Source organism: Oryzias latipes, chromosome 14, assembly GCF_002234675.1.
Source record: "Oryzias latipes chromosome 14, ASM223467v1".
NCBI lineage: Eukaryota > Metazoa > Chordata > Actinopteri > Beloniformes > Adrianichthyidae > Oryzias > Oryzias latipes.
In genome coordinates this window covers 29,500,527-29,572,615 of record NC_019872.2, presented here as the reverse complement: position 1 = coordinate 29,572,615, position 72,089 = coordinate 29,500,527, and the positions used below count along the sequence as shown (strand labels likewise).

Genomic DNA, 72,089 nt, shown 5'->3' with positions numbered 1-72,089 from the left:
TCTGACAAACACACGCGTGTGCAGCTGCACACTGAGGCTTCATCCGTTTTCTGTGCAGACGTCTCCTCCACAGCAGCTCCCTCAGGTCTGCAGGCAGACGCTGGTTTCAAACCCCCGCCCTTCTTACTTAATGTCAAAATCCAAATATAGTCGTCCTGTGGTCTGACGCAGCATATTCACACCCTGAAAGTCCTTAAAGTTTGAGCTCAGAGGCCAAACAAAGCGGCGGCGGCGGCAGGCTGTCATCAGGACACTCAAACAGCTGATTTGTGCAGAAGGGCTCGCCGCCGTCCTCTAATGCAGTTACACGCCTTCTGTGTGCGTCTGCCAGCTACTTTCACAGCTAAGTTATTCATGAGTCTTTGCTGAGGTGAAGGGGGAGGCGAGTGGAGTGCCCCCCCCCATGCCGGTCCTCCCCAACGCTACTCATGTTTGCTCCTTCTGCTTTTTTCTGATCCACTATCAGTCTCCTCACTCTCACCCCCCCCCCCCACAAGTTTCCTGTTTTATCATCTAATTGTCAATAAAACGTAACTTCATGTTTCTGCACGTTAGAGTTTCCTTTGCTGTAATCTGAAGCACTGTCACCCACATCATGACACTCTCACCCCCGTGCTTCACTGTTGGAACAGGCTCCTCATCCTGATGTGCTTCATGCAGGTTTCAGAGTGAAGGCCTCAGATCACCAAGATGCAATGCAGCAGCATCATCTTCAGTTTCTCACTTCCACTCTTCCAGCAGCAGATCATCAATAAGTGGCGGCGTGGAGAACATCTGGACGGGCCGACCTATTAAATGTCGACCTATCCGCCGACCGAACACGCCCCTTCAGACAAACCCGCCGGCGAGGAGCGAGCGGCAAATTCAAGTGTTGATCAGAGTTTCGCAACTTTGAAACTCAAACATCAGCAAAGAACCTGCACTGAGCAGAACCCATCAGAACCGGACCGTTTTGTTTGTGTCTGACACCAGATTCAAAGACCAGAGAACCATCAGAACCACAGAAGACCTGGTCCAACACAAACCACTGCAAAAGAAGCCCAAATGACCATCACTCCACCACCGTGCCCTCCCACTGACAATAGGACATTTCCACTGCAGTCTGGTTCTTTTGGGTCTAAAGAAACGGAAACCATGATGTGATGTGGTTTTTTTAACAGAGAAATCCTCTCTAAATTATTTCTTCATTTTTTTTTTCAAACATCAGAACTCTGTAAAGGAATAATGCTTCATAGATAGCAGGAAAAATAAACCTAATTAGAGTATTTGTGGCGTTTTAGCGCGCGGCTGAACACAGATGTCAGCGTATACAGCCAATCTTCAAAACAATTTCTTCTCATTTAGAGCTTTAATGACACCAGCGGAGAGCTGGTTTACGACATCGCTCGCTTTCTCAGCTCTCTAATTTATAAGCAATCAGCAGATTCAGTGGCTTTTCTTTCGGCAAACGCGCTCTTTCATTTGCTGTTCAAGTCGGATGAAAAGCTCCATGATTGGAAAGATTTCTACAAACTCCAAGTTCAATCCCAGGAGAGCGTCTGAACAGGAATGTGAGATGAACGCCTCTTTCATGCAGCGCGTCCACCTCTGATCCATGCGGCTGCACGTTACTCCGCATGGGGATACGCTCTGCATTTGCATCCGGAGAGCTCTCTGATGCTTAATTGATATAGATCTAAGCGACAGGCCTGTGGCCCGGAGCGCTCGATATGTTCATTTTTCAGAGTAAGCAGGATGGATGTAGCACGAGTGCATCAATATGCAGAGTCTCATCCAGACGCCACATTTTTCTGGATTTGGAGAAACAGGGCTGAGACTCCATCCTTCCATGTTCTGTTTGGGTTTGGTGCAGAAGCACATGTCAGCTGTGAGGTCAACCCCCATCCAGAAAACGCAGATTCATAGGAATGTTTAGGGAACCTGGACCAGAGAGACACCATTACCCAGAATGCTCTCTGTGGAGCAGAGGAACATCTGAGCTCCATGCAGGCTCCTCTGAGCTGTGATTCAGATGTTTGAGCCGAGTTCACCCCCCGGATGCTCACACGAGGTTCTTCCATTTAGCAGGAAATGACCTGCCGAGCGTGGAATTCTGGATCCGTTTGTCACGCCACCAGATTCCAGCAAACAACGCTCATGCCGTTCCAGGAGAAGAAGCAGGCTGGGGAGCACAGTCACCCGGGAAACGTCTCCGGAGCGCATTTTAACAGACTATCTGCTCCACAAGTCCCAAATGAGCCGTCTGCCTCTCGGTTCCTGTGGACTCAGTCCAGCAGAGGCATCATGAGGAACTCCAGAAAGCACTTAACGCCCAGCACCTCTGGCTCCTCAGCTGCAGAGTCATTTATTCCTCATCAGCTGCTGAGCGGAGCGCCGCTTCAGACGCTGGATGATGCATAGTAAACAGGACAGAGCCGTGTCGGTAATGACTAATCAGAGGAAGATGGAGTGAGTGTTTGCAGCTCAGTCGGCGCTGTGACAGCGGCAAAGCGATCCGATCAGGCAGAACCAGACACTCTCAGGACCCGGGAAGATCCTTTCAAAGTGTGGAAGCCACAACCACGCAGCACAAAGTGGGGAGCCTTACCTCCAAGTCAGATGGTAGTAATCTCAGTCCAGAGGAAGGCAGGAACCATCCAGCCTTCAAGCGGCTGCTCCTCAGCTTCCAGGGATCTTCTTCCCAAAAATATTCTGGGATAGCGGGAAATGTTAAGTCTGCTTCAGAGACGGTGATCCAGCAGAACAAGCGGCAGACGGCGGGTTTCCTCGGGCTGCGCGGGCGCCTGTGACATGCTTCTTCAGACGGTCATCAGGCTGGGACAGAGAAGTGATATTCCCAGAGTCCGGAAGATCCCGGCATCCTTCAGCGTGACGGAGAGAACCGCCGGCGCACAGCTCTGCCGCCTGCTTAGACCCCCCCAAAATGAGGGGATGGCAGCAGATGAGCACAGAGCAAAGGGGGCTGTTGCATCAACATCGCTCTCAAACTACTTTGTCTTTCCATTGGGGGGGGGGGGGGTGTCAGCAAAGGAGTCTGACGAGAATCAGCTTCATCTCCACTCCAAGTCTGAAATCTGCACCGAAGCGTGACCGAGGGGGGAGTGTGCACAGAGCGGCGAGCAGGAGGGAGGCTGCGAGCCCAAGTGAAGCCGGAGAGCGATGTGAGAGAGGAGGAGGAGGAGGAGGAGGAAGGCTGGAGAGAGACAGAGCTGCATGCACTGCCAGAGACTACATTAACACAAAGGAGGTGGAGTTTTCCTCACAGTAAAGGGAGGGGGGACCTGGATTTGGAGAGCAGACAGAGGAGGAAGCAGGAGTGATGGCTGCTGCTGAGGAAGAGGCTGAAGGAGTTCAGGGAGACGAGGAGGAGGAGGCACACATCTGTGAAGACCTCCACCCCTTCTTCTGACACCCTGAAACTCATGTTTGAGGTTTACAGCTCAGACTGGATTTGGGGAGCTGATTCTGTCCCATAGGAGACCCCCAGAGGTGTGTTAGTAGTGGGATGGGGGGGGGTACCAAAACACCAAAACAACCCCTTTATCCACAAATACACATTTAGTTTACAGGCTGACAGGTATTTGATGCTTTTCATGCGTTTTACTTGTAAGTTATTTTTAGGGACATTAAAACAATCATTTAAAACAAATGATAGTTTTATTTTAACTGAGTTCTGCCACTGATTATGCTGCTACGCTTCTGTTTTGGCCTTAAGTTTGAGTGGAGCTGCTGGAGATGTGATGCCTTTTGGGCTAAAAGTCCAACTCCGATCATCTCCTGACCCGTTTTCCTTTTGTTCCCAGAGGCTCTTTCATTCTGATGATGCAGTTTTGAGCCACAATCCAGAAACCTGTGTCGTTTTTCAGGACAACGTTTCTGCAGAGCAGTTCATTAAAAATTCACCTCTAAGCTGTGGGCGGGACCGATCCACCAGTTGACTCTCTCCCGCTAGCTTACAGCCTCAACCTAATACTAGCGGGGAAAATGTTCCGATTCCAATGCAGCTCAGACGAGGAAAACAAAGACGTTGCTGATGCATTACAGACAAATGGATCAGGCGGGTCAAAGGGCAGGGAGGCCCACTTTAGCCTTTTATTTTATGACTCTTTTCTGTTTTGTACCATTACTGGTGTGAAGCCCTTTGAGACGACTTTAATAAAAGTGAATTGAACTGAATTGAAGTAGATGCATCAGAATGGAGCAGAGCAGGGAGCTTATGGTGTATTTTCTACGTCACAAATATGATTTTCCTTAAACGGCTCTTTTAGTCTGCTCCCGATTCACAATTTAAATAAAAAATGCTGTCAGGAGCTCAAACTTCTCTATCTTTGTCCTTCATCATCAACAAAGTGCCTCAAGAACGTGTAAAAAAGAATTTTGATCAGAAAATGTGGTGAGCTGCAGAAAAAACCGGAGGTCCTTGAACGTCCCTCCACGTTTGTCCGTGTGGTCGTGAGGTCAAACGCTCGCCGTGGTTCTGATGTTGGAGAAACATCTCCTCAGGGGAAAGAACTCAGAACTACAGAAAGAGGAAACCATGTCACCATGACGACCCTATTTTGAACCGCAGCCATAAACATCAACTAGAATCGGAGGGGGGTGCAGCCTCAGACCCTGAGGGGGGGCGTCCTGCTTCTTTTCCATCAACCTCTCACCCTGATGCTGGAACACACCTGGTGCAGGTAATCAGGCCTGTGGGGTAACTCCGCCCCTTCTGTTTTGGGATCAAATCCTTCTTTCAAATAGAACCAGAATCTGACAGCAGCAGAACTCTGACTGCAGGCCTGAAGGAGGACAAGATTTCCTCCGTTTGTTCCCTAAATGCTCTGCAGACACAAACCCACGGCGATTAAAGCGCTGTGCCTACCTGCACACACACATCCAGCTTACCTACGCTCCCACCCTCTGCTGAGGGACCGCGGGGGCAATCGATACTTGTTATGAAAATATTATTGGCCTGCTTTAAGGTGATGGTGCATTAAAAAAACAGGTTCCGTGCTCTGCAGACATTTCTCAGAGCCGTTTTGTCCGGCTGTGCTTGAGCGGCGAGCACGGCGTGTCTGAGCTGCACATGCAATTATAAAGACATGCTTCCGTAAGCAGCCGTCGATAGTAACAGATGGAGTCGCAGGCTGCCGCTGAATATCCGTATGGATCTGCCACCGATGCCTTGGTGCATCTGACAAACACTTTGTGGTCAAGGGAAGGGGATAATTACCTGTGACCTCTGCTTGTAATTAACAATGAAATGCTCCGCATTGATGTGGGAGAACTGCAGCGGCTATTTTGTCTCCTCATTACTGGAGCGGCCTCCTCATCAGAACCTTTGCATTGGCCTCCACTCCAACATTAAATGTTAAGTAGATGATTAAAGCTCAGATAGCCTGGATTTTACCCAAAAATGAGTCACTTCATGAAACCTGGGGGGGTCAAGAATCTGCAGAGGTTCAGATAAAAGGCTTTTAAGATAACAGGGCAGAGTAAAAACCCTGATGAACCTCCAACAAGTCGTTCAAAGCTGAACCCAGTGATCTTGGTGCAGCCATCTGTGTTAAACATCACTGCTGGATCAGCTGCTGCTCAACGTGGATCGGATTCTCCACCAAACTCCGGTCCCAGCTGTCCTTACCGGTGAAAAACGGTCCAACTTCAACAGGGTCATGGACCGCTCAGTCAACCCGAGGAGAGAAAATTGTCATGTATGTCATAAGCGTGTGCAACGTCTTCCAAACTAGCGTTTCCATTTGTCTTCATTCTTTTGTTCCTCACTGAGACTGAGGAAAGCGTATTTTTAGGCTCGTCTTCGTGTCTGAGGTCAGATCTGTTCGTCTTCGGCGTCTCTGGATTCTGAATCAGACATTTATTTTCAGAGGAAATTTCGGAGGCGTTTGTTGGAAAACGGTGATGCATCCTCTTCTGATCAGAATGAAGTTGGCGAGCGAAAGCGGACACTCGCATGCATCATGCATGAGTGTCAGCACAGGCGTCCTGCAGCAGACGGGACGCATCTGGACCGGTCCTGCTCAGGTGTGGAGGCCGTCAGGTTGGGATTTAGGTTCAGAAACGTCTGAAAGGCTCCTATTAGGGAGGAGCAGGAGCTCAAAAGCCTCCTTTAGCTCCAGAATTTCACTCTTGTTTTGATATCCTGACCCTGCAGCCTGTGACTCAGCCCCTCCCACATCCAGCTGCTGCAGGCACGGGACTGTTCTCCTCCTTTAAACTGGTTCTAGTGTTCTTTGGGTTGTAAGTTTGACTGATTCTGTGTATTTTTTATTGACGTTTCTGTTGAGGAATCCGTCGTCACTTTTACGATCGTGTCATGAAGAGGAGCTGAAGGCAGAATAATGAACAGAAACGGTCTCATTAAGAAACATGGGCTCTCATTGGAGTTGATTGGAGTGCCCACGCCCCCACACACACACGTATGCTCCCCAACCTGACATGAACCAGGAGCTATCAAATACTGTAGTCTCTCCAATGACCACAGGAGGCAGGTTTCCATAGAAACTCCACAGAGTTTTAGTTGTTAGAATCTGCCGGGCTTCTGGCAGATTTCATTTCACACGCCTACCTCATGGTAGTCTGGACAACTGTCTCCTTGGTTTCTGACCCCACCCATTGTGACTCCATTGTTTTTTTGGGACTTTGATGATGTGGGCGGGGAAAACTCTAGGCGGCGTGCCCCTCAGAGTCTTCAGAGTCCAGAGTGGTTCTGGTTTGATGCGTCTCAGGTTTCCTGTGGATCCGACTGGTTTCAAAAGTAGAAAAATTCTGGCAAAGTCCGACTAAAGGATGGAAGTGAAGATCAAGAAGCCTCAGTTCAGATGAAAATAATCCGAGTAAAATTAAGTTTTAGTTTAGTCCAATGAAACAAATGTTCACCTAATTATTGAAACTGGAATTATATTTAAGAATATTGGAGCGACTAACACAGGAATAAAGGTTTGAAATCAGCACAGCTCCTGGGCTTGAGTTCCTACATGAAAGCTGCTCCTGTTGCTGCTCCTCCTCTATGGGGAGGTGTCACTCTGGGAGGTGGTGTGCAGCTGTAGCTCCAGGAGGTGTGAGCTAGACTCAAGCGCGCTGCAGCTTCTGTGAGCCGAGTCTGGTTGAAGTCCATCCCCAGAGCCTGAAAAAGCCCCCATTACCCCCCCCACGCTGCCTCTGGCTATGGCCAACACAAGCAAACGTGGACAAAGACTCTGGAGACACACGAGGTCAGAAATGATGGGATGAAACCTGCAGCCGCTTCTGCTTCCAGCTCCTTCCAGAGAGAAAAAGCCCAAAGATGTTTTCCGTCTGTGAATGTTAACGAGGAGCAGCAGGAGCAACAACCTCAGGTCTGCACGGGGAGGACTGGGAGGTCTGCACGGGGTCAGACAAATGTCATCATGGCGTCTCACGTGGAGACAGGGGGACGTCAGTCTCCTTGAGCAGTAGTGCAGACCAGGGCTGCCCCAACATACCAGTCACTCAAATGAAAGGGGGGGGGGGGGGGGGGTTGTTGGGCCTGGACAGGTGAAGCTCACAGAGGTCGTCTGTTTCTCTTACAGCATTCATTTAATACATGAATGAAACAAACGCTTCTCTGACTTCCAGTGAAAAATGAGAAGAGAGACTGATAAAGGAAACTAAAACTGAGACGTGGAAAGATCAGTTCTGAGAATTCATGCTGATCCAGGATCTGTCGTCTCATCCGTCTGTCAAACGTTAACCAACAGGCTTGGATCCATAGAGTTGGACTATAGCTTTTTGTATTTCCATCTTATTTGTCATTTCCGTTCTCCGCGTCTCTCGTTTCGATTATCTTCTGTTTTTTTTTACTTTGTGGCTCACAAATCCTGAAAATTGAGATTTGAAGGATGAAGCCTTCGCACAAGGCCTCATTCACATAAAGACACGGACCCCCCCTTCCCACAAATGGGCATCCTAAAGAGACGGAGGCTGAATGTAAAGAACGGACGCTGGGATGAATCCCTGCAGGGTTCCAGAATGAGGCAGGAAGGCTTCTGGTTTGGACTCTGGTCCGTTTAGCACGGGTCGGTTCTGCATGCGGCTCAGGAGGATTTCATGCTCCTGCGGCGCTCGGCTCCTACCAGGCCCTGTTAACTGCAGCTGACTGAAGCTGACTGAATCTTCAGGGAAGATAAAAACTCAAACTCCCATGAGCCTCTGCTCAGTTTCTCACTTTGCTCTTCACTTTGACTACGTTTCAGAAAAGCTGATCAATGAATCCTGCAGGATCCATCCGTTCAGTGATGCAGAAGTCCAGTTTGAGCTTCAGACGTCAGTTTCACTTTGACTTGAGGTTCAGAGGAGTGTAGTTTTGTTTTGTGCAGTACATTAGTTATATTTACTCAGTTACATTTACTTAATGAACTTCTTTGTGAGAATGTCACACTCCTGTACTTTAAATGTTTAAGGTTTTTATTGTGTTTTGAACATTTGGAGACATTAGAATTCAAACACAAGGTTCCTTTTTGTCTACTTAGGTCAGAGTTTTCCTTAAATGTTCAGATAAAGTTTGGATTCTGCTTGGAAAAAGGAAATGTGCTTCATGGCAGGAAGTAAGGTCAGAGGAAGTTCCGCCCTCATCCTCCAGGTTGCGTCCCTAAACTCTAAACTCTAGTAAAAAAATAAAATAATAAAAAATAAAGGAGAATTTTTAGATTTGTTCATGTCTCCTTTTAGGCTTCTATAGGTGATCAAAAGTGTGAGAATTATAATAAACATTCTGACCCTTTGAGATTTGAATATTGGTTGCAAACAGACGTTTGTGACGTCTAAAATCATGATTCTTCATTCTTCACAGCTTCCTGAATGGTTTCCTCGCAGCCCCCATGCCCCCCCCCCAGCTGAAACAATGGAGGACTCCCACCATGATGAGACATAACGATGTGTGAAGCCGTTAAGCAGCTCATCACAAACTGGAGCTGACGATGATGATGATGAAGATGATCTCACAGGAAGAAACACAAACCTTTTACTGTATAAAAGTGACCACTGACAATCTGAGTGTAAACACCATATGTTGTTGTTCGCAAATTCCTGTTTTTTTGGTCAAACTTTATTGACAAAGGTAAGAACAATGTTGGATATGCTGCTTTCTTATTGGTTTCAATTCCAATAAATAAAAGGAGAAGGGTTTGTGGGCGGAGTTTGGTTTGTATTAATGATTGACACTTGTGTGGACCTTCCAGCTGGATTTAACATCAAGTCACCCCCCCCCCCCCCCAACGTTACCTTCCAGTAGAGCCGTTTTCTCAGACATCCCTGACTGACAGCGCTTCATAAAGGATTTGAGAACATGTCCAAAAGCTCCGCCTACTATGTGGATGTGAGCCTTATGGCCCCGCCCTCATCAGAGGACAGAAGCTCTGCCAGGTCTTCTGAAGAACCTGATACACGTCAGAACTGATCCAACTGGAAGCCGTACATGATACCGGGCCTCAAGCAGGAACAGGACCGGACCTTCAGGCACTCTAACAGGATCCATATCATCTTAGCAAACATCTTACGGAGCTTAAGAAACAAACAAACTGTTGGGCTGTAAATATTTGTGGTCTAACATCCAGCTGAAGATGCAGTCCGTCTCCGTCTGGACTGAGACCAAGACTTTTCACTGCAGCTGGTGGGGGGGGGGGGCACTGAACGTTTCTTTTTACTTTTTATTCTGATCTTAGTGAATTTAACAACTGACAGTGTTTTATGCTTTGGGGATTATTGGTTGAATGCTATAAATCCTCCTGTTTCTCTTTATTCTAGTATCTTCCACCGTGTTCTGACGCTGAACTTCTACAATCATCTATTTTAACCATCCAACTATTCAAACGTTCAGCTCTTTCAGCTTTTTCCAGCAATAACTTTTCCAGGATTTTTGCCTCCATTGAAATACATGGGAATCCTTGGTGCGAAAGCTCGCTGGTTCGATACCCGGCTCTGGCATTTTTCACCAACATATCTGTTTTGTTATTGTGCTTTTTTCCCTTTATTTATTTATGGTCAACTTTGATAATTTCTTTATTTCTTTAGCCATTTATTACCCTTCAAGTTTCCTTTTCATTCAGCAACATAGCATCAACCTGCAGTTTCTTCTTCTAGTTATTACTTTTAATATTTTTAATGTCATTTTAGGATCCTGGAGCAATGGATGGACTTGCAAGTTCCCACGGGATTAATAAAGTAATCCCTCCCTCCATCCATCCATCCATCCATCCATCCATCCATCCACCTCAACACCGTCAAACAGATGTAAAGGACAGACAAATGGTCAAGTCATAAACCACATACGAAGAATTAAACGATAGAAAATCCCAAATGATTCCCTTTTCCTTGGGTTTCTTTGAGCAGCCTGGCTGACACTTTGCTCCTCCCCTGTGGGAGCAGCTGGGGGGCATTTCTAACAACCTAACCATCTAAGGACTGACAGCAGAAGACTATTACATGCTGGCACCAGCAGCGGGGTCTCTGACCTTCGCCTTGAGTGCTGCACTGCCTCAGAGGCGCGAGGACGCCGTGAAAAATGGTCATGCAGCAGTTTCAAACCAGCGTCTGTCATGAACCTTTTAGGAGGGTAAAGAAAAAAACACAAACTTGTTCTGCAAATAAAGATGTTTGTGAAGGAACAAAACGTTACAGAAATAAAGTTGAGATGTTATAAAGAAGAAAACTGTTCCCATGCCTGCAGGACACTAAATTAATCAGTAAATCTCATATATTAATGCGAACTCCAATAGAAATCCATAATGTGAAGCAGCAAATAGTATGTCAGGCAGGGCGGCGGTTCTGCCGCTCCATCATTCTTTATAAATGATAATGACAGAAAAACACGTTATTGTTCTGATTCTGACTTCAGATGTTAACGTCTCCAGTTTCTTTCAAACGCAGAAACACGACGTTTCCCAGAAGAAGAAACTTCTGCTGCTTTAGTAAGACGTTGGTCTACCAGCAGGTTTGCACAGAGTTCCAGCAGACAATCCTTGCAGTTCAATATCACGTGACGCGTTTCAAGACTCCAAAGGTAAACTAAAATGTGATGCCACATAACGGGGTTACATAAAACTGAAGTTCTGACGAGACGCTTCTCCCTCTATTGACATCATAACATCCTCTTTGACTCCAACAGACGACAACAGAAATCTGAAAAGAACGATACGTAGGCAGGGCCCTGCCCTCGGCCAGCAGGGCCCCTCCCTCGGCCAGCAGGGCCCCTCCCTCGGCCAGCAGGGCCCCTCCCTTGTTGTTGAGTTGTCTTTATAAAATTACAGAACCAAAGTTTTCAGAAATACTGAACTCAAATTCAGGTCTGGAGTCTCTGCGATGTGACAGAAGTCCGTTCTTTAGGTCACATAAAGTCCAAGTAGAACATAAATCAGAATTTGCTGCATTTTCTAGAAATTCTTATTACCGTATTTTCCGGACTATAAGTCGCACCGGAGTATAAGTCGCACCAGCCCAAAGATGCATTATAAAGTAGAAAAAAAAAACAGATAAGTCGCACTGGACTATAATTCGCATTTTGACGGGAAATTTATTTCACAAAATCTGAGACCAAGAACTAACAATTTACTACTCTACTACTTACTACTCATTTAAAACTGAGCTGGCATTTAGTGGTTTATAATAATCCCAGTTAATTTGGTTTTTGCTTCCTGTCTCTGTGGATCAGCAGAAGGAGAAGTTCCACATGTTCTTTCTCTGAGAACATCAGTTTCACTCACAGAGCAGCACCAGAACCGGGCCTGCAGCCTGGACCGCTCCACCCCTGCAGGATTATCACAGATTGAGGCTCCTCCCAGTTTGGATGAATGCTAGGCTCTTGCCGCTTCGCCCCAGACCTTCCTCCTCCTGCATCATCAGTCAGACATGTGCTTTTATCAGCTGTGACAATGAAGATATCGTGGGCGGCGGAGGACAGACGGATCATCAACCGTCAGCAAAGGAGAAATTACAGCGACCAACACGAGAAACTTCACTGAGATAAGAAGCATTTGATGCATGAACAAGAAGAAGCAATGTAGTGAGGCTGACAGGAGCGTTCACAATCATTTACTGCAAAACGTCCAGAGATCAGCCGTTTGATTCATGTCTGAAAACTTCCTCGAAGAGGAGAAACGCCTCATTACCCCAAAGTGAAACCACTGAAACCAACCGTCTGCAGCAACGGAAGAACGCCACTTGATCAAACCTACGTAGTAATTAACCCTTCCAAGCAGCATTTACTCGTTATGTAGTGACAAATCTACAAACCCACCAAGAAAAATAAATAAAAAAGCGTCTACACATCTAATACTACACATGTACCTTCAAGTACATTCTCCCAGAACATACAGTTCAAAAACATTTAGTTTCCTTCGTTGAGAAGTAGATTGAAAAAAGGACAAATTCTTCCCTGATGTCCAAACCTAGTTTCTCCTTTAGGGGTTGATGTGTTTAGACACTTTTCATGAAGCCATCTCTGCATTTGCTAGGGTCTTAACGTCCGGAGGGTCTCTGAGGAAAAAGCCTCAGCCGCAGGCGTCCGTCAGAACCCAAATTAAGTTCTCCGGTCAGAACATGTTTTCCGCTCAGGACGTGTTCTCAGCGGACCGGCAGCCATTCATGAAGCAAACATGAACCAGGCTCAACCTGATCAGACAAAAGCCTGGGAACCCCGTTGGTTTATCTGTAGGAAAGTGGGACGTTTCATTTGGCAGAAACCGTTTTCATGCTCAGTTTCTGCCCCCTTAAACTTTCTGTTTATTGATTTTTTAAGTTTGCATCACAAACAACTCTTGCAAAAGAGGCAGAGCCAGCTCACCGCCGGGGTTATCAGCGTGGTCGACTGCAGACAGACGGGCCGACTGGGACTTCATCTGTTCTGCGACGCAGGGTCACGCGGCCGGCGGCTATTTTAAGATGGAGGTTAACAAAATGTCACCAGCTGGAAACAGGATTGACGGAGCAGCAGATGTTGGAGAGCTGGCATCGATCCGAGCAAACTGCCAGGCCAGAGATGCTCCTGCTGCCAAACACCCACATTTAGTCTCCATCCTTTCCCATCATCACGGCCTCTCAGACACAAGACCAGCTTTAGTTACTTCTGAGGACGCGACAGCGCCGAGAACGGAGCAACGAGCTGCAGGAGAACCCTGACGGAGCATCCCCGTCCACTGATGACAAGCAGGACGGACTCACACCAACTACCCAGGTCCACCTTTGTCAGGTTAGGACATGATCAAGAAAGTGGACGGAACAGCCTGAAGTATGGCAAGCCAAAAGGGTCAGAATTTGAAAGGAATTTGCTTTAAAAAACTGAAGGACAGAAAAATCTGCAAGAATCTGAACCAGAAATGTTACTTGGCAACACTTTATAATAAGGAGACTTGGGTTAATGTTAGTTAATGCATAATTAAGTATTAACTATTAGAGTGCATTTCCCAATGTTTATTGCTTCATTTGTTATTAACTGTATTACTTAATGCTATTGCATTTAGTAATACAGTTAATAATGGAAAGCAATCCCTAACAGTAGCTGTTAACAGTATGTTATTGTTAATTTAATTAATGCTTAATTTTACGTACACTAACATAAAGGAACCCTCGTGGTAAAGTGCTGTCCGTTAGTTTTAGTTGTAAACATTTAGATGCACCTCTGGTGTGTCCTGGTGAGTGTCCGGTTCAGGGACAGTAGACGGCGGTGGGAGCTTGTCCAAAACGACGTTCCATCCTCTGTTGTTTCTGTTGGAGGAGGGAAAACTTTCAGCTGGCAGTCCTGTCGGCTTGGAGGCCAAACGGTTCACCAAGCTTCACCAGCCTAATGTGGGCAGCCCGGACCATCGGGCCACCAAGAACGCAGCGGCTGAAAGAAGTCAAAAACATCCCATGTGACTGATGGACCGCTGACAACATGGAAAAGATTTCCTGATAACCAAGTATTTTTGGATTGATAAAGCGGCTGTGGTACAGCGGTAGGGTGGTCAACCTCTGATTCGATTCCCGCCCTGCCTGCCCATGTGTCAAAGTGTCCTTGGGCAAGACCCTGACCCCCACCTTGCCTCTGGTGGAAGGATGGCGCCAGCGTCCATCAGTGTGTGAATGTAAAGCGCTTTGGCCTATGAAGAAGGTAGAAAAAGCGCTTTACAAGTATGCGCCATTTACCATTTAAAGACCTGTCCCAGTGAGTCTATAGATGAAAGACTTATTTACAATAATACAATAAAAACCATGTTTGACTAAAAGTTCCACATTTTTATCTTCTGATCCACCGTCAAAGTCTTCCCAGTCGTCTTTTCGTTACATTTATGTCGTTTTTAGCCACAATCTAAAAACCTGTGTCGCTATCAGGAGTTCATTAGAAATTCACCACTGAACTGTTGGCACGGAGCAACCCCGCCCCCCTTTTCCCTTCTTAGTCACGTTGGGCGTCTTTGTCAGTACTCGGCTGTGTAGCTTGTAAGGCTTACATTTGACATTAAATCCTGTTTATCTGCTGTGTCTCCATCTTCACTGAGATCTTTGTCAAAATTTCATTTTGTATCTTTCAATCAAAGGCAGAAACAAAATAGGTTTCATAATCTACCTGTAGATTAAACATTTATAGAATCCAAGCACCTTGCCCATTTTACATGTACAACAGAAGATGTGACTTAAGCAAACACACAGCGGTTCTAGTCAGGTGAGGCTTCCAGGCGTACCTGTCGGCTGCATTGGGGCTGCGGAGAGCAGAAACAGCAAAGCTGTGTGCAGAAAGTCCTCCATCCTCAACACTTGATTGACTGTGACGCTAAACTTCTTTGATCCGCCGTCTATCAGAAAATTGTCATCTTGTCAGGCGTAACCCGTGTTTCAGAGGAGCTCCCCTGCTCTGTGCAAAATTCACAACCAAAGCCACGAGCAACAAAGGCATGAGGAAACCGTCAAAGGATTGCAGCAGGATTGCAGCAAACTTTGCTCTTCAGAAGGTTTTTCTCTCTTTCTAACCATCCATCACTTTGGGGTCCTGGTTTCTTTGCGCCTCCCTTTTCTAACTTCAGCCTTCTCTGCCGGCTTTGTGGCCTGGACCTTTTTTTTCAGAAAATGTACCCCTTTTCGGAAATCTTCAGAGGCTGAATAGTTAGGAAAGCACGGGGATTGTGGGAGTTCAGTGTCACATCGAAAAAAGGAACAAGAATCTGTATTTCTATTCGTACATAACAATCCCAGAGGAGATCCATTTTAATCCAGTCTTCTGTGGCCACAATAACTTAAACAGCTGAGAAAGAATCTCTCCAGGCATTTTCTTTTGAATCATCTTTCCACCCAAATGTGACCTTCAGAAGGACCCTCAAGAAAACGCTTCAGACTGTTAAAGAAGAGACTCCCAGATCATGTCGGATGACAACGGTCCTCCACTCACTCAGAAGGACAAGCTCAAACTCCACTCTCTTCTCTTTGCCATCATATGATTTCTCCAGTTTCATAAATCAAGGGTGAACCACTTTTTTACAGTTCCTGCTTCAGAACCGGCTGCAAACATCCAAACGTGTCCTTTTCTTTTTCAGTCCATTGATGAAGCCTCCTGAATGAGATTTTCCAGAGACGTCCACACCTGGATCAATGAGAACCTTCAGCGGCCCTTTTCAGCCCATATCATCACAGCTCCACCACCATCTGAATTCCAAATGTTCTTCTTTCATGTCGGTGTTCCGGTCAAACAGCTCCGCTGTCTGTCCAGAGAACATCGTCTGATGTAATGGACCTGAACAGGTGTGTCCTGCCATTTTTCAGTATCGTGTTTCAGACGTTTCTGGGATGTAATAAGTAAATCAACATGGTTCTGCAGCCTTAAGGGTGATTGGTTCCTACAGATCAGCAGGGATGATGCAGCCGATTCTGCTGGAGCTACAGAAAACCTGCTGAAGGCCATCAGGCTGAAGTCTGAGACAATACCGGACTTTGACCAGAACCGGCCACGTCAGCTGTGCTCTGTGAACCAAGGAGACCTTGGAAGCTCAGCTTCATGTATGACATGTCTAGAATTAGAGGTATTTTGGAGTTCCTCTCATTTCAATCCCCTTATCTTGCTTCTCTATCCTCTATGCTCTTTTTTCCGAGCATTTAGACCCCTTAAGCTGTCTGCCATGAATTAGGAGGAGGGCTTAAAAAGATAAGATGCAACAGCGAGGAGAAGTCCGCTTTACCAAGGAAGCTAAATTAAAGTTTTTTTTCTGTTGCTTCATTTTTCTTTACTGACAAGATAGCAGCCAACTCCTCTAATGAGAGCAATTTCTGAAGGGCAGGAGGTGCAGGAGGAAATGAATCAAATCCAAGAGTCAAGGATGAGGAGGGCCATAAAAGAAGTGACACCAGAGAAAACGCTCATAAAAGCGAGAACAGACATTCCAGCCGACACGCCGGATGGCGTGGAGCGAACGTGCAGCCGTGGCTTGAAGGGGCTCCTCCATCACGCCATATCACCGCCATTCGTCAGCTCCCTCGCCGCCGCTGCTGTTGCAGAACAGCACAGAGTTATCACACCGATAAACCTGTTCTGCATTTTCACCAGCCGTTCAGATCTGTTCAGATCCTCACTGATGTTTGCTTCTCATTTTGGGGAACAGTCACATGAAAGGGGAACACCTGGATCCGCACCGGACCTTCAACACAGCGGCCGTCAGCCTGCAGGAGCTCAAGGAAGTTGCACTTCAGCGGAATGAAGGCGATAAGAAGAGAAAACCTGCTTTTCCGACTGAGGTTGTGGAGAAGCCAGGTTCCTCTGCATCTTCCTCATCGCCATCAGAGCTTTTCACAGGAGGGAACACCTCTGCTGTCAATCAGAACCATTTGACCCAGAGAGCAAACCTGCTACTCAACAGCGCCTGTGGAGGGGGCCACGCCCTCACTCATCCAGAAAACGGGTCACGGGTTTGGGTCCAACGGAACGTCTAAAGTTGTGATGATGGAATATGTTTGGTTTGTTGCTTTGCTGCAAATTCAGCCCTAAAGGGGGAAGATCCTCCATGATTCCCTGACAGCAGCCGTTCCGCTGTGGTCCGAAACAGCCACAGAAGAACAACAGAACTCTGAAGTCCGTCCTGACGTCCCCACCCTGCAGAGGAACCAGGACCTTGTGGTGATCCTAGGGTTCGATGCTTGAACGTCTGCAGGTCCACACAGACAGGACAACCGTCATGTCCAGGACACGACTTTAGACTGGGAGCTGCTGAGACAGTGGGACGTCTCTGCAGGACAGGCTGCTGAAACCCTGGACCCTTTCAGGAGTTTGAACACAGCCCTGCACGTGAAATCTCAACAGCATGGTGGTGTTTGGGTGGAGCCTGGAGGAGGAAATAAAGCTCAGTTGACCAGTAACGGTTTGTGAGGGACAACAGTGCGGTTTGCCTCTTTGATCTGCCCCCAAACAAAAAGAGAAATGTTTAGCATTTTTATGGTTATTGTGCTCTGAGGTTCCGTTCTGCGTTTGGATTGGTGCACTGTGAAGGATGAAGGTGATTGTGGGTGGAGTCTGTGGGAGAACGGATATTGTCTACTGTTCTGGCCGACTCTGGTGTGATTAGAGCTGACAGAGACCGCTCCAGCAGACAAAAGCCCGTCTGCAGTATTTTTACTTTTAAAATGTATTTCACTGAGATCCCCTCCGTTTCCTGAAACAGAGTTTACAGACGGCGGTCCGTCTTTGGTGCTTTTCCGCTCTGCTGTTCCTTCAGGAAGACGGCGTTTCCTCGTTTATCGTGGGAACTACATTCTAAAAATAGCCTGCGATGGACAAAAATCCCATAAGTAGTCATCTTTATTCTTTTATAATTCTTAACATTTTCAGGCCTCCTCACTACAAACTTTATCCACTTTTCCCAGACAGACACGAACATTTTCAGACTTTTCTCTCTCGTTTAAACTCAAAGTTCAAACCTCCATAGAAAAATTATTATAGAACAAAAAACAAAGAATTGATTTTGTAGATTTGGTAAATGGAACCATTCTGGAGACACAACACAGAGGAGACTGAGTGACAAATTCAAGGGGTCGCATGCAGAGAACTGGAGTCACGGCTAACGGGACTTTAACGTCACGCAGAGCTTTGGTGATGAAACTTCATGACTCGGTCCTGCATCCATCACAGCTGAGGTTCACCTCAAACTCCGGACGAAAACTTTGGGTGAAAAATCGGATTAACTTAGCTTCTTCACCTCACAGGTGAATAATTAACACAAAGCCATTTGTTGTCTGTTATCTGCAGATGCAGGCTGAAGAAACAACCGAGGCCTCCTCAGCTGAGGCCCAGAGAAACAATAAGTGCTGCTGCTTATCTGCTGCGACTCACTTCAGGTTTAAATCAATAGCAGAGACTCCACTCTTCTGTTGGAAGCTTTGGAAAATCAAAATCCATGAAAAGGGGCAGACAAGGACAAATCCAATCTAGAAAATGATGACTTCAATGAATTTGTGCAGCGTTGGACGTCTGGATCCTATCCTGCAGGGAGAAACTTCCCAGCTTCTCTGGTTCCACTGGGTCCAGATGTCTTTGAGGACAGAGACGTGATGTGGATGGAGACCAAAGCTCGGGACGATCCTCCAAAAACAGTCCAAAGTCTCCCAGGAAGATCATTTTCTACTACATGAATTCCCTTCCTTTTAAAGAGACCTGAACCCAACACGTCCACCCGAAGGAGTCTCACCTTCACTCCACGGTCTAAACACCCCTTCCTCCTGTTCTATAACTCTGGAACAAAGACGGTGAAGAGACGCCATGATGCTCCCTGAGGAAATCCATGGGAGACACATCCCGCCTCTGGGCTGATGTGACAATGCAAAGTGACGCAAGCTTCACTGCTCGCCATCGCGGTCTGAACGCCATCCATCAGCAAACACGGGAACGAGGGATTCATGTGATGAATTATGTCTGTGCTCAGAAAGACAAACTTCTTTTTGTTGAACATAATCCTGAAAGGAAGTTGTAGTCCAGGTTCTGGCAGAACTCTGCTCTCATTAAGGTCAGAACTGGATGCTGAGACCTCTTTGACGATGGCTGACGGCCACAGCGTCAGCATTTTACAAACTGAGCGATGAAGAAACACTTTGGGCCTGATGAAGCAGACGATAAACATCCATTTGTGAGAAGCTGCAGTCTGATTCAGCAGCTCTTCCCCCATCAGCTGTTCACCTTCACCTGCTGCTGATCCACAAACACCACCGACAGATCAAGGAGGGAGCCATGTTTGTGTGGTCATTGCACTCTAGCCTCCATAGGTGACTCGCGGCGCACGCACACGAATGATGATCAGTCCCAGGTCAGCAGGCAGCCCCTGAAACGCTGCTGGCCTTCAGAAGCACTTCTCCTCCGTGAGGTTAGGTGTGTGAAAGGATTCGGATCAGAACCCCAGCGTCCCTCTGGGTCTTTATGTACTTGTAGAACAGAACCACAGAAGCCTTAATGGGACACAGAACTGGACTTTCATCCAGAACATTTTGGTTCCTTCCTCAGCAGCAGGGAAATAGTTCAGATTCTGTTTCTGTATTTGAGTCTTCAATGGTTGCGTTTTAAAACAGCAAGCACAAAAAAACAAGCAACATCAATGACTTCAATAAATTAGTAATTTTTACTTCATATATTAATTCTTTTTTTTTTAACTCCATTTTACTGAATCTTCCTCATCTGTATGAACGTTCTTTTTCTGTAAATGCTGTGTAACACCCATCCCATGTACCTAGATGAGTAACCCTTTGTTATTATGTCGTAGTACTAGGGTCGGTGTCCTACATTCAATATGTTGATTATTAATTCATGCATTCAATCATCTTCTGCTGTTTTATCCCTTTCGGGGTCACGGGGCTGCTGGAGCCTATCCCGGCCACTTATGGGTGAAGGCAGGGGACGTCCTGGACAGGCCCCCAGTCTGTCACAGGGCCACACATATCACACACCCACTCACTCACACCTAGGGACAATTTAGAGGAACCAATTGACCTATGAAGCCTGTTTTTTGGATGGTGGGAGGAAGACGGAGACCCCAGAGAAAACCCACACATGCACGGGGAGAACATGCTAACTCCACACGGAAAGGCCCCCGTTGGTGTTCAGGTCCCCCAGCCGGGACTTGAACCTTCTTACTGTGAGGCAAGAGCGCTAACCACCGCTGCACCGTGCAGCCCCTATTTTGATTACGTTAGGGGTAAACTGGAAATACGAAAAAAAAATTAAAAAATAACTACCGTAATTTCCGGACTACAAGCCGCTACTTTTTTCCTGCGCTTACAGCCTTGCGGCTTATTCAGTGACGCGGCTAATTTATGGATTTAATTGGCGGCCGCCATGTACGTACTTTCGACCTCAGTGAATAGTTTGAATTCTCTATCTAACACCAAGCACGAGGCATTTTTATTCAACACACCTCTTAGCAGCCAAACAGCATGGACCTTAGTTCAGGTCTTAGACACTTCAGTCATGGTTCAACAAAATGAAACACGCATGCCCGGCCGCATCCCAGAATCCTTTGGGGCCATTAGACCCAACGTGCACGTGATCGCCTCTACATTATGATGAAGCTTTCAAGTTAAAAGCAATCGTTAAAAGCAGCGTAAAAAAGTCCACCGTCACCAACGGGTTTGGAAAAGCCGGTTTGCTGCGTGACGGAGAGAACAGCGCATGGAGTGAATTTACACTCCATTTACGGTTTCTAAGGAAACCGTAAAAGCGGAATTTTGCTTTGAAAAGCTCACAGCCTCCGTGTGAGCTGGAGACATCTTCTCCTGCTGATTGAGCTGCGGGTCGATGGCAGTCTGATGGCTCCCACACGTAACAACGCACCCGCCCCTCATACACAAAACGTACAGTATAAAGTCCGATTGCTTTGCACAGAAACGATTTGCTCCGTCCACCGGCGCTACGGGGACGAAGTGCTCCTCCTTGAAGCCGCCCTGGCCAGAGGTGTCGGAGTAGATAGGAAGGGGAGACAAGGAGCGCGCGGGGCGGGAGCGGAGCGCAGAGGCGTCCGCGGAGTGCAGAGGCTTCTGAATTCTGACGCACGCGCCGCACTGAGGCGCGCGTATCGCGCTGAGGCGCGCGCTTTTCAGTCGCCGCTGCTTTATTTTACCGTTGTGTTTTCTAACCAGTCCTGTTACTCCCATAACGCTGCTGCGACACAAGCGGAAGGAGAGCTGTACCCGTTCACCCCTCCATGCACTGCTGCTACTTGCTAATTCTTAAACACGTACAACAGAATGGCGAGCCGGGCATTGGCCCCGCCTTTAGCCCCTAAGACTCATGGGAAATGTGGAATCGCGGATGTTAAATTCCTCATCATAACTGAGGGATGTAATGTTGATTATATGGTTACTGTTTGTAATTTTATGTATGATACCTAGATTGTCAATAAGTAAAAAAAAATGAAATAAAAACACCATAACTGAGGGACTTGTGAACAGAATAGAGGTCCATGCTGTTTGACAGATGTCGATACACTCAAATACATGAGCCAGAGGCAAAACTGGCACCACCCACAATGTGCTAATGAATTGCACTCACTCTGGGATGCTGGGCGTGATCTGTCAGGATGACAATATCGGCTAACACATGCGCGGCTTGTACTCTGACGCGGCTTGTGTATGTATAAAAGCAGTCAAACACGTGAATGTGGGTGGGTGCGGCTTGTAATCGGGTGCGCTTTGTAGTCCGGAATTTACGGTACATTTATTATAGAGAAAATGCTGGAAAATGGCTGTGCCTCCACTTAACAGGAATTTTGCAACATTAGAATTTTCCTACTAAGAAAAGTTTGAATTTAAACATTAAAACGTTTTTTTTTTGTCTTCTTTTCTTTTTTAAATGAACCCCCACACAGTTAAAAGAAAAAAATTACAGTTTTTGGTAACAAAAAGGGGGTGGGGCAATCAGTTCCTTAGGAACTAATGTGTTTAGTCCCCCCCTTTTTCTCCTTTTACTTTGTTTTTGTTGCAGGCCTGATCGGTGCGTTGTGGCCAAAAACTCGTGCACGTACTCACGTAGCTGATGGTTGGGGCAACTGTTGGCGGGCTAAAAGGCTACAGGCCTTCATGATGCGGCTGCGCAGCGGGACGGAGGAGGCGGGAATCTGAGGTCTGTGATCGGCTCAGACGAACGGCACGGTGTGTTCAGCCTTCCACAAAAAAGATTAGTCTCTGGTCAATCGCATAAAAGTCCCCTTTAGAACTTTGAACGTTAGTTTTTGGTTGTTTTTACCTACATAGTAGTGAGATTAACCCAATACGTTACACTTAACATGCTAGCTAGTAATTAGCATTTCGCTTCATATGTAGCCATGGTGCCAAAACGATCAGTTTAAACACATCTAACAAAATCATTACTTACATGACAACAGTTCCCACCATTTTACAAAGAAAGTTGACTCTGCGTCGAACTTGAAGAGAATCGTGGCAAACAACCTTTCAGCTCCGCTCCTCACCGCGGTCTGCCGCTCTCTGCCCGGCAGTGAGCTGGTTTTTCCATTAGGACACACCCACTTATCTCTGATTGGATGGAGCATTAAACAGACAAATAACATAAGTCAAATCCTAGAATTAACAAAAGATGCATACAGGTTAGGTTGAGGAGCAAAAGAACACTTTTACAACATACAAGACCAAACAAACTTGATGCCCAATGGAACTAAAAAACAACTTGTTAACCAAACCCTACAAGCAAGCGGCCATTGAACATTTTTTAACAAATAATACGTATTTATCTTTTAAAACTATGGAAGTATGTCTGACCTAAATAACATATTCATGTTTTAGTGGCTTAGTCTAATTTTTTTATTTTATTTTTCAAATTTTGACTGGGCTATAGTTTGTACTGTACATTTTAAGATGATCCGTGGGTTTACCTCTAATACCCTCAAGAGTTAAGGGAAACTGGAAAGAAAAACATACAAACCAACCATGAAAATGTTGTCTGACATTAAACCTAAAAACGTTCAGCCATCACTGCTTCAGAATACCGTCTTCACTCACAAAACACTGAAACCGTCACATGTAGGTGGAGCGCGTAGATCGACTTTACCTGAGTCTCATCCTGATGATCCACGGGGGGGGGGGGGGGGGGGGGGGGGGGGGGTAAAAGGAGGAGTGTCCAGAAGAACCTGGATCAGAAAAACAGCTTCCAGGTCATGGTGGACATCAATAAACTCCAGAACCTCCTACCATCAAAGTCAGACTCTTGACTTCTAATCCGCAGTTTTTTCACCCATCCTGGTTCACCTTTTCCTCCATCAGGCTGGAGCTCCTGATCCAAATGGTTGGTCCTGTTCCTCAGCTGCTGTTGAAGCTTTGATACGGTGACCTTTGACCTGAAGGACTGCAAAGACCTTTGAGGCTGCTGAAACTTCCATGAGAAATGGAAGAGAAACTAACACTCCTGTGTTAGTTTCTCTTCACTGGATCCCAGTTTATTCTAAAATCAAGTTCAAGATCCTCCTGTTAACCTAATAGATATATATATTCATATATAGAAAGAGGTCTGGTAAATCGCCTGTCCGTCCTGGCGGAGGATCCCTCCTTCATGTGGGCACCCCTGAGGTTTCTTCTTTTTTTCTGGAATCCGTTTTTTTAGGAGTTTTTCCTCACAGAGGGGGGTCAAAGGGCAGGGATGCCAGTATAGCTTAGTCAGTTTGTTAGTTCATTTTAGTATTTTCCTATTGAACTCTTTGTATTCATGATCCTTTTGAGTTCATGTTTAATTTTTTCAATTACGAAAGCCCATCGAGACGACTGTTGTTGTGAATTTGGGCTACAAATAAAACTGAAGTGAACTGAATTGTCTGCTTATCGTCAGCCGTCTCACCTGCAGTCTCCTCATCAGCCACCCCCCTCTACAGGTGTGGCAGAGCAGGAACATGGATCGTACCAAGTGCAGGGTTTGACTGAGGGGTGTTTCTGACTGAAATAATACTTTTACCTTTAAATAGATGAATACACATGAGAAATCCAGAACCTGTTTAAGTGTGTTGTAGACAAATGAGTTCTATGGGTCTCATTTGTTGGGTCATTTGTGTTGGAAGTCAATCATTTTCACGTAGATGTTCCCAGAAAAAAATCTAGAACTTCAGGTAAACAGAAGTGCTGCTGGACTCACCTTTATCAAAGAGGAGGCCATCTGTACGGTTTGCTGATCTATCCTAAACAGAACTATGAATCTGCAGCGTGAAGCTTTTAAATCAGTCCAAATCCTTTTGTAGGGAAGGCAGATTTAGGCTCCAGCAACCCCATGACCCCCAAAAGGATCTGGGGCCTACAGGTAGAATTCGGGGTGTCCACTCAGTCTGCTCTGGCCGCAAACTCTACATAAAAACGATTGAAGAATTTCCTTAACAGTAGGAAGAGGAAAGCCCGGCAGGAAGTTCTTTCCACCACAGAAGAAGGATTTCCCTCAAATCCGTCCTCAGAGCGGAGAGTTCTGTTAAGAAATGATGAAACTGTGAGATCTGGAGGATATAATTGAGCTTCGTCATACATTTTCCTACAAGCCAGAAGAAAGATAAAACATTTCTCCTGGCTTTAACCAAAAAGGAAAAGCTAAAGCTGGAGAAAGTGATCCCAGAAAGGAGATGAAAGGTCTAAATGTGATGCTTCAGATCTGACAGAGGACTATTTGATGTGGAAGCGTGACACAGAGATTACACTGATTCACAACAAACCATCAAAGTGTTGGATTGTGTAACTCAATGTGTGTACGGGCGCCAATTATCAACGTCCTGGAGCAAACGGCGTCACCAGCAGCTGCGCCGAGCCCCAGCACAGATGGTTATCTGCAGTCAGGAGCCGCCATATGCTGCCCGCCGTCTCTGGAAAAGACTGACGCTGTCCGCCTGCGCTGCGTTTCACCGCTCACGCAGAACGAATGGAAAGGATGACCTCTGACCTCCTGACACAAGACCCTCAGCCAACTCTGCAACCTCAGTCCATGGCTGTGGTGACCCATCCTGGACAAGCCCCCGTTCAAAGCTGACCAGCCAATGCCAGTCAAACTTAAACGACTGAAAATGAAAAGAAATGAAAATCGGCAGAACTAAAAAGTTAAAAAAATCCATTTTTACCAAAACAAACTTACCAAACATCCCATGATGCTTGGATCAGCAGTCTGGACTCATGCAGACAACTACTTTCAGCTTCAGTTCATAAAGATGCTTAAAAAAACAGGAAAAACTAATTTAATTCTACTCAACTTGTTAGAAAGGTCAGAGAAACCTGCAGCTTGTTTACTCCACTTAGAAAAAGGCTTCAATCTGGAAGTCAAAGAGTTGCAGTTTGTTTCAGTTTGGAGTATTTTGTTTGCAAAAAGAATGTGACTGGATAGTTAAACTGCACTTTGTTAGATTCTTTGCTGTTGACTGTTTCTTTTTTCCTTTTGGAAACACTTTAAAAACAGAGAAAGAGCCTGACACAGCTTCAGCAGAAGCCTTCCTGTCCTTTGATGCTGCTTTACTGCAGAAACTCCATACATTTGGTTCATTCCTGCCGCAGTCGAGGCTGAACCGTCAGAAAAAAAAGGATTTTCCTTCACAAAGTATTTTGGTTAAATGTCGTTGACAAAAATAGTTGAAAGGAGTTTTTTGCAGAAATTTGTCAATTTATCCCAATGATAACTGGAGTAAAAATGATTTTTGGTAAAAATGGATGAGAATGGGAGCCATCTTCCTGGATTTTCAATTAACGGATCCCATTGGCGGCTAATGCTGCCATTATGAGCAGCAGATGACGAGCACATGAGCGGAACAGTCTGCAGGCATCACAGAGTGCTGATTTTGAGACTGAAAAGTGGCTCATTTTAAATTATAAATCCATGTATGGATGACTGCGTATCCTCTGAGTGACCTCTTCTTCTTCAGGCCTTCCTCTCTATTTTGCTCCTAATTCATCTTCTTATTTTTTTATCACGGTCTCTCTTTGGACTCTGATTCGCTTGAGCGTCATTTAATGAAGACATCAGTCAAAGGATTAACTAATCTGAGGTGACAGTGTAGTAAATCATCTCTTCTATTCCCTTCAGGCATCTTTGGACTCATGGTTGAACTCCACAAGGCAAATTCTGGATTATTGATCCTGGATCTTAGTTTGAGGGACATTCTTGTTGACATTCTTGACAAAAGTTTGAATCAAAAATGAAGAAATGTAATGTTTTTGCATCCAAACCTGGCTGTACAGCATTTTTACTTTAATAGAATAAACATTTGAAAACAAATGTACCGTAAAATCCGGACTACAAAGCGCACCCGATTACAAGCCGCACCCACCAATTTTCACGTGTTTAATTAGTTTTATACATACACAAGCCGCGTCAGAGTACAAGCCGCGCATGTGTTAGGCAATATTGTCATCCTGACAGATCACGGCCAGCATCCCAGAGTGAGTGCAATTCATTAGCATATTGTGGGTGGTGCCAGTTTTGCCTCTGGCTCATGTATTTGAGTGTATCGACATCTGACAAACAGCATGGACCTCTATTCTGTTCACAAGTTCCTCAGTTATGGTGTTTTTATTTCATTTTTTTTTTTTTTACTTATTGACAATCTAGGTATCATACATAAAATTACAAACAGTAACCATATAATCAACATTACATCCCTCAGTTATGATGAGGAAATTTACATCCGCGATTCCACATTTCCCATGAGTCTTAGGGGCTAAAGGCGGGGCCAACGCCCGGCTCGCCATTCTGTTGTACGTGTTTAAGAATGAGCAAGTATCAGCAGTGCATGGAGGGGTGAACGGGAAAAGCTCTCCTTCCGCTTGTGTCGCGGCAGCGTTACGGGAGTAACAGGGCTGGTTAAAAAACACGCTAGTAAAATAAAGCAGCGGCGACTGAAAAGCCGTAAATGGAGTGTAAATTCACTCCATGCGCTGTTCTCTCCGTCACGCAGCAAACCGGCTTTTCCAAACCCGTTGGTGACGGTGGACTTTTTTACGCTGCTTTTAACGATTGCTTTTAACTTGAAAGCTTCATCATATTGTAGCGGCGATCACGTGCACGTTGGGTCTAATGGCCCCAAAGGATTCTGGGATGCGGCCGGGCATGCGTGTTTCGTTTTGTTGAACCATGACTGAAGTGTCTAAGACCTGAAGTCAAGTCCATGCTGTTTGGCTGCTAAGAGGTGTGTTGAATATAAATGACTTGTGCTTGGTGTTAGATAAAGAATTCAAACTATTCACTGAGTTCGAAAATACGTACATGGCGGCCGCTAATTACATCCATAAATTAGCCGCGTCACTGAATAAGCCGCAGGGCTGTAAGCGCAGGAAAAAAGCAGCGGCTTGTAGTCCGGAAATTACGGTAATTAAAAATGTAGATATATGTTTAACTCAAACACTGATATTAGTAAATATGAGTGATACACTTAGATGTCTCGTCCATCTCTATCTTCACCAATCATCTGTCTTTGATGCTGCAGCTTCACAGCTCTGATCTTCTGGTTCCCAAAGTTCAGAACCTGGACTTCCAGTCCAGACAGGACGGCGCTTTGACCCACTGATGTGATTATGTGGTCCTGCCATGATTGGTGACCTGCTCAGGGTGAACCTTGCCTTCGCCCAATAGTAGGTTAGGCTCCAGCAACCGTGTGACCCCCAAAGGGATTCAGAGGATGGACTGATGGGTCACACCAGAGCTCTCTGCTCGATTGTCTGGATGTTGGCAGGACCGGCTGCTGTCTCTGCTCTCCTCTGTCGGAGCTCGTTCTAGAAAACAGCGCCCCCAATGAGCAGTTTTTGAAACGACGTGGTGTTGGGCTTTTGGGTTACTTCTCTTCTGGGGGGCATTTATCAGCATTCTCAGTCTTGCCCTCCTGGTGTCCTTCCTTTAGCTTTTAATGAAAGTCAAAAAAAGAGGACAAAGCAAACTCTGCCACTGCTGTCAGTTCAGAGGATCAGATACTTTCATTATTACATTCCTAACATTTTATAACAGCTTAGTCTGAAGCATTTCAGCATTTCAATGTTAGAATATTAATCACTTTAATGCTTTCTCATGTTTCATGCACTATGAAGGTAAATGAATCAAAGGACCTCAAATGCTTTATTTTGGCACCTTTTTGTTGTTTCTTTCCACACGTTTGCCTAAACTCTGTATGGTGATGGAGTCCTGGCCGTGATGGGAACATTCAGACCATCTATCTGAAAATCTTTCCCAGCCTAATGACTGAGCCTTTCTTCCATCACAGAGCTGTGGTGACCTTCTGCAGACGCTCCGTTCCTCTTTGCAAAACTTGATAGAAAAGAGTGAATTGCGACGGAGCTGTGGTGTTTGCTCCTCGCGCTCCTTCCTCACCTCTCCTCAGGCTTTTCTCATTTCTCTAATTTGTTCGTCCTCCTCTCGTCTCCGCGGCGTCCTTCTGAGTGTGACCTGAAATAGAGAAAACATGCGGCTGAGGAGAGGCTCTCTGGAGGAATCATACGCAGTGATGGACAGGATTTTGGAGTTTTCCTTCTCTGACGCTTTCAGCTTGTTTCAAAAGAGACGCTTTTCCGCTCAGCAGATCACATTTCAATTCATTTGATGTCAGAGCAAACAGTGAAATAGCATCTTACAACAGGACTCTTTGATTTTGGAAGTCCAAAGACTGTTGGGATGGTTGTGGGAAGAAGGAAAAGAAAGGAGAAGATTCTGGATCAACAAATATGATCAGAGTTGCTCAGGAGAATCCTCAATCCTTCCCCTCCTCTTGTGTTGGTTCCTCCCACCAGAGAGCTGAGTGAAGGGGGGCGATGCGACAGGCGTTAAACAGAATTAGATATCCATCCTCCAGAGCCCACACTGCAGCATCACTGGTGTTTTGTTGCAGCAGACAAACGCATTTGATCATTTTTGTCAGACGAGCATGAAAGCTGTTTACCTTCATGTTTAAATTAGCATTTTAATTCACTTCACATCACAAACCAACATGTCATTTCTGCTTCACATCTCTAACTGCTTCACTTTAGGAGGGAAGACTTTGATTTTTCCCAAATCTCTTGTGGGTTGACTGGAAAGAGGAGACAAAGGAGCTCAGAGGAGCTGAACCTGCACCGGATCCTGTGGTGCTTTGGAGCCGAGCCCATTGTTGTGCGTGATCTTCTCATCAGTCCGGCGCCGCTCCGACGTGCACTTCTTCCAAAGTCAACCGCTCGTTTAGAATTCCCACCGATGCCAACAGAACATCCGTCCTGCAGCTCGGTCCAGACCCGTCTCTGCTGCGCTTCATCCAAAAGTAGACGGTCGAAGGTTTTCAGGTCTAAAAACAGAAACGCAGGAGTTCTTTAACTGTGGTGGGAAACACTTTGATTACCAAAACCCATCAGACGCCGCTCTGGCGCCGCCAGGACTGATGTTTGGGGTCATTGCTGCACCCTGAACTGTACCGGGTCAACAGCAGAAGGCTCTGCATGGACATGCCATGGTTCTGCTTTGGATCAGGAAGAGTTTTACTCTGTGGAAGGAACCAACCATGGAGCCAGAAACCATAACACTTCCACCTCCGTGTTTAACTGTTGTTTAAATCCCATCCCATTTTCCCTGAAAAAGGTATTTTTGTACATTCCATGTCATCTATAAATCATTTTTCAGTTTTAAGGTCATTTGTTGAAGCTTTAAAGCATTTAAAGGTTTAAAACCTAAACAAAATAGTTTTGAATAGAGTCATTTTAGTATTTTTCCAGGTTTTTGTCAGATCATGTCTTCCACATTGTTTGGGTCTGGGGCTTCATGAGGTCACAAATCCCCCTCTTCTGCCTCCTGACCTCTGCTCCTCACCCCCACACTCACTCGTCAATAACTGCTTTCACCTTTCCTTTGAGCAATTAACCCCAACTATTAGCTCTCATTCAATATTTATTGAGCCCCTAACAAAACCCAGTCCTGCGGGAATCCTACTGGGAGTTATGAATATGAATGTGGGGCAGGAACGGAGCTGCCATCCGTCATCAGCCAAAGACGGAGCGGATTCTGCTGCTTCGCTCCTGTATCTGTTTGATGTAATTATGCAGGAATTGATTAGCTGCACCGACAGGCCTACAGTAACCCGCGGAGCTAAATGAAGGAGGTTAATTATTATGACTGGGGTGAGGAGCACGCCAAGATGTAATGATACAGGAGGAGCTGATTGTGTTGAGGTGTACAAGTTGATTATCTTCAAAGAAGGTTTGATTTACTGTCGGCACACTCTGCTCCTTCACAACACGGCTGCTCCTCCTCCTCCTCCTCCTCCTCCTCCTCACACATGTTCAGACTTGAATCCGTCACACGCCGCTCAAAGCTCTTTGAACCAAGTGGAAACCCCATCAGATCCACCCAACTGCTCTTGTGTTAAAGAGGAAATCCTGGATTTTCATGAGAATCTGAACACGGCTGGGAACAAATGTCCTCAAGTAGAGAAGAATTAGTAAACAGGTTTCTGAGAGAATCGGGTTCTGAAAACAAAAATCTGCAGACAGTGCGTGCCCCCCCCCCCCCCCCATTGACCTCTGTCAGCACGTCCCAATTCTAATCAACAGAAAAACAAATACGGCTGAAGATTTGCACTGACATACAAACCAAACGCAAGACTTTTCAGACAACAATTGCTTCTCTATTCATCTAGAATATTTGCCCCTTCCTAAAACAAAGCCCCTGTGTGTCAAGCACGGCAGTGGTAGCATGATGACCCGGGCTAGGCACCACCATTCAATTCAGAATTTCAGCAACTTAGTTAAAAACGAGGGAGGTGTACATTAAAGTCCAGATATCACCACACTGACTTTGAGTCACAGAAGGTTCGTTGTGGGGCAGTTGATTAAACATCGACACCCCCCCCCCCTCCATTGACACGTTACCTGAGCGTCCAATCACCTGTCAGTTTTCTAAAACCCACTTTTAGTTATAAACTGTATTTTGAGAGAACAGGAGTTAAATAGTTACCTAAAATGTGTTCAATTCTCTGACTTTCTTAACCCTTTGATGTGCAACATTTCCACACCCCCTCTAGTGCATAATATGGGTCAAAAATGACCCGCATTCATTTTCTACGTTAGTTTATGATGGCTGAGTTTTAATTTTGTTGAATCTTTTAAAATATATATTTTTAATATTGAACATTCCAAGTATTCTTTACATATCTCTTTTTTGGTTTTAACACAGATTTTTATTTTCATTTTTTCCTTTCATACTTTATGGAAGAGAATGGTTTTTACAACAAATTTACATCCACGGATGATAATACTATCATTACAACATTTGATTTGAAGTAATATTTTTGCAATGATTCGGGACAAACATTGATGTCTTTGATTGCAACATGGTTATTTCCATTTGTAACACATACCTCTGATAACACAACATCTCTAACTGTATCAGCAGTTTAACAACTTGTGGCACATCCGTTTACACACATTGCGACCTTCGTTGTTTCATGTCTCCCACATTATAATGTGATATTTGTTCTCTGCACACAGGTCCTGTGCAGTGAGGACAGCAGCTTTTGACTGTCCTGTCTTTGGATAGCGGGCAGATGGCACAGCTCTTCCTCCTGTCTAATGCTCTCTTCCGGCTGGATGGTGGCTCTGTTGGTTGTTTTAAACCCACATCTTCCCATTGCCTCAATAGTAAAAATAATAACAATTTTTATTATAATGGTTTGGATTTATCTGCTCTTTTGCAGGTGCTCAAAGGAAAAAATAAAATAATCATGTGTGATGGTCTAAAACAAGTCAATTGAAGAAAACCTTGACTACTGAATGAGACTATTCATTCATTGCAAAGATATCAGAAATAAAAACTCAGCCGGGTCACTTTTGACCCATGTTATGCATCAAAGGGGTTAAGATACAAAAACCCAGCAATGACAATAAAGTAGAAAAAAAAGTCTATTTTAATGCACACATGTGTAAATAAATGCAATTTGCAACTTTTTAGGTATCTAGTATGAAAATGAAAATGTATTTTTGTACATGTTTTTATTTGTCTGAAGTTTTCAGTTTAAAATCCACTAATGTGAAAATCTTCTTTGAAAAGGTCAAATCTTTGACTTCAGTTGGATAATTCTAATCAGACAGTCTAGTGTGTGAAACCTGCGGTTGTCGTGTCTCATTCTTGTGAGAATAAAAATCATTTCTTTTTGTCGTATTTTTTCAATCGTAAAGAGTTTCTCTGGTCCGGGAGATCGTCTTCCAGTTTTTATGCTCCAAAACATAAAAGCTCATTACCGAATGCATTTTCTGCTCCACATGACTGTGCCCCTCAGAACATCATCATATGTTTGTGTCCTGAAGCAGCCATTCCTATTCCTCATGAAAGGCGACATGTTGGTCTAATTAGACGGACAATTTAATCTGATATGAAGCGAGGAGGGCTGTGGAATTTGAACAGATTGCATGTTTTATCATAGAAGAAGTGTTGTTGAATTGAACTCTTTTCCTTGGCCCCAGAGACAGCCCAACAGGAACGCCGTTGTTTACAATCCTCTGTTCATTTCGGCAAACAGAGTTGCGACTTTGCATGTGTGATGGGAGCTGTCAGTCAGGTCGGTGCTTGAAGGGAGAATCAGAGACTGTGAAGAGTGTCGTCTGTCAGCCGGCTGAATCGTCTCTCACATTCCTGCACGCTCTGGACGCCGGCTTGGTCAGTACATTCACTGCATTTCTGCAGAAAACGCAGCACTAAATCAACCTGCTAATAGGTTTTAGCCATCCAAGACTTTCAAAAGTGTCGAGAACTCTCTTCGTTTTCTGCAGTCAATGAATAAATCTGCCTGAAGTTGCTGAAATGTTTGAATTACAGCTGTAGATAAAAACTCTGCTCAGACATTTGCTTTAGGAGTTTTGGATAAAGAAGTAGCAGATCCATAAAACACCTTGATTTATGCATCTCGTCCTTCAACAACAAAGCCCAGATCAACGAAAGCTGAATGTAAGGAACGTTGGAAGGATGTTCCAGAGGCTTCAAAGACCCACAAACCGTCCACCCGTCTGAGCTGCTTTAACGCTGCCGGACCTCTCCCTGACGCACGGACGGCCAGCAGCTTCTCTTTGTGGACCCCCCCACCAGGCACCATCGTAATCGGCCGTAATAAAAAAAACAAGCAACTGACGGGAACAGATGTCAGTTGATCGGACCGGTCAGAGGGGAAACATCAGGTTCTGTGTCACCTGACATAAATAAACTGACTGGTTGATGACGTGACGAGTGGGTGGAGTCCAAAACCAACATGGAGGAGAGGCTCAGTGGTACATTTTGAGCTCGTCCTGAGTTTCATGGTTTTTTTTTCAAATTTGCATCAAAAACACAACAACAAAGTCTTTCCCTTCATTTGTTATTGTATTTTCTCATTTGGTGGACTAATGCAGCAAAACATTCAACTGCAGTGCAGAGAGAAGGAAGTACCGCTAAAAGCGCCGTCATTCAGACGCAGCTCCTGCAGTGGATGGCGGGAGAATCTCTGAATGATGTCATGAACCCGGACATGGAGACATGATTGCAGAGTCTTTTGTAGAACTCTTCAAAATAAAGAAACGTGGTCTCTAAACGTCATCTGCGTCCCCCATGACTCAGCGAGAGCCCATAAAATCAAGCTTAGTGGTAGCTCCGCCCACACATGAACCGATGCATGTGGTTAACTCTCTTTTGGACACGTGTAATACAGAAACTGTCCTGCGTGCCCTAACAGAGTGGGCGGAGCCAGATTAGAAGTGATAATCCAGGTCAGCGTGAAGGCAGCATCAGCAGGTAATCTGACGGTTACAGGACAGAATCCTGATCAGATGATCCCTGATTTAAGAGACATTTTTGTGACAAAGCAGCTTCACACTGATGTTTGCTCACGACGCTGTCCTCCATGAAGTAATGCAAACACACAAAGTCTTCCAGACCTCGTTATGTTTCTAGCAATAATAAACTGCATCCACTGTCACCAACAATGGGAGAAACGTCTGCGCCGTTCTTCAGGACAAAAGCAGACAGCAAAGACAATCTTTGGAAGTTGTGAGGTTGTCCTGAGCAGAAACACAGATTATGCTAATGAATGCCAGGAGAGCTAAGCCTGAGAACAGTCTGAGATTCTCCAAATCAAAACAGCATCATTCAGGGAGAAAGCCAATCAAAGTCCTCCTAACAAGCACAGCAAACTCAGACACGAGAGAGGAATCGTGGATGGGTCTCCGTTGGACGCGGCGGATCTCTGATCAGACTGTTTGCTGCTACCATGTGGATGAATCCTAATTGTTTAAGGAGGGAAAGTCGAGTGAGGAAATCCAAAGTGGCGTTGGGCGTAAAGCGGCGTCCCTGGACGCCCGCGGTGGTGCTAAGCAGTAAACAGATATGACAGCTCTGAGCGCGGCGCGCCCTCAGCCGCAGATTTTCATCTCCCCAGGCGAGCTCTGTCCTGCCTGCTCACCTCACTGTGTTTGCTCACAGAAAAGCCCCGGCGGCTTAGAGCAACACCAGAGGAAGGCTTAATATAATTCTCCCACTTTCAACGATGTCATCATTCTAAACCTCTGCTAAGTGGAGGAGGAGGAGGAGGAAGAGGAGGTGGCACCGGAAGGATGGCGTTTGTTGTTTCCTCCTTCCAGAGTACGTCGCTCCTCTGCGACCCCCCCCCCCTACAGTAATGAGTTGCGAGCCTCCCGCTCCTCTGGTCTGCCCAGGTCTCTCTGGGGGGAGAAAACGGCAAAAAGCTGTTTACTTGCTTTTCACTCTCATTATCTGCAGGAACGAAGGTCAGCCGTCAATACACCGGAGGAGGCCGTTCTTCAGATGAGGCTTCTCCCAAAAGTGCCGGATGAAAACTCAAAATTAAGGCACTTCTGTGATAAATGTTTGTGCCGACAGTCGGGCCCATCGGGGAGGTTCTGAGGTGTGGAGAGGAACCCTGAAAGACCAACATGCTCAGCAGGTTCTCACTGAATAAAACATGAACCTTTGCAGATCTGATCAGAGGAGATTTCTCTGATAATATGTTTACCAAAAAAAAAAGAGTTTAAATGTGTTGATATGGACGCGTTCCTCCTCTCTTTTTCACCAAAGACCGCTCATTTAGGCCGAGCCCAACGTTCTAACACTTTATGATTCTATAAACATTAGTTTATCTAATTCTTGGGCTTTTACAGTCATTAGTCTGAACGTCTGAGCATAATTATTGGGAAAATAACGACAAGCAGAAGTCAGAGTTCACCAAAGTTGAGCTAATTATGACAAATGGGTGTGAAGGCAGCGACAGAACGGCCTCATTAGTTTGGGGATGCTGTTAAACGCTGTTTGGAGCAGATTTCACACATTCTGACCATGAAATGCAGCTAAAGCTTCTAGAGCTCCGTTCTTCCACACGAGCAACAGCTCCATCCTGCATAATCCAGGAGTAAAAAGCAAAAAGCTCAGCTCTGACTCAGATGAACAAAACTCCTGACAAATCTCCAACTGTTGATGGTAAAATATGTAGGAGATAACACTGAATGAAAATGACACTTATAGGGTCATAATAATTGACAAAACAAAACAAAGTTGGCCATAAATGAAGTGAAAACAGCACAATGACAAAAAAAAATGTTTGTGAAAAATACCAGAGTCTAAGGATCCCCTATGTATTTAATGGAGGCAGAAATCCTGGAAATCCTGGAAAGGTTCAAGGATTTGAAGAACCAAAAGTCACAGCTGGAAAAAGCTGAAAGAGCTGAACATTTGAATAGATGAACGGTTGAAATAGCTGAAAAACTGTAGGAGGAGTTAAGGCAAGGCAAGGCAAGGCAAGGCAAGTTTATTTGTGTAGCACAATTCGTACACAAAGTAATTCAAGGTGCTTCACAAAACAGAAAAATGCATTAAAATCACAATACATCATAGAAATAATCAACGTAAAATTTACTTTAAAAGAAAAGAAAAAATTTGAAAATTGATTTAAAAATAAAGGAAGGAAAGGAAAGAAAAGTGCAGATAGGACCTTTCAGTCATATACACGGCTAAACAGAAATGTTTTAAGTCTAGATTTGAACATGAACACAGAAGAGGCCTGTCTTACGACTTCAGGGAGGCTGTTCCAGATTTTAGCTGCAGAATATTGAAATTGAGTTAAGCAGCAAAAAGCTGGTGGAAGATACTAGAATAAAGACAGAGAAACAGGAAAACAATGATTGAAGGATTTATAGCATTCAACCCATTAAACAAAAACTTTATTTGTTTAGAACTTTTCCAATGTAAAAAGCATTTTATACTTTTAAGAAATGAAATCGAAACAGGCTGAACGGTGATGCAGTGGTTATCGCTCTTGCCTCACAGCAAGAAGGCCCCCGGACCTGAACCAGAACACCAAAGGGGGTGGAGTTTGCATGTTCTCCCCGTGGGTTTTCTCCGGTTTCCTCCCACCATCCAAAAACATGCTTCACAGGTTCATCGGTTAATCCATGTGTGGGTGTGTGATTGTGGACACTCTGCCCTGCGACAGACTGATGACCTGTCCAGGGTGTCCCTGCCTTCGACCCACAAGTGGCTGGGATAGGCTCCAGCATCCCCGTGACCCGTGAATAAACGGAAGAAGATGAATTAATGAAAAACCAAACAAAGAAAGAAAATTATGAAAACACATATAATAAATAATTATTTATAAATAACAAATGTATTTATTTATATTCACGAACAAATGTAAATCAACAAATAATTTCTGCTTTTATAGATGTCCCTCCAACTTTCTATGGACACTCTGCAGCCAATCAGAGTCCAGAATTCACCCAGACCATGAAAATGTCATTATAGTTTTTTTTTTCCTTATACTTGATCATCAATAAAATGATGCTTTGCCACAGTTTCCATTATGAGGATCTGTTCCTTCACTTCTACACGTCCATCATCATCATCACGACTTAATTCTGAACCAACAGATAATCTACCCGCCTTTTCCTCTCAGCCAATCACATCAGACTTTCATCTTGATCTCTCTGTGTTCCAGATAGTTTCTCCGGGTGTGATGCTTCGGTTTGATCCAGGCCTTCACCACCATCACCGTCTGTCTCTACGCTCTGAGTTATTAAAATGCCTTCAGTCATGTCACGGAAATTGAACCGCGGCGTGTAACACTGAACCACAGCAGGAAGACACGCGTGCTACATAAACATCATTTGACACCAGTGTTTATGGATTCCGGCTTATTTGAGGCAGAACATTGAGAAGTGGATTTCAAAGGTGTTCGGGGAGACGGCCTTCCCTGTCAGAGCAGATGTGTTTCAGGCTTTAACTTATCACAGACGGCGAAGCACAGCTGGGACTGATAATGACTCCGCCGCACCGACTGTCCTTGCAGATAAGCCATGACACTAATCCAAACTGCATTAAAGCAGCACCTTCTCCGACTTCACACCTTTTGTCAGAAGATGTCGTTATTGTCAGAACCCGAATCGCTGAAAGATCAACAGCAGAGCTAAACACGGTTTGACAAAAGCACTGGAGCACCGTCACTGCAGCTTCAGCTCTGATGGGGGTGTTGGAGGCCCTAACTTTGGTTGGGTGGAGAAACCTTTGTCAGACAGATGTTTCAGCTGAAACTGATGTTGATCAGACAGTGTGTCCATAAAAACACCCGGTAACACAAAGAAGATAAAGCCCTTGCTCTGGGTGTCATCTGCTCCAGCCTGCGGGGTTTCAGGTTGTCCAGGTCCGTTGAGGCTTGTAGAGCGTAGCGGCGCAGGTGTGTCTACAGTTCCCTTGAGGCTCGTACGGCCACCTCAAGAGACGTCAAGAAAATGGAAGGTACCATTGTCATGCGTGTGGTATCGTAATGTATTCATAAGGATATTGGAAGTTCCACGCACTTATGACGTGCAGGTGATTCTGTCGTACGGCGTCCTTACACCACACTGTAGTTGTGGTGCATGCACAGGGTGTGCACGTGATCCGTAAATGCTGTAAAAGGACGTCTGTGTTAATTACACTCTGACTAGCTGCATTTACACGGACAAAATCAATCGGAATGAAAGCCTGATCTGAAGAAAAATTCGGATTAAAATTTCTTTCCGATGGAGATAGGTGGTTATGCCGATTGTTGATCCGATCGTTGTTCATGTAAACGGTTCATTCTGATCGTGTGTCACTGCTGCTCTGGTTTAACCTCATGCATAGACGGTGTTTCCCTCCAGAGAAGCTTTGGAGCTCAAACAGGACCGACCGGCTGCTCTGCCGCCCCGCGGGCTCCTTGCCTCTCCCTTCCTATCTTCTCTGACACCCCCGCGAGGGGGGTGCCAGGGAGGAGCGCTAGCACGTCCGGACCCTCCACGGTCCAGGCTCCCGGACGGAGCGAACCGTGTCTCTGAGCAGAGCAGCCGGACTTATAGCTTTGTGTTTGAGGGGAGGGGAGGATGCTTTGTTACGTGTGGGAGGCTTGGGACTGCCATCCGTCCCACCGCTCTATGTGAACGAGCTGCTGGACTCAGGAGAACCGGGTCTCTGAGCAGAGCTCGGACATCCAGCTCTCACAGCGGCTTTGGGGCGGTGTGTGAGCTTAAAGCAGAAATGCTGCTCAGTCCTTAGAAACCGTTCAAACAATCACATGGATTTGTGTTTCCAGTCGTGTCCCGACTAAATAAAGGCTGATGTTATTCCACATATTTACGTGCAGCAAACATGCAGATTGCAGCATTTACCGCATGGATTTATGTTCATCCAGGCTAATGTTGTTGTTAGCGTGTTAGCCTCTCTTAACCCTTCTTCCAGATCCGTTCTTCCACAAAACCATTGATCCCATCAAGATATTTTGCACATGGAACTGCGGCTACTGTCTAATTTCCTCATTTCTAACAGTCAGGCTGCAGCGAGGAGCCCGTTGGTGCACGTGATACGTGCACCAACGGGCTCCTTGTGCAGTCTGCAGGGTTCAAAGAAGAAAAAGTACAGCTGGACTAAAGCTTCAAGCTTCTGCTGTGAAGCTTTACCATCAGTGTTCATCTTTGGATCCTCAAGTCAAGACATGTTTGAAGTGTGAGATTTAAATATGAGTCCTACACTTTTTAAATTCTCATCTATTGTCTGTCATTTTTCACTACATCATGATTACAGCTTCTAATTTTGTGGTTTCTATCAATTTTATTGTAATCTGAGGACCATTTAAACATGTAGTTGTAGTGTTAGATAAGTTAATTCTCTCTATGAGTTCTGGTACATCACCTGTCCGTCCTGGGGGAGGATCCCTCCTTCGTGTGGACACCCCTGAGGTTTCTTCTATTTTTTTAGGAGTTTTTCCTTACCGAGAAGGAGGGTCTAAGGGCAGAGATGAACAGTTTAGGTTAGTTCAGTTTAGAGTTTTCCTATTGAATTCTATGTATTCATGACTTGATTGTATGTTCGCTTTACAATTACTGGTATGAAGCCCAGTGAGACGACTGTTGTTGTTGTTATTTTAGGCTATACAAATAAAATTGAATTGATACAAATAAATATAGTTAAACATAGGCCTGCACAATAAATCACAAATGTATCATTATCAGCTGCGAAATACACATATCCCAAAATACAGCAAAAATTGTGATAAATGGTTATCTCAAATGTGCTAAAACAATCTTATGGCAGCTTGAAGTATTTAACGAATCAAATCAATCCATTTATGCATTTGACCAATCAGATGGAGTCATTTTATATTAGATGTTCACCTCCTTCGCAAAATGCAGGACTGCTTGTGGTTCCTAGAATTAGTCAAAGTACGGTTGGAGGTAGAGCGTTTAGCCACCAAGCCCCTGTTTTATGGAATAAACTCCCAGCTCATGGAAGAGAGGCCGACTCAGTTTCTACATTCAAAGCTAGACTGAAAACATTCCTCTTTGGACAGGCTTATTGTCAGACTAGTTAGTATTCAGAGATTATTTAACTTAATGTTAATGTGTTTAAATTAGACTTAATAATAACTATTTCTTTTAAAAGGCTGCTAGAAGTTGAAGCTGGGGTAACTATGGTGCTCTGGGGTTCTGTCCTCTTTTCTCATCTACTTCTACCCTTCCTCTCCTCTATTCTTGATCATTATTCATCATTTAGTTCTCCATGCCTCTGTTTGGTGCAGTGATTCATGTATTGTCCCTCTTTCCCTCTTTCCCCTCCTGGTTTTTCCTTACCGCGAAGGCTGGTCTAAGGGCAGTGATGAACAGTTTAGTTTAGTGTGTTTAGTTAAAGTTTAGTATTATCTTATTGAATTCTATGCATTTATGATCCTTTTGATTGTATGTTCACTTACCGTACGAAGCCCACTGACACGACTGTTGTTGTAAATTTGGGCTATAGAAATAAAATAAAATTGAATTAAATTGAATTGAATTAAATTAGACGAGGGTCATTTGGAGTATAGTTTAAGGTATGTTGACTCTTGTTTAAATTAAGCTGTTGAAGTGAAATGGAAATTATTTTTTGCCATTTGTTCATGTATCGCCAGTCTATCTTCATCCCCATATTGATCATTAATTTAGCAAGTTTTCCTCATATCGTTCAGCCCTAGTTAAATATTTCAAATGGTTGAAATCCTCCAAAGTTTACACTAAAATAAATAAAACCAAAAGGAAAATGTTTTGTTTGTTATGCAGACTGATTTGTCAGCTGCTCAGCAGTCATCAGCTGACTGGTTCTGATCCCAGCAGAACCCACTGAACCACTGCGTTCGGGAAGAAACCCGGAACATTTATCCCGTCTGAAAGTGTTGCAGCCATTCTTGATGTTTTCAATAAAAAGCTCAGCAGACACTGGAACCCCCTGCAGGAAATCCCTCTCTGTAATGTCGGAGTTGATGATGTCCCAGAAAAGTCCAGAAAAGATGTTCTCTGCAGGTTTCATTCTAGACTTTCCAGATCTTCTCCTTTGCCATTTCTGCTGAAGTTTAAAAACACGTATTCAGTTTTTCCGATTCTGTATTAATAAGCATTAATTATAAGAAGGTTTGTTATTTTGAGCTTTTTCAGGTGAAACTGTGTTTAAAAAAGGTTGATTAATAAAGTTAGGAGGTCTCCGCTAAAATGTCATCATCCAATAAGAATGAGAATGAGAGGTTTATGCTTTCATTTCCCCTGATGCTCCATCACAGCTTCAGTCCATCAGAGGCAGAAAAGTCGCTTTTATTGTCTGTCTGTACTAAAAGAGCACAGAGAATGAATGAAATATTAATAATTAACAGCGGGGCGTGGAAGTGCGGCTGTTAGACTTCCACTAATATTTAGGTGGATGATCAGCTCCCAGCAGGTCAACATTATGCAGCGTTCAAATGTCAGTGTCATTTCCTCCGTTTCGCCGAAAGGTCACCTGCTCAGGAGGATCCCGCCTGATCTCTTTATGGCAGAGCTGCCCCGCAGATCACATCAGCAAATATGGAGCCCTGACCTCCTCTGCACGCCTGAGCCGGCGTGAGGAGGCGGAGCCGCTCCTCTGACAGACGTCATCATGTCAAACGCAGCGTACTCGCCGTGCAGCATCAAAGAAACCTTAAACGCCACCCATCCCAACAGTGATTCCTTCTGCAGTTTCATCTCAGGGGACAGGGCATTAACTCAGAGAGGTTAGGTTTTCATTTCAACACTTCTTTACGTTCTCTGTTACATGTTGGCTGTTTTTGGCGCCCTTCAGATGCTTGAAGGTCAAGAAAGATGGAAAACGGGAAGAAAGTATGACCCAAAGGGGTTTTAGGGTTATAAAAACCTTCAAAAATATAAGAAAATTCCAACAAAATCCATGTTCACAAACTTCTACCAACAATATAAACATTTAAGAGCATGAAATTACAAATGAATACATTTCCACTGGAGCAGCTCAACCATTTCTTTTTAGCTCCAAACACGACGGCGGCAGTTTCATGTCTTTGAACTATAATTACTCTAAATTGCTGGTTGCACATGAAATCAGTCAACACTTTCAAAGCAGTTCTGCTTTTTTACAAATATGATCTGAGATTGAAAGAAATGATGTCGTTTTTGATGAAAATGCACAGAAAAACGGATCAGAGGAGAACCTCCTTGAGGGCAACCGTCTGAAGAGAGTCCAAGAAGATGAGGAGGACTCATCCAGGAGGAGATGAGAGAAGCAGCCGATGACGGAAAGACCTGCAGGCCTCACCGGAATCACAAACGGGGTTCTAATCCTGGAAGAAATCTACAAAAAGAAACTCAAACAAAGAGCCCAACACCCTCCAAGTGCTGGTCCAATAAGAAAATAAATGTAGACGTCATGACACATTTGATTCGGCTGGTACGTTTAACTGTTTCCATCATTATTTATAGAGGGCTTCCTGTGTTCCAGCTGATGGACAAAGAGCAGAGAAATGAGGCTTTTCTTCATCTGCCGCCTTTCAGGAGAAACATGGTGTAAATCAGATGTAAACAGTTTCATTCTAATTCACACAGTTTTAATGATATGTTTAAAAGAAGGAAAGTCTGCTGTGAAACCGGCAGGGAAAGCGGAGCGGTGGGGGAAACGAAAAGCCTGAAGGATGAACTATTATTTATAAAATGTCTTATGTGCATTAGTGTCGAATACAAAGTGAGCTGCTCCCTTCCTCCTCGGGCGAGTTATGAATATAAATGATGGCATTTTACTCCGTAAAAGAATCGAGCAGGAGGAACGGGCTCACTAGAAGCACACTGCAGACGACGAGTGTGCAGATGAAAGCATCCAGAAACACAAACGTGCACATTTTCATTCCATCCAGTCATATCAGGAACAAAGAACAAACATCATTTACCTGTTTTCTTCATTAGTAAAGGTGTTTCTTTTTGTGTTTTTTCCTTCATGGATGCTGATGGCTTCTTGCCTTTACTATTTCATTTCCTGTTAGGGTTTCAACAGCCAATCCTCACTTCCTGTTCACCTGCTCCAATAACACTCACCTGTCACACACATCGTCTAAAGCCCAGCAGTCGGAGGTGGCAGGTTTGATTTAGACCAGGGTCTGTTTGCAGGGATAGTCCACTTCGTTTGGCATGTGGACCAAAGCGGTGAGCCCTGGTCAGCTTGAGAAGGAACCAAGGTTCAGAAGTGAACCAAATGGAGTAAAGGAGGAAAAAACACTGCAGTTCAGAGAACCTGGATCTCTTGAAGTCTCTCCCACAGAAATCCCACAGACGTCTATAGAGAAATGATCAGCTGTAACTCAGTCATTCTATTGGTCGGAAGAACCATTCTGGATCTAATACCTTTTTCTACATTTTCTTGATAATCCTCGTTATTTTTCTACAATATTTTTTCTGTAGTTCAAGTTATTTAAGTTATAAACTGACCAATTAGATGCCTCAATAAAAGTAGGTGGAGCCTGCTGGCCCCCAAATCCAATGTTCAAAATGTTTGACAGGTTTTGTACAGCCCGCTTTCTAGTGGTAGGGGTGTGGCCTTCCAACGAGTTACACCTAATTGCTGAGAGCGGTTGCCATAGAAACCTCGACCCAAACCGATTTGGACCAATCGCTGCCTACCGACGTCTGTGGATGACGCCACATTCTCTTGGTCCAGTTCTCTTGGATAGTCAATGGTTTCAACTTCCAGACAAAGTGAACTGAGCAGCACGACCCTTGGGGGGGCGGGGGGTCATGCTTGCTGGAGCCTACCCCAGCTGTTGCTGGATGAAGGCGGGACTCACGCTGAACAGGTCACCAGTCTGCTGCAGGGATCCACTTCATTTCTGTTCTCTTCGTGCCCTCAGCCTCCACCACCTCCCCCTCAGACCGAGCAGCCTTAACCACTGAGAGGAAAACATCTGTCATTTCATTTAGTTTGACTGCTTACTTTAGGATCTATGAACCTCTTCTGTCTAAAGATAGACTTTGTTTGTTTAGGATTTATTAGTGTAAAACTTTAGGAATATTTCTTAATCATTCACATCAAACTTCTATGGTGATGAATAGAATCATAATTCTTTCGTCAAAGATAAATGTGGCAACATAACCTAAATGGTTTTTTTAGAAAAGGAATGTCCAGAATCAGCAGTGGGCATGGCGGTGACAGAAGGATGATGTGGGCTTGTTAAGCTGGAAGTCTTCATGAGACAGTTTGTCAAATAAAACATGACATTTGCAGTCAAAGTGGAATATCAGGACCAGTTTGGTGAACAGCCTTGATGCAGAATCAGAACCAGCTGAAACTGCAGATGGATCAGGTCCAGACTGCTTCACGTTTCCAATAAAAGATCTTTTTCCTTCTGTCATGGTCTTCCATGTCGAAGCCGTCTGGAGTCAGTTTGTTCCTGTTGCACCTTTAAAAGGAAACGCATCATCTCTCTGTGAAACCCGACTTTTCCTGCCAGTAATGAGATCAAACATCAAAGGACTTCTGTGGAGGATTTCTGTTTGTTCAGAACCGAGCGGTGAGTTTGTAAGACGTCTCAGTGAATAAGAGCTTTGCATTACCTGCTTTCTGTCTGACCGTTCAGCTCAGGAGACCAACAGAAAACCTCTGCTTTTGCTTTCCTCTCACATGTTAGCTCTAGTTCGTCACCTTGTTGGAAAGCAGACCCTGACGATGCTGGAGAATATTCCAGCGCTAAGCAGACGGTTAGGGCTGAACCGAACACAAAGCCTGACCGTGAAAAGCAGGAGTGCTCAGATGAGAGAGTCATCTCCATCTCCCATCATACCTTGCAGGTTTTTGATCTGACCTTTTCCCTTCCTCCCGTTTTCGTCTTCTCCCGCACCGCCTCCTTCTTCTTCCTCACTGCTTCCCACCTTCATCCCCCCATTTTCCCACCCTCTGTTTCTGTGCTTCCATTACGACTTCTGCCTCTTCCTGGTTAATAGTGGCGTGTCTGCCTGCGATGCTGATGAGGCCCATTAGTGTGAGTGAGCCGTAACAAAGGAGGATCACAGCTCTGCAGTGAAATGTGATGAGCTTCCGCTCTCTTATCAATTCCAGGAAACATTAACGGCTACGGCAGGAAAAACTCTCCTTTCATACACCTATAATTAAATGATACAGACGGCTTGATAGTCCCTAGACCGTTGTGGGGGCAAATTACACAATGTAATGAAGAAGAGCGCTTCCACTCTTAAGGTTACAGTCATTGCTGCATCTCTACAGTCTGCTCAAATGTTTTCACAGATAGATGGGTGGTATCAATTATCACACAGGAAATGCTAACTTAAAAAAAAACTGCTTTCATTTTACTTTGGTTTCTAGATGCCAAAATGTTTTCTGTGCTAAACAGGATCCTCCTTCATGGTTAATGAGACACAAATATCCTGAAGTTGCAAAAAATTTTTAAAAAGTTACGATCGTTTTCAACTAAAAGGTGGAGAATGATGTAAGAAAAGATTTTCCAGTTTACTGAAAATCATTATTTCGTAACAACAAAAGAAATGCTCAGAATTTCTGAACTTCCTTATTACACAGGGATTTATTTCAAAATACTCTGCGTGAGAGTGACTGTAAAACATTTATAACACATTAGCATGATTAGTAAATGTTATTCCAAAAGTCCAACATATTCAAGTTTAACTGAAAATAAAGGCTGGCATGCCCGGGTACCGGTCCGTGGGACGGGACCGAACTCCAGAGAAATTAACCTGACCAACACTTTTTTTCCATTTTATTACTAATCTGATTCTGACGGACGTTTTATTTTGAAAAACTACTGGATTCCACATCCGACTCATTCTGGGCGCATGTCAAGTGGCTCTGTTTCATGTCAAAAATCCAAACCTCATTGGTTGGGACAGTTTGACTGGTGATATGACTACACTGCCCAGAATGCCTGGAGGGGTCAAGAGGCAGATGATTGGTTAGAGAGGTTGATTGGAAGTTCTGTATATTTTCCAGGTGTTGTAAAAATGGATCCTGTGTCATGGAGCAGTGAAGGTGGAGGTACCATGACATCAGAAGTATTCCCTCTGTTTGCAGGCCTCATTGTCTGTATACTATACCTGGACGGATCGTGTGTGACGTCATCCACAGAAAATGCTTTGCTTCTGCGTCCAATCAACTGAAGTCATTCAGTCGCCATTTTGCCGTGATATGTCCTTCGCCATGTCAGAACAGACGTCGTCTGTAAGCTGTGATTGGCCCGGCTACATTTCTGAGGAAAACACTCTCTCCAATCAGGAGTGATCACGTTATCAGGTCACACCCCTTCCACTAAAAGCGGGCTTGGGAGAATCTGTCAATCAAACACTTTGAGCGTTGGACGTCAGCCCGCCTACTTTTCTTGAGGCGTCTGATTGGTCAGATTATAACTTGATTAACTTGAACTACAGAAAAAAAACATGAGGATTATCAGGAAGAGGTTAAAAAAAAGGTATCAGATCCAGAAAGGTTGTTCTGACCAATAGAATGATGAACAGCTGTTTATGTCTTTATAGAAGTCTGTGGGATTTTGGCTTCTTGGAGCCACTTCCTGTTTGGAACGCCATGGGGGGGGGGGCTTGTTCAGTCCAGTTCTTATTTTACTGTCAATAGTTCAGCGTTGCCTCCAACCAACAAAGCCACAAACTTCCTGTAAGATGTTCCTCCGTTCTTCCTGAATGAGCGAATCTGTCTGTACTTTCTAGTTCTAACTCAGATTTTCCTTCTCTTTTTAAGAAGAATTTATGATGTTGATTCTCAAACTGCTGAGATGCAAAGATGCAGGATTTCTAAGGCAAAATATTGAAAAGTTTAGAATTTCCCCGTTCCGTATAAAACGTGGTTTTGCCGTGACGTGTTCAGTCAGAAAACCCAAACAGCTTCTGTTCTGTGGATTGAACTGATAAAGCGACACTTCAGAGCTCCCTCTGCATCCAGAAGGTCTCGCTGGGTGAGTTTGGTTTGGCCGCAGACGCCCTGCGATCGCTGCAGCCGATGAGACCACATCCATCAACAAACCCAGACGAGAGAAGATGCGAAGGAGAGATAAAGAGTGGAGACGGACGGAGGGAGCTAAAAAGAAGAGAGAACAACAGGAAATAATACGTGGAGAACAGAGTCTGCCAGCAGATGAGGGAGGATGGAGAGCTTATTATTGGTGCAAGCACATCCATCATCCTGTGGAGACGAGGAGGGAAGGGCAAGAGAGAAGAGTGAAGAAGTGACAGACACACAAATTATTGAGAGGAGCAGAAAAAAGTTTGAGGAAAACTCATTTTTTTGACAGGAAGCAATAAGCTGATCCAAGAGTCTGGGGCAGAATGTCAAAGTTCTGATGAGCAGGTCCAACAGCGGTCAGGATATTTGTAGGAAATCAGCTTCAGGTGTTTCTATGAAGCTGCTCTGTCACAGCAGCCTGAAATGTCATCATGCATTGCTGCCTTTTGGCTGCTCGTCCGGCTCCTCGCCACGGATCTGAGGACCGTAATGCTGTCACCACACCCCGTTTCCTCCCAGAGAGCATCTTCAGCAGAGACCTGATCTGGTCTGGTGTGATTACATAAAGAAATGACCTTTAACCCCCAATTATAACCCCCCTCTATTTAAAATTCTTTTGTCTGCATGGTGTGACAGTCTGAAGGAGGAGGGGCCGGTCAGGAAGGCGTCCTCACAGCAGCTTTGCCGGAGCGTCTCCACCCTGAACCAGCAGCTTGGAGTCCAGCTTTGAGGAGACTGGAGACGTGGACTGAAGCTGCCGGCTCTGGCTGGAAGGTCAAAGACTGACCTGCTCAGACTGAGCGACCACAGGTAGACCTGCAGGTGTTTGGAGCTCTTCTAAATAAAAACCATGGGTCTTGCATGCTGAGGTATTGTCCCAACTGACCTTAAGAGTGAATATGGGCTGTCTGCTGATGAAAAAGGGTCAAACGTACGCGGCACGCAGGTGACCTGCACACCCCAAGGTCGGAGACCACAGGGTGCCCATGCTGAGTGCGACAGGTCGTAGTGAACACTGATGCACCACGTCAGGGTGAAGTAGGTGAGACGCAGGCGTGTCGGACACATTCTTCCTTGTTTTCAACCTCTCATAAATCCTGCAGACTGCCGTTAGTCGACCATTTACTCTCTTTAAGATGCAGCCGCTCTTCTACGACCCTCCCCAAACCCCCCCAGCACCCGCATAGGTTAACCATCCATTCAGGTGCTGAGAGTAATGCTTCTGCTAAAACCGCTGATCTCAGACAAAGCAGATGGTTGAGACTTTAGGAGAACATGACCTAAAGCAGAACAAGCGATGGTGCTGGATGAAGAGAGCTGCTGCTTTCTGACCCAATGTGACACTTTCTGAATACGTTCATGACAGATGTGTGGACTGATGTGAAACCATCAGACCGTCAGAAACCTCTGGACATGTGCCGGACTGAAGTGGATTTTCTCTCTTCACTTCAATCCATGCAGATTAGGAATAAATAACCTGTGACAGCTTTATTAATGTGGTGATTTTCTTCAGCTCTGTCATGATGTAATGGATGGTTTTAATGTTTCGTTTAATAACGTGTAACATTCTGCATATGACGGCAGTCAGCAGCATTATCTCATGTCCACACACCAGCGTTGTTGTCCGTCCTCCTGCTCTGCAGCTATTCATCACACCATCCTCCACCGTGACACGGCGCTCCGCCAGCGACCACGCGGCGTCATGGAATGACACGCAGGCTGCACATGTGCGGGCGGCATGGACCTTCAGCTACATTATTTATTGAAATATGCAAATGTTCTTACACAAAGAAGTACATTTGCTGTGAGTTTGGCTGCAGCAGCTAAAAAAACCACCTTCACCCGTTCATCTCTGCTGCAAACACGCTGTGACAGGCTTATAACTGGAAGATGAATGAGATGTCAGCATATTATGGGATGCAGACTTTAAATAAGTGGAGATTGGTAGCAACTACAGGACTTCTGACCCTTACTTTCATTAGAGGCGAGGCGTTTGTTATTACAATCTTCTTTCAAGTATTATGGTACTTTTCACATATGTAGAACCAGCCATTTGAACGATCTGATTGGATCTGATCCTCTGACCTAAAGTGGATCCAGATCCTCTGACCTAAAGTGGATCCAGATCCTCTGTCCTAAAGTGGATCCAGATCCTCTGACCTAAAGTGGATCTGATCCTCTGTCCTAAAGTGGATCCAGATCCTCTGTCCTAAAGTGGATCTGATCCTCTGTCCTAAAGTGGATCCAGATCCTCTGTCCTAAAGTGGATCCAGATCCTCTGAACCTAAAGTGGATCCAGATCCTCTGAACCTAAAGTGGATCCAGATCCTCTGTCCTAAAGTGGATCCAGATCCTCTGTCCTAAAGTGGATCTGATCCTCTGTCCTAAAGTGGATCCAGATCCTCTGTCCTAAAGTGGATCCAGATCCTCTGAACCTAAAGTGGATCCAGATCCTCTGTCCTAAAGTGGATCCGGATCCTCTGTCCTAAAGTGGATCCGGATCCTCTGTCCTAGAGTGGATCCAGATCCTCTGAACCTAAAGTGGATCCAGATCCTCTGTCCTAAAGTGGATCCAGATCTTCTGTCCTAAAGTGGATCCAGATCCTCTGACCTAAAGTGGATCCAGATCATCTGCCCTAAAGTGGATCCAGATCCTCTGAACCTAAAGTGGATCCAGATCCTCTGTCCTAAAGTGGATCCAGATCCTCTGTCCTAAAGTGGATCCAGAACCTCTGTCCTAAAGTGGATCCAGATCATCTGCCCTAAAGTGGATCCAGATCCTCTTCATCCAAACTTCCAGACAGAAATTCCTGCTACTGAACAGTTTTCCAGATTCTTGGATTTCTTCCAGATGTTTGTTTCTCCTTCGGCTTTTCCCATCTGGGGTCGCCACAGCGAACGAGTCGCATGGGAAACTTGGCAATGTTTTACGCCGGATGCCCTTCCTGACGCAACCCTCTCAAAGCAACCGGGCTTGGGATCGGCATAGAAGTAGATAAGGGAACAGGGAGCAGCCCGGAGTTGAACCTGGGTTTCACGGATGGAAGGCACCGCAAACCAGCACGAGCTAAACCGGCTCGATTTCTTCCAGATCATCAAGTTAATGAAATCTGTGTCCAAACCAACAAGTAAACTAGAATGAATGTCAAATCCATTCACATGTTAGTTTCCTAAAGTTCACCACTGTTGTTTTTCCACATCCAAAGAATCCAAAGGGAACATTCTTAGAACATTCTAGACACTGGATGGTCACATGACTTTATTCACAGTCTGTCCACACATTGGACTGGAATGATGGACTGATCCGTGTTCATGACATCACACGCGTTGTCTGCTGTGATTGGTCGGTTTACATTCTAGTCAAGTAAACCTGCTGGACCTCAATCCAAATAGTATTTTCCAATAATGATTAGATTATCAATTGATTTAATTATGAAATGATTATTTAATGGTATTGGTCGATTTGTTTGGATTCTGCCTCAGACGTATGGATCTGGTTGGACGGTGCTGCATTTTCACAAAGAACCAAAGATCTGTTTTCCTCGTCAGGTCCACATGGTTGGGCAGGTGTGAAAGTCCACCTGAAATCTGGTTCAAACCAAACAAGAGACCTGTTTCTTATTCTATTGGTCAGAAGAACCATTCTTCTTCTGATACATGTTTTTCATTTATATTTTTCTGTAGTTCAGGTTATTGAAGTTATAAACAGGTCAATCAGATGCCTCAAAAGAGGAGGCGGAGACTGTTGGCCCCTACACTCAAAATGTTTTCACAGATTTTGTGTAGCTCGTTTTCAGGAGGTAGGGGTGTGGCCTTCTAACAAGCCCTCTCCATATTGGTTGCCATAGAAACGTCGACCAATACGGGCCAATCACCGCTTAATGACAATTTCTGTCAAGAATGCAGGAGACCAGGCTCGTTTTAGGAACTTACAAAGAGAAAAGTTGACAAAAGACAAAACAACTGAAGCCACGATACCAGAAAAAATGGTGAAAGCCATGAAGTTAAGTAAACCCAAAGGGGATCAACACAAACAGAAACAGCTGAGAAACTGCAGCTTAAACTAGACACAAACTCATCAAGTCTTTCACATAATAATGAAGAAAGTAAAGATCTAAGCAGACAGCTGGCTTTAAGATGGGAAGAAATGCAGCAGGATGAAATCACCTCAACTATTCAACCACAAGTACTCCAGCTCAGCCTCTGTGGAGTCCTTACACACTTTTTTATTCATTTCCACTCATCTCTTGTGGCTCCTGGACACAATTTTCAAAGTGCAAAGGGAAAAAAGACATCCCTGAGAACCATCAGGCTGCAAGATGGAAAAAGTGTTCATCTTCGGCCCGCTCCAGAGGTGTTACCAATCTGTGTGGGGGCAGGCAGAGCCCCCCCAGAGGAAGGAACAGGATGTAAAACGGCGTGTGCCCAGGCGCCGTCATTCTCATTTCAGCTGTCTGTTAGTGACAGGCGTCCGCTGCGGACTGTAAATCCACCTGCTGACGGAGTCTGCTTATCTGCTGCAGAGAGCAGGCAAACACTCCGCCGGTAAATGAAGTGAACAGCCGGGAGGAACAACGTGCAACACATCCCTCCTGGAGGTTTCCAACAAACCCACACCTTCCCTCCCCCCTTTTCATGAGGAGATTGTAGACAAAAGCAGGACAAAAATGAGACTAATAAACCTGAAAGGGTCAAGTCTGAGAGGAATCTCTAATAAAATGAACACTTTGATTTAGAGAATAGAAGTTTCCTTTAGTGTCTGGAAAGTTTCCTTATCAAAGTGACATAAAACCCCAGGATCAATGAGGATCCAGGGCTTCCATGTTTTTAAGGAGCTTCCTGAGCTCCTTAAAAACACCTGAGTACCCGAGTACCTCGCCTCTGCTCCTGCTCCTACACCTGGCTGTGGATCCTGCCTCTGGCTCGACTCGCGCCTTTGACTGTCCCCACAACCACGGCTGGATGAAGCTCGTCTGCTGGACTTTTATATATGTAGTTGTAGATTTAGATAAGTTAATTCTTCTCTAAGAGTTCTGGTAAATCGCCTGTCCGTCCTGGGGGAGGATCCCTCCTTCATGTGGACACCCCTGAGGTTTCTTCGTTTTTTCCGGAATCCGGTTTTTTTGGGAGTTTTTCCTTACCGCGAAGGGGGGTCTAAGGGCAGGGATGCCAGTATAGCTTAGTCAGTTTGTTAGTTCATTTTAGTATTTTCCTATTGAACTCTTTGTATTCGTGATCCTTTTGATTTCATGTTTTACTTTGAAGCCAATCGAGACGACTGTTGTTGTGATTTTGGGCTATACAAATAAAATTGAATTGAATTGAATTGAGCCCTCATTCTCTATAATATGATGCAATTATCTCACCTCAGTTTTGGTAGCTTCTGATTCTGGAAGGAACCATAACTTCAGCATCGGCACAGAAAAATGAGTTAAACATAAAAGTAGTTGGAATAAACTACTAATAATTGATTCAATGCTCATTTCTTTTGTAAGTGACCATGGTATTAGCGGGATAACACTCTTCAGACACGCACAGACTTTGCAGGAGCAACCGTCCATTCATTGCTGGTAATGGACACCTGGTTGGTTATTATTCTGGAGAGAATTCAGATGCATGTTGGTTTTTCTAGAATGTGATTAAAGATTTAGATTTGAAGCTGTTTTTTCTATTTACTTTCTAAATCATAAAATACAACATTTCTATAATACGATGAAGTCAAATCTTTCAAATGTACACAGATCGTTGTCGTTAACATAAAAGCTATAACTAGGTTAGGGAACAATGCAGCGTTTGCATCATCTCCCATTTGGATGGTGCTGAGGCAACGATGAAGCAACCAAAAACCCCAGACCGCCTTCATTTCAGCTTCCCTTCCTGCTCATTAACTCCTCCACCATTCATCCCTGTCAGGCATAAATGTTTGGGCTGCTCCACCATTTAGGGAAATTAAGGCCAGGATGGTGTGAATGGATGCACCCCCCAAACCCCGTGAATGAAGCCCTTAGAGGTTCTCTGTGGTGAAGATGTTTGGAGCCGTTTACAGAGATGTGACAGAGTGTTGTGTGTGTTTGCTCGGAGCCACAGGAGAAATTCCCATCTGTCTGCCCAGAAGCTGGCTCCATCTGATGACGTGTTCTTCCATTTATTGTCTAACTGCTTTTAAAATTTCAAGACACCAAAGATGCCTGTGAGATCCCCTGATGATGAACAAAGAAGAAAATGGCCCCAAGTGTTTCTTTTCCCTCCAAGAGACTCTCCAAATACAGCCGAGATGGCTTTCTGCATCACCGAGTTTTGCAAATATATGTTTTCAGCATTTCTTAGCACAGAAATTATTCATCATTTTTGGCCATAAAAAAGGGAAAAACTGCTGGTTTTTACACCCGACGCAGTCAAGAAAACCATAATCTTTAAAGATTTCTACAGTCATGCTGCTTATGGCTCTTTGTTTAAATATTAATCAATGACAAATCATTAGTGTAACATGTTTATGGGACTAACTGAATCATACGCCTGTTTTTCCGTCACCTGAAGGGCGGCTGGTGTTTAGATTCTCCGGTCTTCTCAATAATTAATTCAAATTTCCCAATGATGGCTGATCATGTTTGCAGCAGCTTTTACAAATCTGGAAATAATAAGCTGGCAATCACAGCAGTGGTGTTAATCAAAAGCTCATTACAGCCTCATGCCAGGATTGTTTTTGTCAACCCTGATGTTCCCGCTGCACCTGTGTTTACAGGCTGCACCCCCACAGAAAGGTGTCGCCGCCATCGCTTTCTTCCAACTCCAGGACTTCTTTTTGATCACATCGACCAGCGGCGCCGCTGCGCCACAGTAATCCTGGGTTTTTGTCCAGAGAAACAAACAGAAAATGTGGAAAGAAACCTGCTGCTCCAATTTGGCTTCAATCCAAACGACTTTACAATAAAATCTGTCAACTGACTTAAAGGTACATGTTTGAAACCTCTCAGCTGGTAAACAAGTCAACGAATGTGTTTTGTGATGGAAGAGGCGGGACGCTGCACCGTCGGTACCTGCAGTGGACGGCCAGGTGGTGAAGAGGCAGCAGGGAGACTCTGCTGTTCTACTGGACACATCTCACAGATGGAGTTTGAAGAACTTCAATCAAAGGAGACCGGAACCTAAATCAAGACAAAACCAGAACAAGACAACAAAACGATACCATGAAGATCTGACATTGAGCAACACAAAGGATGGACTCGAACACTAACAGAGGATGAAAAGATGATTGAAAAACAGGTTTGAATGATGCAAAGCAAGAATACGTTTCAAGGCAAAACTAAAAGCACTAAAGAAAAAAAAAGAAAGTAATAAAATCAAGCAGTTTGTATTAAAGTGTGACGAACGGTAAAGAAACACCAAAAGCAAAATAAAAACAAAAAACATGTCACTCATAAATGAAGCCTTTCAATTCACAGACGTTCATCTCTGCGTTCTAGATGGTTCCCTCCCCCCCCTGTTACCCCCAGGACCAAGGTGGAGGGTGGGGTTTATGGTCCTATGGACCAACACGTCGCCATCAGCCGAGGCACCTTTTGCAAAATCCTCCTTAAAGTTTAAAACACCAGCTTTGGTCTTGTATTTGGAGAATCTCCTGGTTACTGATTTCCTGCCAGCGGAACCTGATCATCACAGTTTTGTGTAGCTTTTGGGAGCATGACCTCAATATCCCTTCTTGGTCTTCTTAGTTCTTCATACTCTGACTGAACCCCCAACCAGACATCAACCCAACAAAAGCTTCTATTTGCCAAAAGGGATAATCTGATAAACAGCGATAAAAGGATAAAATAAGAGTTAGCTTGTGCGTTCACTTTTTAAAACTTGAGGCCACAGAAAATGCAGCGTGACGTGCAGTTAGAAAGGGGGAGTTTGATTATACTCTTGTACAGTGGAGCCTCATGGGACAAAGCAGCCATGGAATCGCCTCAAGCGGAGAGTCTAAGCTTATCTGTCTCCCACATACTTTCACTAATATGCTGCCCCGGTAGGAAATATGGAAAGTGATTACATAATGTCGCCCTCCCCTTCCCTCACTATGCAGTCGAACCACAATCTGACCCCCCATCTCAGAAGCTTTTTTATGGCAGTGAGATTTGATCAAATAAACTGTGGATGTAATCTAAATGCAGAAAAAGCTAGCCTCTGCTTTACTCCTCTTATTTATGCTCTTATTGTGGAACAGCAATAGTTTACAGACAAAAGGGTCCAAAATCAATGACATCATAACGGCCGTCCAAACCCTCATAGGGCAATAAAACGTCTTTGATTGAGAAATAGTTGCCCTGCTGTAAATGATAGCTTATGATTCATACATAGGGAGGGGCACCAAAGCTGTGTGCCAAGTTGGTACCGGTACTGATGTCTACGGTACTCCTGGTACCGTATCAAAACACGTTTACGGTGCTTCATTTCAGACATGTTGATCACTTGTATTCCCTTTACTTTTAATGTACAATTCTAGCCAATCGTTTTACATTTCTAGCCACTGGCGGGCGATGAGTGGGCCCATATAAGAGTGGGTGGGGTCATGAGGATGGGCGGAGCTTTAGTCAAAATGCTGAAAATGGAGTGAACCAAAGTTTGTCTGTACTTCCCAGCAAAACATTCAATTTCAGACAACTGATGGATCAGAGTTAAGGCTTTGAAAAAAGATTGTCGTCATGGCGATAACACGGGTTAATGATTGTGTTTGTGAAAACGAAGATGCACAGTTGCAGCACAGATAATCACAGAGAATGAAATAAAGCAAATAAAGTCATTCCAGTGCTCCCCTTCACCCTGACACTTCATCACTCTTTTATGGAAAACGTTGGTGTGTTTTTATATTCAAAGATAGAACTTTACACGCTGTATCTACCCGCTGGAAGATGAAAAGAAGTGGATTTTTGTACCACAACAAAGTTCACACCTTCATGACCCTACAGTATTACTGCGAGTTTGAACATCTAAACATTAGCAGGGTCTGAAAGCAAACAAAAGAGGAAGAGCGCTTACACCTCTTCCAATCAAAAGAGATGTTTCCACCAACCAGTGTACCGGTTAAGAAGCCTGAAGGACAGAGGTGGGTTGAGGTTTAAAAGTCGTCACATTTACGTCCTTCACTTCAGGAGGATAAGTCATGTATTGAGACGTGAATTAGTCTCAGTGTTTCTGTGAATGTTTCTGAGAGAGCAGGTTAAGTCTAGATGCTACATAGCGCACCTCAAGTAGCTAAACCACTTTGGCATACGAATGCAAACCTATACGTTAACAGAATACAGGAGTGAAGGTTAGGAGAGAAGGTGGATAAAATGCTTCAGTGAATGGGAGAAATTCCCATTTAAATGCTGTCTGCAGCACAGCAGCTATGCCTGCTGACCTTTTCACTTATTAAGAGTTCTTTATTGACAGTTTCACTAAATGTCATAGGAGTATATCTCATTGCTGTTTATTTCCACACATGGGAGGGGGGGGGGGGGGTCCTACAAGACAAAACTTAAAAGCAACCAACAGGATAAAATCCACTTTTCCATCTATTAATATTTATGGAAAAACAGAGTTTGAATAAACACCACATGTTCTAGTTTTGTAATGATGTGGCAACAAAAGTGAACTTAATTGTTTGAGCGTTTCTTTTTTTACCTTCTAAAGTGGTGACATGACAAGACGACCTAAACCCTCTAATGCCGGAGATGCCGCCAGCGACTCCTAAAGAACACGCTCTCTTTGACGTACCGAAACTCCTCCAATCTTCATGCCATCAACAGGAACAGCAGCTTTTTATTTCAGCTTTGCAGCGTCATGCAACTCATCGCTAACATCAAGTGTTGCATAACGGCCCAACGCCACCTTTCTGCGCGCCTGTTCTGTAAACTGCGTAAACGGTTGAAGAGCTCCAATAATGTAAACACTGGAGCTAAGGTGGCGGTGGTAAAGGGTTAAAGGACACAGAGGGAAAGGCTACAGTAACAGCAGGAGGGAAAAACGCTGCCACAGACAGTGGAAAAGCTGTCGTACAAAACACGGGGGGGGTCTGCAGGGTCCCACAGCGGCGGCTCTGTAATCCGGTCTCGCTGCTTGAGTTGAATTTCCCTCAGACAGGAATAGAAGGCTGATAAAGATGTCTGGAGGACCTGATTGTTGGAGAACCGCTCTGGGGTCACACAAACGGGTTTCAGCTTGATTAAACCTCAACGGCATGACTCCTGCTGAGTAAACAAATGCAGCTTCAAAATAGTCACCATCTGATTCGGAGACACAATCCTACCGGGACCGGTACCCGTCCGACCCCTCCCAGAGTGTTTCCTAAGCTGTCCCCGTGCTGGAACGCATGGCGGCCACGCTGCTGTTTTAGTCCTGATGCAACAGTTTGCAATGGGAGCTTTTAAAGTTGATATTTAAGCAGCAATCACACTGCTTTATGCCATGTTTGACATCAAAACCACACCATCTTTGAAAGGAATGAACACAGACCACAGTGTTTGATGGAAGTGATCATCGCAACGATTAGAAACAGAGTTTTTCTGTTGTGAACATGCAGGAACAGCAGGAGGAAGAGCAGGACAGTCAGACCCCCAGCAGGCGGCGGCCGTCTGTTTACGGCAGCAGAGAGCGTTTGTGTGTTTTAGACGAGCTCTGAGCAGAAACAAATGGTCTGTTTTTACTCTTCTGCAGAATAACTTTACTTTTTGCATTTGTGTTTGGGAATGTTGATTGTTTTTAACATGTATATGTGTTTTGGTGTGTGTTGTACTTTGGGCACTTTCACTTCATTTAGTCGTTTTCAGCATTTATTTGGCATCTTTTTTAACCATACTGCTGTTTTACTTTGTCATATTTTATGACAAATTGTTGTGTCACCTCAGTGTGCTTTTGTTAAATGTTCCTAGCTAAGGGGATTTGCGTACGTGTGAATATTTGTATGTGCGTGCCACTTTTGAAGTCTTATCTGGAAGAAGACCAGCCCGTCATGAGGTTCACTCCATTTGGAACCAAACACTTCAAAATAAAACTGGAGAATTTACTGAACTATGTAAACATTTTATTTGCCAAACCAGGTAGATATTATTTAATCATCCATCAGCTTTCCACACTGGGTTTGAATTCTATAAGAAAATCCAAACTCTGTTGGCTGATCTTTACCTGGAAACAAACTAAAGGTTTCAGGATTCCACCTGTCAAATGTTTACGTGTTTGTTTGCATCATGGCTTCTGCTGCAATCATTGTTGATGGAAATAAAGGCGCTTTTTTATGACAAATTCTTCCCACTGATTTTGCAAAACATTTAGAGGAAAAAATAAAGACATTATTCAGATAATCCAATAGAAAATCAGCTGTTAATGTATATTTAAAGTGTGCTGATGACCCTGAATAGCACTGAGACTCAAAACTTCCACTTTTATTTATTATTTACAACAAAAGACAAAATGTCTACAAGAAGAACTAAATTATACATCTAAATAGTTGAATACAAAAGAACCGAGTTTCTCTACTTATTTTTAGAAAATAGGGAGTAGTAAAAGCTTTCTTTAAGATCCTCCATTTATCTATATAATTAAATTACCTTAATTTATCTTTGGCCCCTTGAGGAGGAAAATGAAGAAGCAGCTGAAAATCCTTTTAAAAGCAAAAGTGGAGGCAGAAGGTGTGTGTTTCTCACCTCCACATAAGGCCGTGCTGAAAGCCGCCGTCAGCTCTGCAGGTTCTGGTTAATAATGCACCGGCTGGCCCTGTGGTGGATGTGGAAACGTGTTTGGTTTTTGCTGTGCGTCGCCTCTGTGCAGCAGCAGTCAGGCTGAAGGTGACACGGGACAGAAGATGACCAGCAGGCTGTCAGTCCACATTAGCTGCAGGTGTTGCAGACAGAATGAGAAAGAAAGGTCAACATTCTGTTTGTCACTCTGTGGTCGTCAAGGACACCTGCTGAAAAGGCCTTCTCTTCCTGTGACGCTGCAGCCGACCTGAAGATGCTGTTCGTTCATCACTATGAACATTGTCTGCAGTGTCATCCGTCTTGGGAACGTTCCTCCTTGGAGAAAGATCTGAGAAGCATCTAGAACCGGCTTCATCCATGTGGTTCTTGACTCTGGCTGTCATTCCAGCGTTCCAGGGGTCCAACCTTCATCAGGAGACAGTTGGGGGCTTTTCTAATGTTCTCCTTCACTCCAACCAGTGGGCTGCGTGTGGGAGGAGCTACAGGAGCAAACAAATTGACTATTAAGACTTCCCAACTAATGAGTTTGTGGAATGCCACATGGACAGGAGGTGGAACTCCATGGAAACATTGAGATCATTGCCAATATCAGCGTTCTGGATGTGCAATAAAGAATTATTACAGCTGCGGCGAGTTTGCCGCTTCCCGCCACACCTCTGAAAGTGCAGCCCGTCTGTCCACAGCCTTCCATCGGTTGCACGTTCTCATCTCTTCTATTATTTATCATAACTGCACCTTCACGGTTGTTCCTCTGCTGTTTGGAAGCAGCGACTTCAATCAGCGTCTTAGATTCGCAGCAACGCGAGTCTCAAAAGTCTCATTTTCTTGTGTTGCTGTGAAACACCTGATTCTGTATTTCTGCTCCTAACCATCGGTACTTCAGTAAAATCACTTTTTCAGTCAGACTTGAGTCTTTTTTTCAACCGACTACTCGATTTTACGAGGAAGTCACAAGTTTCCCTCCGTTTCTGCCTCTTTCCCTGAAATGATTGAGACATCTCAGTCCACTCTGTTCTTCAAATTCTGCCACGGAGCCGCTGCGTTGGCATGGCAACAGGTCAGCGGGGCCATGCAAGCAAATTCAGGTTCAATTCCACTTTCATTTTGTCAAATTTAAGCCAACTCAGTATGAAACATGCGAGTTGGCAGAACTTTTTAAATCAAAGAGCAGGAGAGCTGTTCAGCTGAAAGGGCTGCAGGTGAGACGTCATCCACAACGCACAGAATTAATAGAAATCCAGTTTATAGAATGTCTCTAACTTAAACTATGAGGAACCCTGAAATGCCTGAACAGGAAAGTAAATCTGCTCCCATCAGTTAACAGTGATGGAGGCTCCTTCTGTTTACTGAGCCGGGTGTCTCTGTGGAGTCAGGAACATTTGCAATAAGAAACAAAAGCTGCACTTCAGCCGCTGAGGACTCTCATTGTGTACGTGTGTCAGTTTTGTTTAGGCAGAGTTTGTTGATCTTTTCTTGTAGCCAACTCGCGGCCTTCAATATAATTAATGGAGCCCAGGCAGCTCTCATCAAATGCAGAGACTGCACTCAGCTTCCTGCCATGTCAACAGCCAAACAGAACAGGGCAGCTTTTCAGAGAAAACATTGACAGGAATAAATTCTTACCACATATGTGATGGGAAAAAAGAGGAAAACAGCCTCTAGGGAGGAAATAAATTAACCAGGAAAGCAAAGTTGGAGTGAAGTTCAGTTTGATGCGGCATAATTAGGGACTGAAAGCTGAGAAAGGAAGGAAAAAACCAACCGGCTGCTTTAAGTTTTCAATGATTACAAACCGAAACAGCAGATCGATGGGTTGTACTGCAACATGAAGCAGACTCACAGAGATGGACGTTTAGCAAACAACCTTTAGGGTCATGAATGTCTGGTCTCATTGGGACATCAAGCTGGCCACAAACTAAAGCCCTCCCTCCAAAAAAAACCCCCCCGGCAGCATTATGAATGAGGATCAAAGCATTTGAAAAAAATGGTCTTAAAAAGTCAGAGTTATTAGAGATGTTCCATAAATTACTTTCTGTGACTCAGACAGAAGAAGAAAAAATGAAATGTGATGAAGAATTACCCACTGATGGAATTAAACAGGGACAGATTGGAGATGAAAATAAAAATCTCCAGCTGGCTGTGAGAGTTCCCCGAATTAAAGCCAAGAAATTTGGAAAAACCAAAACCTAAACTAATTGATGACATTAATTATTTCAGATTTTAGTTGAAAAAGAGGTTAAAAAAGTGAAAAAATGTTCCAATTCACCTGTAAACAATCACTACGTCTCAAATAAAGATGGCATTAGCTTCAATTTCTAAATAATGGATTGAAAACTTGTTCTCACCACAAGTTTTCCTTTTTTTTACTTTTTATTTAGAGTTTAATTAAACAAACCAAACCAAGAATCTAAGAAAAAACTAAAATTATAACCACTTATCAAACAAGAGGCTGTTACAACAAGCCTTAAATGAACATGGCCTGTGTTTATATCGAAAAGGACAAAGAGGGGGGGGGGGGCGAGTCGGTCCCCTCCAGTCGTCTTCTGATCTATTTCCAAAGCTTACATAGCGGTTTTTTGATTATGATTATGCCGTTTTTAGCCAACATCCCAAAAAAACTTTGGTCCTTTTCTAGGACATAGTTCATTAGAAATTCCCCTGCATGCCTGTGCATAACAACCCCGCCCACCTTCCCCCTCTTGTTACCAAGAGCTCTGTTTATACGTCCTTCCCCACTAGCTTACAGCCCCCCCAACCACAGCCTAACACCAAGCAGCAACATCAGATCTATCCAGGTACAGTTTGGATCCAGATTCCGGCTCAGACCAGGAGAACAAAGACCTTCATGGATCTATATGTCTGCATCAGGATGGGGCGGAGCAGGGAGCTGGTGGCTCCGCCCAGCGTATTTTCTGCATCACAAATATGATCTTTTTCTAACAGCGCTTTTTCATCTGCTCCTGATTCACAACAATTCACATAAAGAAATACTGAGAAATGCAATTTTAGGCTACATTTGTTAGCTTCTTTATCTATTGTCGTATTTGGGTACATGTCCACTGGCAGACATATGTTTGTAAGTTATTGGTCAAAACCCAATCCAATTTCATTTACTCCCCATCCATCTCTTGTTAAATAATCTACTTTCATAGGAGTGGGGGGGGGGGGCGCTCAGTTTTTTCCATTACGTTTAATGGTAGATAGAATTTTTCTTTGTTAGCTAAAATTAGAGCAGTGGAAATTGAATATTGTTGTTTCTTATCCTCACATAGACATCAGCTTCTAATGTCTTTGTTTACTTTCATGGTGAAAGTCTGTTCTCCTATGGATGAATACCAATACTGTAGACGTAATAAGGTAAACTTTCTTGTACATATTCTTTAGCTCCAGGCGTAGAAATGTGAGCTCTACTGAAACCTCACTAAGCTCAACTGATGACACTCCCATATTTTAAAGAGAAAAACATGAATGAGACCAAAAAGTGATTTTTTTTTTCATTGATCTTTTAAAGTCAGATTGATCAACCGCCCTGCTCCTCCTCCTCCTCTTGGTGAACAAAACCACTTTTCCAGCCCTCAGTTGTTCTGGACCATATTTTCCTGAAGGTCGGGGTTCACTCCCGATGACGACAGTAGACTGTTAAGCCTCTGAAGCACATAGCTTTAGTGTCACATGGCAGATGTTACAGTCTTAGCAAGCTGTTAGATGCCAGACAAATCATTTCCATTGTCTCTGCGTCTGCTGTAATTGCCCTTCCGTCTCAAGTTGGTATCAGTGGGAAGGACATGAGGAATTTTCCGGATATGTGCATCAATCTGGTCCGTCTCAGTGTGGTTTGTTCATTAGAAACAGTTGGCAGTCAGATGTCAGCATCCATGTCCTTCTCCCCTTAAATCCATGTATTTCAGCGATGTCTCCTCATTATATTCTCAGTCCTAACAAACCTCCGAAGAGCTGGCTTGTCAGAGAGCTGACCTCAATTTTCAGGGGTGTTCTGTTGTTTTTCCGCTTCTGTGAGTAAAGCCTGCTGAGACGTCACTGTGACATCGGGCGACAGATAAATCTGAGTTGATGAGTCCCTGCGAAGATGTCTGCCGCGCGGTGTGTAGGAAAAACAACTCCAGCTTAATTAGTTCCAGAAAATGTTGTGAATGAGACCGACATTAATCCAGAAACTTCCAGAAGTGGCATTGTGAGTGATCCTGCTCCAACTAAAGTCACTTCCTGACTTAACGGACCAGAATCCCCTGAAGTTTCATTTCCTTTTGTCTAAAAACCCTGCAGTTTTCCATGACAGTAGCTACGGCAGACAACAACTGCCAAAATAAACTTATACTTAATAGACCAAGTGGAGCTTACTTAAAAAAAGAAGGAAAAATATAAACATGATGTCATAAACAAGAGAGTTTTATGATCAATGGTACAATAACATAATTAAACCATATTTAGGGGTGTGTGGAAGCTAAAAGCAAACAACTCTTTCAAAAACTTGTGTGGGAATAGACGATAGAGCCTCAGTATGCATGTGCACTAGTGATGGTAAACTCACATCTTTTTACTGACTCTGGTTTTAATGAGTCGCTCACCAAAGTGAATGGTGTCACTGACTTCATACAATTCAGTCTGGACATCCTCCGTTCAGCTGATCTTTGACCATTTCTGAGCTGAAATGAATCTTTGATTAGAAGTGCTGCTATTAGACCTGCGCGGTCAATCAAAAATTGATCGTCATCACGATAGCCTGTGCATATCGCAAAAGACGGCATTAACTGCAATAAATGGCCAACTCAAATGTTTACACACTACTAAAACAATCTCACGGCAGCCTGAAATATTTACTGAATCAAATACAGCCTGTTACTCATTTGACTCGTCATTGACCAATCACATACAACCCCTCGCGAGTCATACTGCCATGGTATATCGCAGATGGCAGGTTTTCCTCATGTCACGCAGACCCATGGCTGCTATGCAGAGAAACAGAGCAGAAGATAATGATGCTCATCTCAAGGGAGAGGAAGTTTGGTTGTGTAATGACCCCACCCACTGCAGCACCCGTAGAGGGAGGATGGCATTATGGATACACGAGGGGCCCAAATCCAGGCCTCGAGGGCCGGACCCCTGCTGTTTTCCAGAAACCCTGCCTTATCTGCTGTCCATTACCTGGATCAGGTGCGTTTAGCCAAGGAGTTTCATTGGCAGGTTGGTTGGAAAACATGAAGGGCACCAGCCCTCAAGGCCTGGATTTGGGGACCCCTGATGGAGATAAATGTTTGGTTTTGTGTTGTTGTCATGTGCACCACAAGTTAGTGGATTGCTCACAGGGACAACATCACACATGTCACTTGTGTGCTTGTTCACAAAAAGACCAACTCTCTGAGGATATTCTTTGTACCTCCTGTACTACTGGCAGCTCAGGAACGTGGGGTATATAGGACCCCAGTCAGCTCAGCATTATACATAGCTAGCTAGTATAGCTGAGTTCTGTTCCATTAAGTCCATCTATCCAGCCACAGCAGCCGCTACAGAATCGTAGCATAGAAAAATGTCAGATTTGGCTAGAGACCGACCATGACGTGGTCCAAAGGTCCTGGAACTGAAACCTTTTTTCTCCATCATCGGGCAGAACGTTGCCTTGATGACATGTATCCCATAAAGGGCGACAACACGTCAAAACTCGTTTGGATCAAACCGGATCCTTATGGAGCTCCTCATTCGCTGGGCAGCACGTCGGCCCCCACATTAGCCCACCTGGGTATCTTCCACTTTGTTTCAGGTCATCTGCATCACCCACAGGTGGTTGGATCAATCGGAAGTGTTTAATTACTGTTGTGACAAATGGCAGAGGCGTTTAACAGCGTTTTCTGAGCAAATGATTTCTGCGATTGCAGCAGCAAGTGTGCCATGATTCACATTGACAAGCTATGAATTATTTAGTTGCCAGAGCTGCCTGATGCCCTCAAGCCCTGCTTCTCTTTGTAGACGAGAGCCCAGCAGGGAGAAAAGGGGAGGGGAGGGGGCACAAGAGGCATTTTAGTACATGCCACCCACGACGGTCAGGCTGACGAACATTCAGGTTGGTTCTAGAGTTGTCAGGGGGCAAAAACAGTGAAATTGCACATTTCATAAACAGAAATTCTTGCATGTAAAACCGTTTACATGAGCTCCTCCACACGGTCAGGAGAAGACTGGTTTCCATTTAACTGCACATGTCAGACTCACTATTCCAATAAAACCAGAAAAGACTAGAGCAGTGTAAACAAAACCATAACAGAAACTAATTTAATCAAACCAGTACTCTGACATTTCTGCACATTTTAGTCATTTTGTTGACTTTTTGTTTTTAGCATTAAACTTTTCATCATCCGAGTTCTTTTGACATTAAAAATTGTTAAAGTAGCCAAAAGTGCTCATGAATTTAAGAGTGTTTGTAAGTTGAATTCAGATTGACATCACCAAAATAAAAAAGAGCCTCTAAAACATCAGATCCTTGCTACATCCATGTGTGTTAAATCAATGCTGTGCTTCCAATCGTTTCTATTGGTTGCTCTGTGGGCCAATCACAAGTTGATGCCGGGCCGCGTGGACCACAACAAAACAAAACAACGTTCAGGTGGCCCCCACCTCCACCTCCAGACACCCCACCCCCACCCCCAATCTGATTATTTACCATCTAATCCAGTTCTAGCATCTTCTGACTGTTGGTTTCATTTACATTTCATGTTGCTGCTCATTTGAATATTGATAAAGCTGGTTTTAATTGTGATGGCACATTTCCATGTAAATGAGTCTTTTGAATGAGGAGTTAGTTGCAGGTAGAATGAAGCAGATGAGTATTTCTCATGGGGGGCTTCTCCATATGGAACTTTATTTTTTATTCATGTGCATTATTAGCATTTAGAAGGTTAAGTTTTTGTTTGCCTGATGCTGGTGTGTGTTATACTGGAGATGGGAAAGCCATAATTAATGACTCATACATTACTAATACATGTCAGCTAATAGGCAGTAAATAGGATTTGCTTAATTGAACGTATTACCCAGAAGGCTACTGGGTTTTTGTGCTGTTTTAACAAGCAGAGCTCAGAGCTGAGGAAGCTAGGAGGACAAACACATCCGCCGCCTCAGACGGCGTTCCCGCTTCTACTCGTGTTTGCAACCACAAGACGAAGCGCACATGATGGGCTCACCTTTGGATCCCCAGCATTTTTCTGCCGCGTGGCCACGGGCTGTCACCCCCCCATCAGCACGCCGCTACCTCCTGACCTAATTATCACAAGTAATTAGTTGGAAAACACACCATCAGGATCCCAGGAAGACACTTCAAAATAACATCCTCAGCAGTTATTACCAGCTGTTACACCACAATGATGTCAATGTACGGCAAAAAAAAAACAACAAGAACATGATCCCCAGTTAGTAAAACAGGAAGATCATTAAGGGTTACCATAATTAATCAAACAAAAACAGTGTTGTCTGCTGTTTTTCACACATGTGTAATGCTTATCCTGTAGGGGGAGCTGTTCTCATGTTACTGAAGGAAGCCCTTTAAGTCCTATTTACTATTTAAAGTGTCTGTTGTTCACACAAACGCACTTAATCTATACGCAATAACCAGCCAATGCTGAAGGTTCAGAGCCATTTACTGAACCTTTCATTGAAAAACAGGCAGTTTGTGACGTCACATAGTCTGCAAAAGACTCTCAGCTGCAGGTTTGAGCTCAAACTATTTCATCAGCAAAACAGAATAAATACTTACCTATTTCAGAAGGTGAGTCCACAGAAGTTTAGAGTAGGAAGAAACCCAAATGGCGTCCAAAGTCAAAAAAGATGGCGGCGCCATGACCCGTCTGCTGGTTCACGTTCATTGGCACCAGTTAACAAGAAATCATAAAAAAATCTTTTAGCACTCTGTCAGCACTTCAGCTAAGACTGGTGACAGTGGTGTTCTGCTCCAGGCTGTGAGGAGGACACAGTTACGGTCCTCTAGCAGCTCAGCTGAGGTGGTTCAACAGCAAAAGATACATGTCATGCTAACATTTTGGAAGACTACAAAACTCCTCACTAAAGGACAAATTCCTCCTGAAATGTCTGAAAGAAATGCAGAAAAATGTTATCTAAAAATGTCCTTTGACTATTCATAAGTAAACAATCAGAAAACACAATTTCTTTCCCTGTACGATCAAGCTAGCGTATATCACTTCCGGTTTCACAAACGCACTACTTCCTGTAGCTCTTCATAATAAAATCTCCAAAAATACCTCGAAAGCAATTTGGAGTTTACTTGTTTTCGATTCTTATGTACATTAAGTTTTTATTTTAATATTTTTTAATCATAAATAAAACACAATTTTACCTTTTTTTACATAACAATTTGAATTATACAAACTCTTCTTCCGTATTAAGGCCCGTACACACCGGGACGAATATTCGCCAGGCGTTATTCGCCAGCGTTTTTCGCCACGTCTTTTGTGTTCACACCCAGGCGATTTTCGCTGCCGATGAGGCGAGTGAACATGCAAATTCATTCCCTGACATTAGATGGCGCTTAATGTAAACAGAAATACTCCTGTACACAAGGTGGCGCTGCGCAACTTTACGATTCTTAAAGTCGCTTTTCACTCAGAAGAAGAGAGCAAGTATTTACGCGCTTGTCAGAATCATACAAAGAAAACATGAATATTTCAAGCATCAGTAGCTCCAACTGGTACTTGGTTCGGGGATATTTTAGAATGTCCGTCATTATTTCTTCACAGCAGTGTAGACGCTACTTGGCGTCTATCTTCTTCGCTGGTATGTGTGCTCAGCAAGGCAGTTTTCTGTTTGAGCGCCCCCAAGTTGTGTTTTACTGTAACTTCAGAAGCTCCAGACACGTGTGCAAAAGCGCCATTCTCATTGGTCGAATAGATTTCGACGCGTCGGAAAAAAAAAACGAACCCGAGGCGTTTTTTTTTTTTGACGCTTTGGCGCTTGGCGTTTTTTCGCCTCGGTGTGCACACTCTCATTGGTGCCCTTTGTTTAGTCACGAGGCGTTAAACGTCGGCGAAAATCGCCGGCGAAATTCGTCCCGGTGTGAACAGGCCTTTAAACGGAGACATCCTACAAATTGCATCACTGCATTATTTTGTCACAAATTCACATCTGCCCTCCTGTGTTTTCAAAACTGAGTTTTTTGGGTATGAACAGTTTTTATAAAATAATCTTGAGTCTGAGATTAACAATTCACTTCACCTCAAATGCAGGAAGAATCTTACATGACAATCTTCTAATCAAGACAAAAACTGGACAGACCAGGTTAGATGGATGCATGGTGATGTAGTGAAGCACAGCAGACCTGCAGGTCATTTCTCCCACCTCAGTGGAGACAGGTTTGGTTTTTTTCCCCAGCAAGAACGATGTAAAGCTTTAAGTTAAGCCTGAGACTCCCCAGGTGAATGTGACAGACTGCAGCAGCAGCAACATTCAGACAGTGTCTGTGAACAAATCTATGCAGTGACCTGACTCCATCTAAACTATGAAATGGAAAAACCCAAAGCAGTGATGCTCACCACTCAGACAGTCAGGATGGATGGACATGGAGAGCAGAGGTAGTTTTTTCAGTAGGTATACATTTCATGTAAATGCCCTGCGATGGAGCAGGACACTGTCTGGGCTTTGCTGCACCTTTGCGCTGGAGCAGTGGGGATGCAGGATGCAGAGATGTTGTCATGTTAGCAGAATGAACAGCACTGAGCTGGGATGACGCCTCTCACATCAAATGAAAAAATCTCCTAAAGACAAGCAAAAAGAGGAAACTGAATGATCCTTCATCACAAATGAGCACGTTCCTGACAGCTTCACAGAAAAACGTCTTCACCTCCCACAAAAAGCTCTTTTTGTGATAATGTTGCAAAAAGCTAAGCTGTTGTTTTCATGATTCATATTCGTCTACAATGTCATTGGGGCTGGAGGGGTGAAGGTCCGGTTCTGGTTGAGAGTGCAGCTTTTCGCAAATCTCTTGGATGGATTTGATGTCAGAGGAGGAGTTCAAATGTTTTCTGGGAAGACTTCACAGATGGTTTTTCTTCCTCTTCGTCTCTGTCCACCTCCCTCCACAAACAAGCAACATACAAAGACTCACACAAGTGAAGCTTAATTGATTTTTCTGTTTCTCCTGATAAATCCACGTTCCGCTTCTCATGTCACCGGCTGAGGCCCCTGTCTTCTGGTTGGGTAAACTCCATTCATCACACACAGCCCACCCTGTCAACCCAACCCCCCCATCCTGAACTTCTTCAACCTCAAAATACTTTTCTGCACACAGACTTTGAAACAAGGGCGACCACACCGGGACATAATGACTTCACTTTTCCTCGGGGAGGATCCTTGCTAACAGTCCCAAACTGACACAGACTACCCTCTTTTGGTGGTGATAATGAGATTAGTTCAAACACAAACACACAAATAAGGAAGGAGGGACCTCTGATCGTTTGTCCCCTACCCCATCTCTGGCAGGAGGAACCAGGCTCTCTGCAACGGCGGCGTGTCCCGTGGGTGCTGGCTTCCTGGGCCCGGCGGCACTCTCTCCTCGCTGAAAAGTCTCGAAAGTTACGAGATGATCGATAAAAATCCCAATGACAAGTTTACTTTTGTATCCAGTAGTAAAGGTGCTTTTTATGAAAAATTCAAGATGGCGGCCTCTTCCCGAAGTCAAAGGTCAACTCGTTGTAGACTTAAGCCAGCAACATGTGCGTGGAATTTCATGAAAATCGCTAGAAAAAAAGTTCATTTTTCCAAATTGTATGAAAACGCATAAAAATCAATATTTACTGGGTAAACCTTTCCTTTGAGGGCTTTTTAAGGCTTTTTGTGTTTTCTGTGTCATCAATTTTGCGATAACAATTTGTACGATTCTGCTTGGATGTTGTGTGTGTATTTTTTCATGTCGTTTAGGGCTTTTGACGGCTTTTTTTGAATATTGAACCGTTTTGAGTGTTTGAGCCTCGTTGCGAAAACAATATGGTCCTTGCAGTCAGTGACTGCTGCTGCAGGCCACAAATATTCTAACAAAATGAGTAATATGCTGACCAAAACAAATGATTTATCAAAAAAATAAACATTATATGACAAATTAATGTGGCATATTTTGTACACTCACTAAAGTGTATAGATGATTTTTTTTTAAAACAAAAAAAAAGGGATTTTATTGCTAGAGGCCAGAAAACTGAAGTTATGTATAACCATGTCTGTTATTTTTAGTCCATTAGTTTGAAATGCTTGATTGTTTAGGTCCATGTAACATTGATGAGTAAGGAGAGTTGGTTGGGTTTCAAGGTTCTACTGACATTTTAAATCAGACTATTGCACCATGCAGCCAACCCCTTACACCATAAAACCCTACTAGCATCTGCATTTTCACAGGTTTCACAAGAAAAATTGTAATACATTGGAAAATATGCTGACCAAGATAAAGATTTATGATCAAAATTAGAACTATATATGAAAAATACTGTGGCATATTCGGGAACAAAGTAATCAGTTGCTAGAGGACAGAATGTTTGTTTGAGGGTGCCAGTTATTTTTGATTTATTAGTTTGAGATGCTTGATTGTTTAGATCCATTTAACAATGATGAGTAAGAAGAGTTTTCAAGGTTCTACTGAGATTTGAACTCAGACTACTGGATTCAGAGTCCAGAGTGCTAACCATTACACCATAGAACCTTATGTATACTCACATTTCACAGGTTAAAAATCCCAACGACGAGTTTTCATTAGATCTGGTACTAAACGTGCTTTTTTTTAAATTCAACATGGCGGCCTCTTCCAGAGGTCAAATAAAACAGATGAGAGCTGAAAGCCTCTCATGCTGGACATATTTTAAAAGTTTAGTCTATTTATTTTAGTCATTACCTTTTGAATTGATGCCATAATTTATTTGGTGTAATTACAAAATGGTCTGAACCGCTCTTAGTCTGGCTCGTCACCTAGGACCTGTCTGGCATGGGAGACCCTACCAGGGCCGTTGGTCCCAGACAGCTTAGGTCCTCAGATCACTCGAGCCCTCAAACCCCCCCACCACGATAAGGTGGCGGTTCACGGAGGGGAAAAATTTGGCCTCTTTTTTTGTAAAGGGGTTTGATCAGTCACTATAAAATATTCCCTGATGTGACTTTATGTGAATTTAAAGTTCTTTTCTTGGTTTGTAAATGTTTTTATGCTCTTGGGCCTTCATGTTTATCTGATATGATTTTAAAGTAGGAGCCCTCGCAGACCCTGAGGTCCTCTGGTACCGGCCTTTAAGTTTACCTAAAAGTAACGGCGAGGCCTCATTCAGTTTTTCTGGAGCTCGCCAGTGGAACAGCCTCCCAGCATGCCTCAGGATCACAGAAACTGTTTATGAGTTTAATGGAAGGCTCAAGACCTTTTTAATCTGCTTTTAGTTGAAATTCAGGAATTTATTTGAAATCTTAATTATGTATGTTCTCTTTTTACTCATTTGATATGTGTTTATGTATATAAGTTCATTTATATTTATATATATATATAAACATATTTTTCTTAAATTCATATTTACTGTTTAATATCTGTCTATTGAGGTTTATTTATGTATTTATTTGGTTATTGATCTATTTTAATTTATATTTGTAACTCCAGTGTTTTCCTCAGAGGGATCCTCCACATCAGTGACCGACCCTTCTCAGTGAACGGGGTCACTGCAGTCTGATCTCCCAGGTGGGGGTCACTGATGTGGACATGTACCCAAAATATTTTTTCCTCACTTCAGTAAATTTATTAAAATAAAATAAAATAAATAAAGGTAAAATAATAAAATAAAATGAAAATAAATAAATTGACCCCTTTACCCCTCTGCTGTGGATGCATCATTGACCCCCGGGGGGCCCGGCCAAGCGCCGAGCAACCGGCCACGGGCAAAACACCAGCCGAGGGCAGCCGACCCCAGAATCCCATGCCCCTCCCACAACCCACACCACAGTAGCCAGGCATCCAGCACGGCCACGGGCCGCTGTTCCCGGCCTGTCACCACCGCCCGCCCCTCATCCAGAAGGCGCCGACCCAGGAACCCTGCCTCAATGCTGGCCTTGTCCAAATGTCTGCTAACAATCTCAAACTAAAGTTTTCTTTTTGCCTCCAATCAGATTTTTTTGTATGAATTTAATTTGTAAATCTTGAACTAAATGATCAGTAGTTCTTGGTTGGGTGGGGGAAACTGAAGCACTCAGAGAAAAACCCACACGAGCACGCTAACGTGAGGCTGTAGCTGACCGTCACGTTAGCGTGTCGCCCTTTTTTATGTTTGGCCTCATCCAGAAGGTGAGGAAGAACAGCTAGCAGTTAAACAAAGTTATAATACTGTTGGTCTTGTCCAAATTTCTGCTTACAATCTCTAACTGAAGTTTTTTTTTTTCTTTTGCCTACAATCAATTTTTTGGGTGAATTTAATTTGTAAATCTTGAACTAAACAGTCAGTAGTTCTTGGTTGGGTGGGGGAAACTGAAGCACTCAGAGAAAAACCCACACGAGCACGCTAATGTGAGGCTGTAGCTGACCGTCATGTTAGCGTGTCGCCCTTTTTTTATGTTGGCCTAATTCTGGGGAAAAGTATAGAAAGGGGATGTTGGAGGAGTTTCAGTTAATTAGTGACTAATCCAAAAGG

The 72,089-nt window shown here is 44.2% G+C and overlaps 1 protein-coding gene, 1 long non-coding RNA gene and 1 other non-coding gene across 7 annotated transcripts in view; all 3 read right to left on the bottom strand.

Annotated features, from left to right (window-relative positions):
• sgcd (sarcoglycan delta) overlaps positions 1 to 22,425 on the bottom strand; it is a 198,058-nt gene extending 175,633 nt beyond the window's left edge. The window contains exons 1-2 of one of the 4 annotated variants that reach the window (XM_023962866.1): positions 22,325 to 22,425; positions 13,632 to 13,840 (exon numbers count right to left, since the gene is read on the bottom strand). The gene's annotated coding sequence lies outside the window, so the exon portion shown is untranslated. Of the gene's footprint in view, positions 1 to 2,587; positions 3,153 to 13,631; positions 13,841 to 22,324 lie in introns of those variants that run through there. The other 3 variants (XM_023962869.1, XM_023962865.1, XM_023962867.1) reach the window with 3 other exon arrangements.
• Positions 22,426 to 39,152: 16,727 nt separating this feature from the next.
• On the bottom strand, positions 39,153 to 66,635 carry LOC105355707. 2 transcript variants are annotated; one of them, XR_910053.3, is made up of 6 exons: positions 66,194 to 66,635; positions 65,625 to 65,700; positions 58,644 to 58,916; positions 58,384 to 58,518; positions 53,758 to 53,865; positions 39,153 to 39,190 (listed from the first exon to the last, which is right to left on the bottom strand). It is a non-coding gene; the product is annotated as an uncharacterized LOC105355707 (long non-coding RNA). The 2 variants fall into 2 exon arrangements; XR_002291753.2 differs by lacking the exon at positions 39,153 to 39,190 and having other exon boundaries at positions 52,059 to 53,865.
• Positions 66,636 to 70,063: 3,428 nt separating this feature from the next.
• On the bottom strand, positions 70,064 to 70,135 carry trnaq-cug. The gene has a single exon. It is a non-coding gene; the product is annotated as a tRNA-Gln (tRNA).
• Between the last annotated feature and the right edge of the window lie 1,954 nt (positions 70,136 to 72,089).